Genomic DNA, 72089 nt, shown 5'->3' on the forward strand with positions numbered 1-72089 from the left:
AATCATGCGCATATCTAATTTTGAGCGAGCCAATAGAGCTAGAGGTCTGATTTTTGGTATATAGGGATAACTTAGCAATACAATTTTTTTCAAAATGTCACGTGACCTCGGTGACCTTTGACCTCAAATATACATATTTGTCCATAACTCAGTAACCACAAGTGCTACACCCTTCATGTATGGTATGATGGGACACCTTATGACGCCACATATTGTACCTCATTAATTATGTGCATATCTAATTTTGAGCGAACCAATAGAGCTAGAGGTCTGATTTTTTGTATATAGGGATAACTTAGCAATACAATTTTTTTGACAAAATGTCACATGACCTCGGTGACCTTTGACCTCAAATATACATATTTGTCCATAACTCAGTAACCACAAGTGGTACACCCTTCATATATGAGACCTTATGATGCTTCATACTGTACCTCATTAATTATGCATATATCTAATTCTGAGCAAACCCATAGAGCTGGATGTCTGATTTTTGGCATATAGGGATTAATTAGCAATACAAATTTTTTTCAAAATGTCATGTGACCTTATGACCTTTGACCTTGATTATACATATATATGCATAACTCGGTAACCACAAGTTCTATACCCTCCAATTCTGATAGGATATTAGACCTTTAGATGTCACATCTTGTACCTCATTATTATGCGCATATGTATTTCTTGGCTGGCCAATACAGCTAGAGGTCTGATCTTTTTTCCCGATTTAGAACAATAACTTAGACATGCCTCTTGTGTTTCAAATTGGGAACAATGACATAGACCTATGTGTCCATAGATCTGAACATATACACTCCAGTGATACTTCTTAATGACCACATTTCCCTGCCCCATCAAGACTAATACTCCTATTACAAGTGGGGACTATGTCATTGTAAATGACTTGTTGTGGATGTTACAAGTTATAAAGAAAGCAGTTTGTTCCGTAAAAGTTGTTCTCAACTTGTTTTGCCATTTTGCTACAGTACTGTAGCAGCTGATAGTACCCACCTGAGTATATTATTTGTGAATGTGACTGTCACTAAATATTCAACTGTCATTGTCCAAAATCACAATGCCGAATACATGTAAATTTGGATGGCTAGTTCTGGCTAATCAATTTTGGTCCCAATTAGCCAGAATGGCTAACAGGTAATTTTAGCCAGAGCAAACACTAAGACTCTCAGAAATATGGTCAATATAGTCCGGCTGTAGCACTGCATAGTAACTTGATGCGCATTCACAGTACTAACGCGGCAGTCTCTCTCATCAGTACTGCAGCTGCATTGCAGGTTGTTCTGTTTTCATCTAGCTTGCAGACATTTCAATTGTATGAAGTAGTTCTGGAGCTTTCGATATATGATTTACTTTGAGAATCTGTCACAATTTCAAGGCATGTTAAAGTGATAGTGGCACGTACTAGCTACAGTTTGTGCTATTCAACTTTTTTTCGTGCCCGCACCCCCTGGAAGACCCGGTTCTCGAGGCAGGGCTGTACCCTCCCCCTCTTACAGCCCTGCCTCGCACGACGGATTTCCCTACCTCAATACCACAGAATGTATACATGTAAATCAATGACAATGGAACAGTTGAAATATTTGCCATACCACAGTTTTGGATTACAGTAGATGACCAAATTAGATGTATGATTGGTCTTTCTTTGTGCGCATTCGTTGTTTTGAATCAAGACCTTTTTGACGTAATTACTTTCGATAATGTCATTTTCGATTCTCAGACACTTTTACATAAAATATTACCGATGGTTGTGGATCTACGAATTTTCCTTCGATTACATAATTTATTTTCCATCGTTTATAAATCTCATTCTTGCAACAATTGCGTCATGGTGTTTATCCCTTGCCCAAGTTAATTCTATATTAAAGAAGAAAGTAGCATATGTCGACTTGTCAGACACAAATATTGTCGTTACGATTCTCTTGCCTTACGTGTATTCTTTAATTTTTATGGTCATTTAAAGGCAATTTTTGAAATAAAACAAAATGTCCTGGCAGCATTCACCTTAAAGGGAGATGCATGTGATGTTGTAATTCAGTAATTGCTCAACGGCCTGGATTAACAGTTTCTCCTGAAATCTGTTCACCCTAATTTCCATGTATAAAGGCCTGCAATTAATATTGATAACAATGGGTTTTGGCGCAAAAGATGAAGTTCCTGAGTAATTACTCTGTTCAAACATTTCAAGCTAGTAATCAGGCGTTAGGGCTCAGATAACAGCATGCATATCATGTTTATGACGGTTTGAGAACCGAGTTAACACTCTCAAAGTACTAATCAAAATTAGTTGTTTGGAGTTACCTCTTTACGACGTTCTTGAGTAAAGTACGGGTTTTGAAAACCCAAACTGGTTCATGCTATTGCTGTCCCAGGGGTCCATTATGATGTTCGATTCAGTACATAACTTGAGGACGTGAACATTGCAAAGCAGATTATGTAATTTTTGGAGAAAATTTCATTTTTGTTCTTAGGCGTATTCAATATCTTTGTAGCCATACAAGTAGAATGCAAGGGCGGACTAAGCTGTAAGGGAACGGCTGACTCGAACCTAATCTAAATTTAACACGATTGGAACTAATTTGGGATAATTGAATGGTGAAGTAATGTCGATTTCATCTACAAATATAATCTCATCTACTTTTCTTTTCCCGTTACACACTTGTTTTTATGAGTAATTTGCAATATTGCAACATTCAACTATAGGGCATCTAACATCTTTGAGAAATTTGAAAAATATGAAAATCCAATTATCCCAAATTAGTTCCAATCGTGTTATTTAAAATTTTCGACTGCCTTCTTCACGCTCTCACTTTTAAAAAAATAAAAAATGCGTCGTTTTGCATCAGAATATGGCTTTTTGGAGTCATCATTATCAGCACTATTTTGCCCAGTGCTTTCTCATGGGTTTCCCGTGATGACATCGACGTTTGTGATGTTTTTGACTTGCAAGGGGGCTTCGAGTCCCTACATTTCTTTCAAACAAACATGTTGCCTTCTTCGAAGTCTGGTATTTCTATTAGCTCACTGCTTTCAACCGGCTGTTCTGAATCAAAATTACACACAGATTCAACACACACATGTGGATTATGTAAAACAATTCCGGGATGAAGTCCGAGACTGTGGCAATCTTCATCTTCGCAGACGATATCGACGTGTCTTAATTCCCTCCAAAATGAGGGCATTTGATTTAGCGTGAAGAATGCCGTTGCCAGAAAATCACCGTATTCACAATTTATGAACTTCACTCCTTTCAAAATTTGCAAGTCATATCAGGACATTTGTAACCACTTCTAACCTGGACACGATGCAGCTGTTGACTAATGCACTAAAACTTTAAAAGAGCTAATCACACAGGTTGCAAGGCGCGTTTTATGTGTTTTCACTAGCCATGCGGTAGGTCTTCGAGTGTTATGAAGCATCCTGTGCGGCAAGTACTTGTTGGGTTTTTTTTTTCTCAAGTATTCAAGCATAATGATAAAGGGTGCGCCTTGATCTCATTCTTATAGTGCAATTATTAATTTCTTTAACATAATTCTCACATATTTTCGTTTATCTATTTATTTACAATTATGTCGACAACAGCCTTTCATGTCGACGGGACCCATTAAAAATTAATCCTTTAAATTTTACGTTTCACATTTTGAGCCTTATCTTATTGAGTTGACTTTTGTAAGTGACATGGACACTGGAATAAGGGACTGGTCAGTTTCTTCGGCCTGGTGGGGGGGGGTGGGGGCGGTGGATTATTTCTTGCCGACGTCAAAAAGTGGATGACCCCCCCCATTCCAAATATTGAAAACAGGGTGACCCCCCTATTCCAAATTTTGAAAACAGGGTGCACCCCCCCCCCCCGCGCGACAACGGTAAAAAAGGTGTACATAAATAATATTTTATATATATATATATATATATATATATATATATATATATATATATATATATATAAATTACATATATATATATTAAATTATATATATATATTATATTTTACATATTTTTAAACAGTCATTCTGAGTTTTAATGAAATTGTTGACATGTCAGTTGTAAGATAGGAATTTCAAAGTGTCAATCTTAAAGTTTGAATACAGCATATTTTGAATGAGCTGTGAATGTGTTTCACACTTTCTATGCTTAACCAGATGTCCTGAACTGTTGAACAGAAATGGATGTCAATCATTTATATCAAAGAGGAAAAAGCAGTAAATCAAAATGGTGCAGTGTCTGAGAGGACCTTTTCATGTAACATTGAAACCATAAAAGCACAGCTAATAATGAGAAAACTGCCTTTTTAAACTGTTATTTTAGTCATAAAAAGCATCTTTTTCTACAGGAAACCTGAGACACAAAGGAAAATAGTTGCATCAATGAGAACGAAAGATATCCTGTCATTTTTCTATCTCTAAAATGAGCCACTGTATCAATTGTGAAGTATTTGTGCATGTTGCTTTCTCATACTGAATTCTCACAGAGAAAACAGAAAAGTATCAGGAATTTGTCATGCTTTTCATATGAACTGCAGATTTCATAATGGTACACTTTCACTTAGCAAACATCAAGATATCTCTGACATATATCTCTGATTTATTAAAGTATGGCGCCCAAAGGGCGCGCCGAAAAATATGAAACATCCTGATATCTCTGATATATATGTCTTGTATATTAAAGTCATGCACCGGAAGGACGTGCTGAAAAATGTCTGATATATTAAAGTAATGTGCTCAAAGAGCACGCTGAAAAAATATTAAACATACAGATATCTCTGATATTAAACATACAGATATCTCTGATATATGTATGCCTGATATGTTAAAGTCGGGTGTGCTGAAAAATATGTCTGATTATTAAACTTACGCGCCCGAAGGGCGCGCCGAAAAATGCAACCGAATGATGAAATTTGTGGCCGACACGATGCATTTTACACATGTTTTAGGCAATGATGAGCCTGTGTCAAAATTCAAAAACACACTGACCCCCCCTATTTGGCATTTCAAAAACATGGTGACCCCCCTCTATCACAAAAGTCAAAAACAGGGCGACCCCCCCCCCCATGAATACGCCAGCCCCCCCCCCCCCGGCCGAAGAAACTGACCAGTCCCTAAAAAGTGACTTAGAAGAAGTTCAGACCCCCTCCCTTAGGCCTTGCGCTTTTGTTCAACAACTGCAATATTTTTTTCGACTTCAGTGAGCCATCACTTTCTACGGCCGGGGATCGAAATCTCGCCCAAGAGTCCCTTTGCAGGAACCACATCAGCCTGGTTTACATATTTTGATTAGGAACAGCTGTAATAAAGTCTTATGCTGTTACCAGCTACACCTCCGACGGCCATGCCGTCCGCGCAGAGCTATTCGGTATAATGGCAAACAACCTGATTTCGATCACAAGGGTATATTACGATTCTGCGATGATAATCAGATTGGAATTGTAAGATTCCCAGAAGATTTTATTACCAAATTATCTCTGATATCCTGACACGCTGTTGCTCAATATACTACTTGCTGAGTTACCCGTTGCATGTAAAGTACGAGTGCTCACAAAAACATCTTCACACATGCATACAGATGCAGAGATTCTCGGCTAATTTATTAATCCATTCTTGAAATACTTGCATACTTTGAGTTCGTTTATGAATCTTACTGCATACGGCACACTCACTGCTTGTGGCTTTTACCTTACTTTAGTATTTGCTTTGTAGAAGACCAATGAAATATCCTCTATGATGCTAGCAACGTTCACAATCCGCATTCGATAAAACATGATTTGTCCACAAAGTATGTATTAAAGCTCAGCAATTGTAACTTTTGAAAATTTTGGGTACTTTTCCATGTAATGACTAAAGTCTTTTGTCTTCCCCAAGCAGCATTTGAAATACCCAGTATTTGGTTTGTCATACGCAGGTGTATCACTGTGTGACGTCCATTGCTATGCTTGACAACTGAGTCCAAGTCAAGATCTGAATTAGATGACCAAGCTAACAATACAAGTCACACGTGTGCAGTAAACGTTGAGGAGCTTAGCACATTACACTACAACAAGCAGCTTTAACTAATAAATGCAACAAAAAACTAAAAAAAAACTCCAAAGTTGCACTTACTTTGATTTTAAGAAATTCTAGCCATGATTAAGCAAAAATTATTTCTTGACGTGAGTGTTGCAATCAGAGAGGAGCTAGTACTGATCTAAATGTTGGAAAGTAAGGACGGATTGAATTGATTGTTACTACAGCTGGACAAAATTTTATACAGTTATTCAAAAAGCGTAAATTTCATTTCTTTACTTTTATGCATCGGTAACACAGGAAAAGCATTTACAGTATTTTCATATTGAATTGTATGCAAAATGAGAATCAACATACACAAAAGAGATGAAAATACATGTCAGGTGTGATACAAGTAGTTGAAATATTATGCAAATCACTTATATATTCTTTGCGGCTTTAACATATATAATAGTGGCACTCCCACTTGGTAACATTTTTAAAACACATTTTTTTAATGCCAACGGTCGATATTTGACGTGGCGACTGCGCGCGGATCGCGAGATATCGATAAAAACATGTCTTCAAAAAAGTAAAAGTTTGAATTCCGGTGGCCCACCTAAATTCAGCTTCCGAACATCGAACGTTCGGCACTGGGGCCATTGTCAAATAAGCTATGGAGTACGAGTCTACGCTGACGCTGCTGTACGCCACAGTACCACTTGCGTCGGTGATCGGTCATGCCCCGTGGGAGAAAGCTGAGTCTTACTGACTTGGCGAAAAAACAAAAAACAATTTTTGCTGATTCCACCAGAATTCGCATAGGTGACTAGCACAGTTACGTGCGGTTGATACATAGCAGCCGCCGCGTGGTATGCATAGACGCATACCACGCGCGCGGCGAACCACAGACCACAAAATGTAGTCATCGGAGGCGGCTAATATTGAACACCTAAAAACTGATGGTTATTTGTTATTGGTTAAAATATAATACAACTGATTTAGAATAATGAAAACGACAAAAACTAAGGAGAAGTTTTAAAAAAACTTACCTGAGGTAAAGGCATAATGCTGTATATAAAGTCTTTGCAATGGGAAGTAAATTAATGGCGTTGTTCGAACTTATTATAGACTCCATAGAATATCGTCAATCAGCACAACAACAAACCTTCGGGGGATTTCGGGTCAAAATCAGAAACGATCGTAAAACTTCCGGATGTGAAAAAAACGGTCGGGAAATTACATGTTTTTATCGATATCTCGAGATCCGCGCGCAGTCACTACTTCAAATATCGACCGTTGGCTTCAAACAATGTGTTCTAAAAATGTTACCAAGTGGGAGTGCCTCTTTAACATATATAATAAAGGCCTCTGAATTTCCAGGTATTAAGTTTTACTTTGAATGCAAGACATATACATATGCAATCTGCGGTAACTAGTAATAAGGAAAATGACCCAATAAACGACACCTAAATATAAAATCGAATGTAGATGAATGACTCATGAATTAAAAAATGAGCAAAAAAGCAAATTTTCATGATCGCATCTTCACTTTAAGTAAAGCTTCACAAAACGCTGCAAGAGGTACTTAGACTCTTTCCGCTGGTATTGTATTATTCATTTACCAAAGCAATATGCATCTTTGTAAATTATTGTAAACTACCAACGATAAACGCTAATTGAGAACGGTTAAAAAATCCTGACAAGTACTGTAACCCCCTCTTTCCGGTAACCAATAAACATATTTAAACGCAAACATACGCCCCAAAAAACGCTGAACAGTTATATGGATTTGTTTCATCAAAATCTTCTCAAATTACAATTGCGTTCGATGACTTTAACACACGTTAAATTGGTAAATGTTCAAGATAAAGTGAAGCAACACACTCAATATAGTTATATATTCTGAGTTTCTCATCTTTCTTAAATTCTGATCCTTTGTCTGGTCAATTAGTACCATTGGCCCATTTTGCAAATTACACAGCAAGATACTACGGTCAGTTCCGTTAGCATGACTCTTATTGTGACAACTTCCATGATAGTCTTCCGCAAGTGAATTAATCAATTTATGACAATTTCTGTCACATCTGAACATGACCCTATTTGTACAGATCTCGATTCGCTTAGTGACTGTCCTATTCTGGCCTTTTTGTGCTTACGTAATACCATTAATATAAGCTAAAAACGTCCTGCTTATGAAATATCATGGGATGTGGAATCAATACATAGAAGTACACAGTACAAAAATGTAAATTTTAAAAAATGTTACTTCTGATACTTGATAACTCTTTCGGAGTACATTATGCTCCAAATACTTTGACCATCAATTTTGACACGTTTTATACAGCTGTACAATAATATGAAAACATCCAAATGATTAGAAATAGGAGTTAATTTATCACAGTGTGTTTGTCTTTGTCAATCTCTCACATGCCACATCAAACTTATCGTGACAGCCTGCACTGAATTGTCACACACTATTTCTAAACACATGCTCTGCACACACGAGTTTGTATATATGAGTAGTAATTTAAGTGCTCAATAAAAAACCCGAATAAACACATGATTTATCCCAGAATGTCGGTACTCGATCGGCAACATATATAAAATAATTTAACAAAGTAATGGTCAACTTGAAAACTATCCTATAATATTAAATCTGATAATAATGAACTATGTTCAGTGTCAGTAGAATCAATACTATCAGCTGGTTCTCGAAATAAAGGTTATTATTATTATAATTAATATTAATTATTGATAGATCAATACCGTTAATTACATTGTTGCAATTTAGTGTTAAGCCACTTCTAATTTGCTGGGCAGGTGTCATCTTCAGAGCAACAATCGCTACAATCAAGGATTTCAACTCGACATGTACAGATGTCTTCACTCTAAGACAAAGCAAAGAAGAGAATTAATAAGAAATGGATGTTCGGTTGCCCAACTGAAATTATTGTAGAGTGTCAATGCAAGTGTGGCGATATCAATCAAAAATTGTTCTGATTCAAAACATAGTGACAGTAGCGAATAAATATACATGTTCTATTATGAATATTGTATAATTGTTGCATGCTGTGTTTTCCATCTAATTGAAAATGTGATTATGCTTTTTCAAGATTATTATATATTATTGCCTGAATACATGGGTTTATGTGCCCGAGAGTAGGTGACAATTTGTCCGACGCAATGCGCGCACGGACATGTTACATCTAGCGTTAAGTCTACCTTGAAGTCGAAGGGCTTCACCGGATGGGTAACTATGGAAACGGGTCAGTACATCGTCACACAGCCCGCCAACTCCCCAGATGTTCCTATTCAAATCTGTTTTGCAATTTCATCGATATCGAGACATGTAATAAACGTTCAGAATGCCTTCTCGAGATAGTCTTAACAATTGCAAAAACGTAATATGGCTATTAATTCATTGGTTACCCTAAACTTACTTTGAAACATTTCCTCCATTCACCAAAAAGGTGTATCGACATCTTATTGTCCGTTTTTCCTATTCATAAGATTATCTATCACACGTCATTCGAGCGTTATTTTTTCAATGTCATATATTTGAGCCTGTGATAGTGTCATCGTTTGCAAGTTTTCTAATCTACATAATTTCTCTTATCCCAACTACAATTAAGTTGATAAATATACAAAATTGACTGTGAGAATACAACAGCTTTCGACTTTGATTGTGTGTCAATATTGTTTGGACAGTAACCGTTTTAACATTTTGGCAGGTGAAGAACATCTGTAACAGATGCTGTGTTTGCTGTGCTTACTAATATGTAATATTAATTACTCACCATTGATGAAGCTTGAGTGGCGGGACAAGTCATATGTTGACTGAGGCGGTCATACCTTGCCTCTGCTTCATCATGACGAGTATTTTGACACGCAATTGATGTTTGTGTAACACATTCTATCAACATAAAAGATTATTTACGCTGTAATGAGGATATTCTTGCCGATTCATTGAATGCATACACTTGTACCGAATATGTATGATAGGTGTAGATTCACATAGTCTCTTTCAGTTGGTTCCTTCACCCAAGACTACAAATTTGATGCTATGTACTTTTAATAGGGCTACATTTTTTAATTTTTTTACATGTTTCATTTTTGACGTGTTTTTTGACATGAGCTACCTTTTCCTGTGGCATATGTATCTGACAATCTTCTCAAATATTCTTTGAATACTACGAATTAAACAAATAACTTTTATCACAAAAACGGTTATTGGTACTAGAACTGGCAAATATGACAGCTGTCCTTTCATTTTAAATTTCCCGCCATTCTAAAAACATGCTGTATTACACATGCAACGAAGAATATAAATATCCGCCTAGAGACATTCAGTGTCAGGTGTTTTGACGGTTGGCAATACGTTTGTTTCTATTGGTTTAGCGTTGTAGGTATATGCACTATGCTCATCTTTTTTTCACATGTACTTGTATGCATGAAGATGATTGTATTTGAGTGAGGAAATGCTGTTTTTCAATGTCTCACAGAAAGTCCTGGTTAATAGCTGTATGATATCTCTGTATATGATCAAACAAACTTAAGTAGTTTGGCTCATGCGCCGTCCGGTGATATGTCAGAAATGTGTATATGTGATTGACCTAAAATTGCTGACCCGTTCGGACACAGCAATAACTAGGCGAAGATTTACACGTACCAGTAGTACCTGATGTATCAGCTAGTGCAGTACCAAATGTGAGTATAATTTCTTTATTGCATATGCAGTAAATCAATTATTATCCAATATTAACAATACTTTATGAACCTTTATTTTGACTCATTGAACTACATAAAGCCCTTTTTATATAAAATAAAGAGTGTGATGATTGATTACATTGAAAAAACCTTCCTTCTTCATAAAACTGCCCTCGGCCACCATTAAACACTTTTGCAGTGAACCATTACTTCTAGTCTAACAATTTTCGTAAACCCTAAATTTTCCAACGGATATCAAAAGGATAATACTTACCTTGAAGAGAAATCTCTGCCTCTGCTGTTTTGGTTGTTATTCCATCACTGATCTCACAAGTGTAGATACCAGTTGAGTCTGCACTTACTTCGACTGCAAGCCAGCTGATACCTCTTCGAAAATTTTCACACTCTACAACATTAGCCCACTGCACTCTTGATTCATTTCTTACTACTGAACCATCTGGCTTTTTCCACGTGGTAGTGAAACCAGGTGGTCCATCTGCATTGCAGAAAAGGTTAAGAATTCTTCCTTGACAGGTTGCTTTGCTCTGTTCTTCAAGCTTCGGAGCGAGGAAGTTCAGCTCGCCAAAAGACTCTGTAACCCATAAATCCATGGAACAGGTGACGATAGATGTAGCGCGATGTCTTGCTTTGTAACGACCAGCATCTGCTTCTTGAAAGTCAGTGATCACAAGTCCTATTCCATCCACAGTGATGTACTTCAAACCATCTGTTTGGATGTTGGCAGAATCCACTGTCCATTCAACATTCCTGACTGCACATATCACCATAACTTTTTCGTTTAATGAAACTTTCTTCTTGACAGGCTCAGCTAAAGAAGGTAAACAGATAAAAATTGAGAAAACTCCTTCTTAGTCTAAACATTTAAAGTAGCAGAGTGTAATAAAAACAATTTTTTGAACGAAGCCTATAGATTTAAAGGTAATTCACAGTACTATTTCCACTATTTCTGATCAATCCGTTCAGTTCAGTGACAGAGAAAATACAGATTTAGACATGCGGTGAGACATTAACGTAAAATATATGGCTAGAGGAATTGTAAAGAGGCATCGCTCGTGTTTCTTTAATGCATTTAACTGTGTTTTGTCATTTTGTATGTTTACCTTATTTGTGAAACGTCTCTTGCATGAGTTGCCTGACTTTGTAAATATTCTAATTTGGAAACTATATTTTAAAAGATCGACAACAGGTATTACTGTTAATTTTATGCTAATATCAACGACTCTCGAAAGGCATTTCTTTACTTAAAAGCAGCGCACTAGGTCAAAAAGTTGTCAAGAGTTTGATTTTCCGAAATCCTAATCTCAGTTGGAGGTATAGGGGATGGGGTAAGCTGGTGTTGAACGCTGGTCTTTCATTAAATGAGTAGGTAACGTGGTTTGAGAGTTAAATCCGATCGAAATTTTTTGATTTAGCATGAGTTTGAGACTGATATGCTCAAAAGGAATTAATAGTTCCATCAGAGATGGCTCTCCAATGCATAGAGTACATTATCAGGTAGAGAATTATTCTCCTCGATACACTGTATGGACATAGGAAGGAAACTATAATATAAAACTTTGACCTATGATTTTGACAATCGCTTGAGAATCACAACTCCAGTACTTCTATCATAATTGGACAAAATCTAATTAACATCAACGCTATTGTTCTGTAGACCAAATATCAATATATCCAAGGAGCAGATTGCAGATGATTTCTTTGTCATTTCCTAGAGTTTAAGTCGATTAAGTTTATGTTCATTGACACTGATATAACAAAAAGGCATTAATATAATAACCAAAAGCACATAATCCTTCCGAAAAATGTTAAGATACTTTCCTCCCAAATATGAGTGTAATATATGCATTGATTTCGAAGAACACACACACACACACACATATATATACAAACATACAATAAATACAATTAAACGTGCATAAAATTTACATCATTTTGGGTAATTACAGAGTACACTTAGTGTAAGATCGCTTATACCATGGCCAATTCTATAGTTAAACCTTAGTACACATTTCCTTCGAAATGTCTATTGCTTTTGCAAATGTTTGAAAAAATACACACAAAAGTATTTATACCAAGCAAATGTTAAAATATGTTGTATAAAGGGGGTATATTGTATTTATATCTATCTTATCACACACTAACACAACTCTACCGAAGCAAAGCAAGGCAAGATGAATGGATATAGGCTGTTTCGAAGACAGTGAGCACATGCTGCCAAATATAAATTAACCTAATGCAAACATAAATTAGCAAAAATAGGCGATAGTCTCATTCTGGACACGAGTATGTATGCCAACTGATATCAAAAGCTTGAGAAATGTTCAAAACTCGTCTTCAATATCAAAATATTTGCACTAGTCATATTCAAATTAAGTAAGTGAATGAACGATAAATCACACTGTTCGTGTGCATGTAGCTTACCTGTTGTGCAAGCTGATTTTGGGCTGCAATTTACAAATGTGACAAGAGAAATAAATAATAGTTCAAACAACATGTAATACGCCAAACTGTAAAGTCAACTAACTAGCACAATAGAAAGCACTATAGATAGCATAATTACAAAACATTCATTTTGAAATGATGCAATTGACGCATGAATATGCAACTTCAAATAGTTCTGAATAAAAAACCCACACAATACGACAACAGTTCCCACATGTACACCTGTGTTATTTCAACTTGAAAAGATTTCGCATAATCCTTTCATAAACAATGTTACATCAGCATAGCATACTGTAGAACGGATGATATTTCCAAGAATCTCATTATCTTATTGTAAAAGTGCACTGCAAGTATTTTGGAAAGGTTTGAAATAAAAATTCCATGGAAGCAAAATATGTCTGCTAAATTTTCCTTTTTTATTCTTTCACGGTTGTAATTCACTCATTTTTCCATTGTTTTCACTTCTAAAGAGACAAAACACGTCAGCAATTCCCTTCATTGTATTCTTTTTTGAGATTGGGTTTGGTCGTCATCGTTCCTACCTGGTGTCAAACACACACTGTCCACTGTTAGCATTCCAAGCACAGTGTGGATCTCCAGCACCATTGCACTGACTGCAATCAGTGTATCTATGACACTGATACATGGGTACTTGGACTACTTTGTCATTAAAGCCAATGTATAGGGAGTTGTCAGCGTCTGACTTCGTGATGACCATTGGCACAGCTGTATTCTGAAATATGCAAGAGATAATCTCATTCAATAATAAAACTACATCTCTCATTCCATAATAAAACTACGTGCATATCCATAACAGTACCCCACCGAATTCTTTGATGTTTAACATTTACCCGTACATACATACATAAGTAGTCGGAATAACGATGAAGTTTTATACATCAAGGTTGTTTTACAAAAACAAGAATCTGTGCTTCAGTATAATAAAATGATTAGAAATAGTCACAGACGCGGAATTTAGAGATGGAGTTTTACAAAGAACTTTCCTAGCTTAAAGATTAATGATCTCAGACATATTAAAAACTTAACTCCATGCAGGTGATTTCAAAGTAATCACAGTTGTATCTCTATCGAGCAAAATTATACAACATTCAAAAAGTGTTGCCTTTTCAGTAATTATGAGTTTTAATTAAACAATGACAAAATCAGTTGTCGAAGGCTCTAGCCATGACATCAGCAATAATCACCAGCACATAGAGGTATACATGCGTGAGTAGTGCCACTGGATTTTAGTTTGCATATGATTGTGTAGGACTGAAGAAAACTCGGAGGCAATTACTGAATTGTGGATATACAGGTACTAACCTCCTCTGAGACTCTCACTACATCTAGCACGTATGGGCTACCGTCATTGTACAGTACTTTCATAACAGTTCCCTTATCTTCAGAAACAACAGCAGCAGCAGGAACAACAACAACAACAACAACAACAACAACAACAACAACAACAACAATAATAATAATAATAATAATAATAATAATAATAATAATACATATTCCCCAACAGTAAAGTACACGTAAGCTACACGTGATGTTGAAGGTTCGGAAAATCTGAACGTTGACTCTCTCGGTGCTCATGGGTTAGCAATAAGTTAAATGCATGTTTGTTCTCAGGTAATGTGGGTCAACTATTTGAAAAGTTTAAAGTTTGAGAGGCATGAGAAACGCGAGAAAGAATAGAACCGCAAAAGATAATGGCATCCATTTAAGGTTCATAATTTTCTTCAATTTTGATGAATCTGATCATTCCACATGTAAAAATCCCAGCAATTAACATTCGAGTGATGTGGAATACCCTTAGTCTTACAGCTAGAAAAGCCACAGTTATTAGGGGTCTGTGGGTAAATATAGTACAGCTTTTACTTTGCTGAAGACTTCGAGCGACTCTTGAGATGGCCGTGCATACTCGCATTGGTTATCCTCGCTTAAGACCATGTTCACGTGAGTACACAGAAACACTTTGATCATGGACACACTGTATGTCAGTTACACTAGAAATAGTATAAACACTGACACAACAATACACATCTGAAGGGACTGCATAAGCAGAGATAAAAAGCACAATATATTGGAACAATGACTCAGCACCAAGTGCAAGAGCCTATGAGAAGGACAATATAGTCGATAAAGCGTCATTACAAAATGAATAGTTTACCTTCAAGTGAATATGTGTGGATAGTTTGGCATAATACAAGCTATAACAATTGGGGGCCAAAAGGTCGAAATTTTATGCCTTTATTACAAAATATTGATGATAACAAATATGATCAAAAGTCAACCATCACATTTAACCATTATGCATTTCGTTTTCAAGTCTAGTTATGTAAACAGAAACGCAATATTTGAACTTCACATTCACAGTATTTTAAGATATCAAAAATGATGTACTTTAATGGAAAGCATAAACACCAGTATTGAATTCTCTCTTTAAAACAAATACCAACTCAGTGGTCTGCTGTCCAATGAGATATTTATGCATTAAACAGAAAACAAATTCAGGCAATAAGCTACTGATATAGTACATTTCACATACATACCTGTGCAAATGTACAGTATGAGTTGTGATCCAACCTCTGTGCTGACTACCTGCTTGAATCTGACGCCGATAAAGGACGTGAGCAGAGGAGGCTGCTGAGATGGAATTAATTTTGCCGTCAGAGGATGAGCCTTCAATGCATTTAGAACATCATCAGGTAGACTGGTGCTGTCATCGACACACTGTATGGACATTGGAAGAAACCATTGTATTAGCTTGTTACTTGAAGTAACGGTTGATTGATTTCCCTCCCTCCCTTTCTCCCTCCCTACCTCCCTCCCTTTCTCCCTCCCTACCTCCCTCCCTCCCTAGATTCATCTTGCTTTACTAACTGTATATTGACATGATTAAATCTTTAAATTACAGTGTTTGTCAACATCCAAATACAGGGCACGAAATAAACCTTTTGCTTTTGTAGTCCGATTGGACAACCGTGTCTAGAAACTGGTACCCCGGGAAGCATGTCTCAACACGGTAGTCCACCTATTTCAATGTCAGTCACGGTCCAAAGCATGTCTGAGGCCATCGATTGTGGTTGCATCGCCATCCCAGCAAAATCAGAAGTTCGGTACGACGATGCGGTTGGTCTCACTAGCTTCGCAAAGTGTTTATCGGCGAATTGCAGTAAAATCTGTAAATCTCAATTTCCAATTCTTCGGTTTTAGAACTAAGCGTTTGCTTAAGAGTGGTTTTCAAGCAAAGATCTAATCTATGAGCCATATAGTGATGTACACTGGTAAGATGAGGAACATATTCATATTACAAATACTTGTAATAGCCTCAGTGCTTCTCCCAATCATTTCTACTGTACCAGCATACGCCATTCCCAATAAGTAAATTCTCGACTTTTATCATAGTCAACAAACCATCTCCCTCCGGTGTTGAAGTTAATATATTTGCCTTCAGACCCTTCTATCGGTTCAAACACTGGCCTTTCTTAACTTGACCTGTGACAAGAGTAAAACTACTCCCCTACCTGCTAATAGCAGATAAATTGCCTGTTCACCATTAGGGGCTGCCTACATGTCTGTCCCTAGCGGTGCGTAGGTGTTTTTGCTGTTTCTGTTGTATTGCTAAGGTTTATTCTACCAAACTTTTGGTGCACTGCCCTTGACAATCTTCCGAAACGTTTTATCACTATGCTGCATCTGTTATCTGAAGAGTTTGATTGCCTAATGCGCCAAAGCAAGCAAGGGTATATAAATTACTAATCTGTGGACGCTGTTACCAGATTATCACCGGATTAACCTTGAGAAAGTCAACAACGAACACACCAGCAAGATATAACAGAAGAAAGGGGAGAAACTCTCAAAAGCCGTGTCCACAGAAACCTACTTTATGATAAACACTTCCCAATTTTACGAACGCCAGCAGTTTTGTAACATGTTGAAACGGGGACAGTTCAATTTATGGGTTCGTCGGTTGCTTCTTTATGCTGCAGAATGCTGTTCGAAGCCGTAGGGTCAATGTCCTGATGTGGTCCGTCAGACCGGAAGCCGGAACTAGAAACCTTTGACCTTCAGTATGTTTTTGATGTCAGCTCATATGATCTATACGGGTAAACAAAATAAGCGAGATGATTTGGGATATATGGTTCGAGGGTCAAGCACAGCGCTGTTTATAAACACGGACATGACAACCTGTGCGCTTTCAAGTTGACGACGGCCGGTCAACGTTTGAGGGGAGAAACTCACAGCTTGTTGCATAAAAACTGACAAGTCGACAAAAGTAATTTCATGTTCAATATTCCATCCTAATATGACCAATATAGGCCTAATATCCAAACTTAACGTCATTCGTTTCTGACTAACAATTAACCTGTAAGATGTGGCCCATGCATAATGCAAACAGTTGGCGAGATGATTGGCTCGTAATATCTCACAGCAGGCAGTGGAAGGCGGCCGCAAGCGGCTCTCTGATAGTGATACACATAGGTCAATGCACTGTACGATAAGAATAAAATTCTTGACGGCCTGGTCGTAACCATTGAAATACTATGATTCTCGTGATTGCCTCGTCGTATGTCTCGGCATAGCTTCAATAATTTTAATGTGAGCAAAATTTACAAGCAATAAAATTGTGTTGTATTTAATAGGTCTTTGCAACAAGGTGTTTTTCCAGCTATTTTCAAGCGTGCAAACGTTGTCCCTATTTTTAAAGCTGGGGACCGAACTGAGGTTGGAAATTACAGACCAATCTCACTTTTGCCCTTATTCAGTAAGATTTTTGAGAAAGTAGTGTACAATAATCTTGTTAATCATGTTAAATCTGTCATATGTGAAAGCCAACATGGGTTTGTCAGCGGCCGTTCGACCACGACAAATCTGGTATCTTATATTAATTATATCAGCACAGTGATGGACAAAGGAGGGCAGGTTGACTCTATTTACTTGGATTTTTCAAAAGCTTTTGACTCGGTCGACCACACTTTATTAATTCATAAACTTCAGTCATATGGTATAGGTCGTAATCTGTTAACCTGGCTTTCCACATATCTTCAATGTCGTTTACAAAGGGTAACTTTTGACGGGGAACTGTCATCATGGGGACATGTCACATCAGGTGTACCCCAAGGGTCTATTTTGGGTCCGCTCCCCTTTGTACTTTATATCAATGACATGTCTGAATGCATGAACCATGCAAATTTATCTTTGTATGCTGACGATTCCAAGTTATTTATGGCCATTACTGATATGTCCGATTGCATCAAACTACAACAAGATATCAACCAGGTTGTGAAGTGGACGAGCAAATGGAAGTTGTCATTAAATGTTAAAAAATGTTCATGTATTTCATTCACTTTGAAAAAAAACGTCAAAATATTTCCTTACAGATGTGCTAAGCAAACTATCTTGACTCGCACCAACTTTGTAAAAGACCTTGGTGTATTTTTAACAAGTAAACTTAACTGGAGTATGCACATTAACCATGTTGTTTCAAAGGCTTTTAAAATGCTTGGATTTATCAAGCGTTCTTGTAAATATTTTAATAGCATCAAAGTTTTAAAAACATTGTATGTCTCCTACGTCAGAAGCCACGTTGAATACTGCTCACCCATCTGGTCCCCTCATCAATTATATTTAATAAGGAAATTAGAAAGAGTCCAAATAAAATTTATCAAGTATCTTTGTTTCCGTTCATCGATGGCTTACTCAAGGGCTCTGTATAGTAACCTATGTTATGAATTTCGCCTTCCCACATTGGAGAACAGGCGAAAATTTTTAGACACTCTTTTTCTTTATAAAATCCTTCACTCCGTTTATAGTGTACCAGATGTCCTTGCACAGATTCATTTTAACGTTCCTGCTTTTACATTGCGTCGTGCTGTTCTTTTTAGACCAGTGTCAGCACGTACGAAAATCTTGAAACACTCATTTTTATCACGATCTCAGACATATTTTAATTCTATCTGTAACAAGCAAAATTTACATATTTTTAATAACTTAAGTAATTTTCGTCATGGATTATGTAAGATCCTTTTTTCTGAATGATTACTTTTATCTGGATGTTTTTCTGTGTGTCTTTCGCTGTGTTGCTGTTTTTGGTAATTTCTTATGTGAATTCTCCTGTCTGTTTGTTTACGTTGTAACTGTTATATATTTTTCGTTTTTGTATTATATTTTTATTTTCAAACGAACCTGTTATTGGGGCAACCTGTTGGTTCGAGATTAATAAAAAAAATAAAAATAAAAAATAAAAAAAAATAATAAAATTTTGTTTTGTGTATCCTCTGCAATTTCTTGTTCTATTCCCTGAAGCATCATTAAAAAGTCCAGCACAGCCATATGTATACAGTCGACATTACCATTACTAAAATTGAATTAAAGTCCGGACTAGAATTCATTTAATATCAACAACAATGATCACTTTCTGTACACATGCATATACAGAGTATTTGCCAAATAGAATTTTGTTATCCAAGCATGCTGTGGGCAGTAGAACATGAAAATGCAGTCAACACACAGAACAAACATACATGATTAGCCAAAAGGCACATCTGATGTACCTTCATACAAATGTGTTAATGGTGTCCAGTTTTCCTGACAGATGAGGGAAGTCATCCTGTTTTCAATTTTTTTTATGTGCATGATCGCAAAAGGGACAATAGCTGTAATGAATACCTTCGTTTATAATTTGGCTTGTAATTGTTCAGAGAGCTCTATTATTGTTTCTGTGCTCTGGCCCTGTTTATGTAGCACTTGATTTGCCATCTAGCTGGCCAGTGTAGGCTGTACTGATATCAGAGTGAGCGTGATTGGACAAACACATTACGCTGATAAAACTGCAGTCATTTTCGCATCTAAGTTTCGCAAAGTATGGATACAGGAATATCATTATGGCATGACTAAATATTTCAGTGCCTTTTTCTCTTTCTTGCCCCATGTGGTTCAGAGACGCTGGGAGTGAGGAATGGAGCGGGCAATATCTTTCTGTGTCATTATACAAAATGTGGCAGTAAGCAGATAAAGATTACAACATAATGAGGACATCAGAACAAACAATTATTGTTGAAGGTAGTTGTACTTTGGATTGCACTGATCAAATTTCAGAAAATTGATAATTTTCCTCATTGCTTTGTGTGCAAATCAATTGAATAAATCACGATTATTTTATTTTCATCGCTAATGCATTGATATCGAACAGAGCACAGGCTTACTTTGATAAAGAGATATATCGATAAGACGCACAAGATTTCATGTAGTGGATGCACTTCTAAACAGATTCAACCTGTGATTTAAATATATATGTACACAGTTCTATTATCGGGTCGTAAGTTAGTTTATGATCCTTGCGACGTGGGCCATGTGTGATGTTACACAAGAACGCTTAGGTCACAAGGTCTTTGCAAAAACATTAGTATTTATGAAATGATGATAATACCCTTGAGGATTAAGATTCGATCATCAATCGCATTCACGGATGACACTTTTGATTCCCTGTCAGCGTACTGGTCGAATAAAGTTGTTCAAAAGATGTCGATGTACTTACAAAATTCATCAGTCATTGAATCATTATAGTCATTGCCATTACAAAGGAAACAGTTATTGTAATCAAAAGATTTAAGTTAAAGACAGAATCTTATTTTGATCCAATGTCTTAAGTCAAGTTGGACAAAAGCGAAGACAGAGGCTTCAAAATATCAATGGGGAACTTAAAATCAATCATGTTTAATTCACTTTGATCGTAAACAATTCTCGAACGATTTAAAGATCTACCTCCCCAGGCTTTGGACTCAGTGAGGGCACTACTTCACTCCACACTCTTCCAGCATTTGATTGAGTCCAGTAGGTACCATCGTCAAATATGGATGGCATATTTTTTACATTATAGGTACACAGAGCAGGCATTATTACACCATTTCTGAAAAAAAAGACATTGTTACGTTTCACTAAGTCTCATTTTTTAATATTCTGTAGTCAGACATGAAATAATCTAAAATGTCTGTAATATTCAGTCGGAAAAAGTCAATCATACTGGCTGAAGCATTTATATTTCAAAATAGAGATTTTACACAGATGGTAGAACATGTATTTTGGATGATTGGTTGGCATATCAAGTTATATGGCTACAGTGAAAGTACCCTAAATTGTTACTCCATTCTACGATGGACCGTTATGATGTTGGAGAAAGAATAATTATAACTTTAACAAATACAACCAAATGGTCACACTGATAGATATAACGACCCAAATATTTGAAAATAATGATGGTTTAGATACCATGTACGCATCAAAATTGTAGTTATCAAAGACAGCAATATCTCAAAAAGCATTGACATAACATGATGACTGTAGTATGTGCGTAAGCATTTTGTATAAAATCACTCTTTAAAATATCCGAGGACAAAATGGTCAATCAAATGGCCACACTGCTAGATATAACGACCCAAATATTTGAAAATAATGATGGTTTAGATACCATGTACGCATCAAAATTGTAGTTATCAAAGACAGCAATATCTCAAAAAGCATTGACATAACATGATGACTGTAGTATGTGCGTAAGCATTTTGTATAAAATCACTCTTTAAAATATCCGAAAACAAAATGAGCCACTCTTTTAAAATATGTTAGAAATACCAAGACAGGCTCTTGAAATCCTTCGTTCACCATATGCACTTACAAAATCTAACTCAATTACCATAAATATGACAACTTTACGCAGACTTCTGGGTAGGGATATCACATGAACATAAACTATGGGTCAGGAAGTTCAGAAAGGAAGATTTTGCGTTGGAATGGGAAGAAAAGCGGTCACCACCTATTGAAGAAATGGTCAAATCTCAGCAGTAAAAAATCTTCATATTTTAAGTTTATGCAAGTAGTATTTGAGTTACCTATTAACATGAAAGTTTGCACTTTGAAGACAAACAGCCCAGCCATACGTAGTATCTCTACTATGCAAATATATATATATATATATATATATATATATATATATATATATATATATATATATATATATATATATATATATATATATATATATATATATATATATATATATATAGTAACCAACTTTAGTTGGAAAATCAGATCATGAAAATAATGCAAAAATAAGCAGCTATTGGGGCATCATGCATCTTACAAATCTCAGACACACACACACACACACACACACACACACACACACATATATATATATATATATATATATATATATATATATATATATATATATATATATATATATATATATATATATATATATATATATATATTGTATTGAAAATGACCGGTACAGAGAGGCCTTAGGTCGCTTTCGAGTATCTATGCATTCCTTACGCATTGAGGCAGATAGGAAATTACGTAACGAACGTGCAGAAAGAACCTGTGCTTACTGTATTTTAAAATCAATTGAAGATGAATTCCACTTCTGTATAATTTGTCCTCTTTATCAAGATTTAAGAACAAAATACATTCCAAAATATTTCTACTTAAATCCGTCAAACCAAAATTTAGTTTGCTCATGCAGACTCAGAGTACAACTGTTTTACGCAATCTAGCGAAATTTGTCTTCTTCGGTATGAAGAAGCGTTCTGAGACACCAGCAACGATGTAATAACACCTGCTTTTGTATAGCTATTGTTACTTTCTTTTTTTCTCTCTCGCCAATTCCTGAGAGAGCGTCCTGTACATTTGTTTGATACCTGATATGGAATACTTTGAGGCCGGTGGCCTATAGTATCTGAATAAACTTATTATTATTATTATTAAAGATTATTACAAGAACGAATATTCACTGGAAGCTCGTTCCATAAAAATGGGGCAGCAGAACAGAACGCCCTATCACCATACTTTTTGTCTTGGTCATGAATGTATTGAGTTTAAAATCGTTTACAGTACGAAGTTCGCGCCTAGGTACATAAAACTTATTAAATCTCTCAGATATTGTGGACCATATAAACCACATAAACATTTAAAAGTAATAATTAAAATCTTGTAAATGATACGCTGGTGTACAGGTAGCCAATGTTATTCCTGCAGAAAAGATGTTATATGATCAGAACGCTTTGACCGAGTTATAACCTAAAAGTAGAAAATACTTATATATATATATATATATATATATATATATATATATATATATATATATATATATATATATATATATATATATATATATATATATATATATGGATGCATGAAATATATAATATTTCCAAGTCAACTCGGTATGATCTCATTTGCAACAACCCCAAACCAGGCACATTTTACATGTTGCCAAAATACACAAGGAGGGCATCCCATTTAGACCAATTATTTCCACTATTAACCATCCAACACAAGGTATTTCTGAATACATAGATCATCATTTCAACTCTGATCAGCATGACATCAACGACATAATTTCCGCGATAGTGCAAATATATCAGTCAGATGATAAGCTACGGAAACAAATCTAGTCGCTATGGATCAAGAAACTCAATACTCTTTCACCTGTTGGCTTACACATCAGCCCGATATTCAAATAAGTTCCCACAGCGCCCTCTCAGTCCATTTCCCGGAGGTATAAATAGCCATTCACCTGCATATCCGCACGTCAGATTCCAACCTTTGGCGTCGGACTGCAAGTTGAGTACGTTTATCACAAAATCGCATATCATTTTCCATTGATCAACTTTGTCAAACAATTCAACAGTTTAAAGTTTTGTAAAGCAATGTTTTTTTTTAATGTACAGCTTTTATTTATATATATATATATATATATATATATATATATATATATATATATATATATATATATATATATATATATATATATATATATAACACTCACCTGTTTGCCGAAAACACGGCATACACAATATCACCGACAACCATGGTATCCTCTGTAGAAGTAGAAATTTAAAGACATTGAATGGGCCAGGAGCTCTAGCTTTTGATGATGTTTTCATTGATGCTGTTTTGTATATCCATTTCAGGTTAGTTTTGTAGTCTCTAAAGCTTATTGAAACAAATAGTAGAAGGCAAGACAGGTCAAACAAACGTTAATTATATTGAGTATATCTACTTTTGCAAATGAGTTGAAAATAATGAAATATGCTTTGCCTCATATAGTAGAAACATTGCGACTATTAATAGTGTATTGATAGTGTATTGATAGTGTATTGATAACGTTTTGTGCAATAGAAATCGGCTTGCTTCCTTTTTTAAACCTCTGTAGTAGAAAAATGGCTGATAAAGGCTTGTCAATAGATTGGATTAAGCGTGCTTACCGTCTAGATGTTGGTTTCCCTTAAGGTAGGTCACATGATAAAAATCACAATAGTTATTCATGTTGTCTGTTTTGTTTTTACATTTTAAATAAATTTAGTCAAAGCCTTCTCGTCTTTGAATAGAACAGCAAGCTATGAAATCAGAGTCTTACTTAAACTAGTATACAAAAACACCTGCAAACAAAACAGAGAGACAGCTGGCAAAGAAGCTTTAAATCTTAGTCCTGCTTACCTAACACATCATAGAATTGTTCATAGAAATTAGAGTGTTCGTCAGTACTTGTGAAAGAGCAATCCAGTCGTGCTTTCAGATAGCTGGACCATCTGTCACTCAGTACATTTGTATTTCCACCCTTGTCAACCTTTCATGAACCAAAGAATTGTTAAAGCATTGCAGTGAACTGTTCAAATACTTCATTTGTAATCACAATAACGTTAGTTGTAAAGTATGAATAAATGTACAGTAAAAAGAGTCAAAATCTGTCAGATCATAATGACTCTCTTGTGCATCTTCAGACCAGTTGGCTGGCTCTATATTTATATTTTTATTATCTTTGCTGTTAGAGTTATGATAAAACAACATTCTGATCGACAAAAGCAAAGCTTCTACCATTTTAAGATATAGGTTGTAAACTTATCGAAAACCAGCTTTGTTTCCAAGCTCTTTGAATACATGCCAAATGAAAAGATAAGTGTGCTGCATTATTGCAGTCTCACCTCACAAACTTTCGCAACCCTGGAGTAAGTTAATTCTTGGGGATACTGATTTTCATTCTCATTGGCAGTTTCCCTGAAGAAAAACAGGACCTCGTCTGTTCCATCATCTCTATTTACAGAGTGTGAAGAGATGAATTCAGCTTCTGCATAATTAATTAGCACATTGCATGTCATTATTCCATCGATTTGAGTGAACGAAATTCTTGCCGCATTTACCTCATCACATGTGCACAGATATAACTATATAATTTTAGACCGATTTTACCTATCAGCGTTTGTGTCTGCTGTTATTTTTCCTGAAGCATAAATTATACAATCTACTGAGAGCATTCCTCCATGACCCAGCTCTCCTACTATCTGTGGTCACAATACTTTGCATACGTTTATATCAAATTGTACCATGTTTTTTGCAAATTGTACTATTTTATTAAAGGGACAAAGTCGGCCATTTTTTCATGAATTTTGTTTGATACGAGATACTTATATTGTTTGACATGTTGAAAGATATCGAATGAATGGGTGACCATGCATATATTCGACCCCGGTTTTACACACAATAAATGAAACCATCGCGAAAATGAATTAATGGTCATGACCATTAATTCATTTTCGCGATGGTTTCATTTATCGTGTCTAAAGCCTAGGTCGAGCTTGTCTTGCTGTTCATAGCTGTGCTTATACGTTGTTTATACTGTACGAACGAACACACCGCGCAATGCTGCAGTCGTCATTTTTACTGCTATCTAAATATCGTGTCAAATCCTGACTTCGGTCATAATATACGAATAAAACCACCATTGAAGTATATCACATCGTTCTTGTTGATCACTTATGCAGCCACACTGTAGGGACGAAAATTAATTTGCTCGAAACTGGCGAGGACTGGAGCTGGATTCTATAGAAATAAATTAATATTATTATTATTATTATTATTATTATTATTATTATTATTATTACAAGTTTAGGGGCTATAAGTATTATATAGAAATCTAATAACAGTTCATTGAAGCTGTGTAGGAATTCTGAAAAAGAAGTGTTGTATATTTTAATTTTGTCAATGGGGTGACTTCCAATTGTTTTACGTGCAGCGCAGAATTATGCATTATACTGTACGGAGAGAGGGGGATATCATTAAGCCAAGGGGTAATTAAATGCTTGTCGGAAAAGTGACACTAAGCAGTTTACGCGATACCAGCAGGCCTAGACTTTTAACTTTTGTGCGAACTTTACGGATACACGTTCAATCGGTTCAATTTAATTTTGTTTTTAGTTTTCTTCCATCAAAAGTCACGACTATGAAAAAGATTTCAGATATAAATTAACAATCTCTCTCTCTCTCTCTCTCTCTCTCTCTCTCTCTCCTCTCTCTCTCTCTCTCCTCTCTCTCTCTCTCTCTCTCTCTCTCTCTCTGCAGTGCTATGCTGCGACCACCGAACGAATATTCCCCACCCCCACCCCAACTCTAACATAACGTATTCTGTACTAATTCTTTCATAAACGTATCAATGTACCAATGTACAATGGATTCATTCTGTTGTATAATTTAAAACTTATTCAGACTTACTTCGTAAGCGTCACATTGGCATTGCAGAATAAACATTTTTCTGCATTTCGCATGTTTCGCCCTGGCAGTGTAATCTGGCAGAGACCCTGCGATTCGCGTTCTTTTCTGTCGGAACACGCGCGCGCCCTTCAGAGACGCGACGCGAATCCCAGAGCATGCGCTATTGGGAGTGCGTGGCGTGACATTAGAACGTCTCCGATCTCGCGCTATCGTGTTGTTGGAATGTTGACAGAAACTGGAATTACTGCAGAGAATACTTTTCAGGATATCACATGTGAGTGTCTAAGGTACCAAGAAGGACGTTTAGGAAATCCTTTCAGAAAGTTCACGCCGCCTGTAGCCATTTTGTGGAGTATAAGCTTATAAGCTTACGTAACTCAGCACTGCAGCGTATACAGTATTTCTACTGACGGTACTGTACATATTGCCGGAAGATATGCGATAGAATTTTGCGTTTCACGTCGTTCAATTATTCAGATGGAAATGCCGCCCTTCTCCAAACTTTGAAAAAAACAGGGTGAAAGACTTTGGAATGCTACACTACAGTTTTCGAGAACTCATGGACCGTGGTTTTATTCAACAATCGAGAGGGCTAGGGTGAGTCGAACTTTTTCCTATGTCCATGTAGCACTTGTGCAAAAATATGCGAATCCACAGGCCTTTGGCGAATCAATAAATGCGTTTTTCACCAAGCTGAAAGGTTGAAAGATGCGTCCGTCACTTTGGGACGAGCTAGATAAATGCAGTCAAACCAGGCTGGGCACACAATTTTGCCATAATATGACTTTGTTCTGGAAATTACGAAGACAACCGGCCGTGCAGTGGAACTTTGCAACAAAGTTTCAATATCTGAACTGGCATACTTGAATGACAGACACAGGAAACGATGGCCAATAAAAACGCATTCTCATAGCATTTTGATAATAATGTATCAATCACAATGACACAGAAATTATGCCTCCTCCTGACAGAAGGGCCATGGCCTATTTGTAGCCCTGCTACACTATGTCTTAGTGCTGAAAAGGCCATGTTGTTGTCAGGTTGTCATGGCGACTTTTAAAATTTGCATACAACTCTGAGGGTTGAACGGGTTGTTAATGGGTCACAAAACTTTGGAGTCCCACTGTCGTCCATTATACCTGTTTCCTTGGGTATTAAAGGTGTGCAAGTATACACATCAAAAGACTAGAAAATTCACTTCATAGGCAGAATCTTGAAAAATAGCCTTTTTTTTGTCTGGTTAACGAAAAAAATACCCCTGATCTAAAATATGCATGGGCTACAATCCACTGTCACTGGGCTACCAACTTCAGAAAATGGTAGCCCAAGTGGACTACCAGGGAAAAAAGTTAATTTCGAGCCCTGGGCAGTATTAAACATGAAACATTTAACTTGTAATATTTCCCCCTTGTCTTGGCCTGCTGGGTTTTAAAAAATGTTTAAAGGTATACAGGCACCATGTTCAAATTTAGCCGTTGCTACCATGGAAAGGGAGATCTAGCTAATCATAAAGTTTATGGCCAGGCCAGGTCACACAAAAAATGATGCGCCACTACATGGTCATAATTTTACTTTAGTTAAAAATCAGAAATAATTTGTCTTCATTATTCTTCCTGGAATGAGGCAAAGAAATCAAAATAAATTATTATAACATGAATATTAATACGTTGTTCATTATAATATATAAAATAAATAAGCACCAGTGAATTATGTTTTAAATAAAAAAAACTGTGCGCTACTGTAACTGCCTGTGATAAATAATGGTACACTGGGTGATAAGGGGAATTGGGTTCATAAAATTAATTGAGATACTAGTAGAATTAATTTTAAGCACATAAAATTAATTTGAAGGCATAAACATAATTCGATGCATAATGAGTTAGTACTGTACTATATAACACTTAGCCTATTTGGGATGACTGCATTAAACAAAATAAAAATTACTTCAAAAATTATTACTGGTCTATATAAAATTAATTCTAACACACTAAGATTAATGGAAAATATAATTTTGACCAGAATGGCCCCAATATACATTATGTTTACTATTCATCCTAGAATGAAGGCAAAGAAATTACAATTATTATCATTATAGAACAAATTTCTTAGCTGTTACTTAGAAATCCATTAAATAAATAAAAAACAGTGAATTATGTCTTAGCATAGATCCGCTCGAGGGTCTATGGTTTTAAAAAAAACCTGTGGTTCCAAAATGGTTACCAAGGCAACATAAAACAAAATGAACATGGAGTTCATGCTGTGATAAAATCTAAGGAGAGCATTTGCATAGTAACTGGGATTACTTTTAATGGAATTTGGAAAAAAAAATTGAAATTTTAAAATGCAAATAGGTTACTATGGAAACACAGGGCAGTAAAAATTGATATCATATTTTGTCTTTCTAACCCAAAATAACCCTTTGGTATAATATTTCTGTTGATTACTGAATTTTTACACTGGATATTTGGTCTTTCTAACCCAAAATATCACTTTGATATTACACATTCTGTTGATTACTGGATTTTAGGTGAAATCTTTAAAAACTGGTAATTTTTACTCCTGAATGGTTGCCATGGAAACATCTCACATTAAAATGAGTGTGATTTTTTTTGGTGTGCTAACCAGAAAAACCCTTATGATCAATTTTTACATCAATCAATTGTTCTTTAATAGGAATTATGGAAAAAGTAACATTTTCAATCCCAAAATAGTTACCATGGCAACTCGGAACATTAAAATAGTTCTGGTTTTTGTGTTCGCTGACCCGAACTCCCCCACTAGATAATTTTCATATAAAATCAAAGTAACTTTTCATGGGATATTAGAAAAACTGAAATTTTCAACCCCTAAAATGGTTACCATGGAAACATGGGGCAGTGAAATCGATATCATATTTGGTCTTTTCGACCCAAAATACCCTTATGGTGAAATTTTCACGGAAACTGAACCTATTATTATTCGCGTTATTATTTCTATATAATACTTATATTAATTATTATTATTATTATTATTATTATTATTATTATTATTATTATTATTTTATTATTGTTATTATTATTCACAGCGCCTTGAACGCTGTTTGAACGCTGCGAAATTTAGGGGAAAAGTGTATCACCGTTCGTCGTAATTATGAATGAAACTAAATCATAAACATTAACAGTAAACGAAGCGCTACAAGAAACTTTTAACATTTGGCATGTAACATTCGATCTCGCTTTTACTTGTGTCTTATGAAAACACTTCATTGTGGCCGCGGCTCCAATCGAGCTGTCGACGAAGTAGCGCAAGCTACTGAAGACCGCGTTTGTCGTACGTAGCTACAGTAAACATTCTCGCTTAAGATAGCCAACCGCAGAAGTTCAACAGCGATACAACACTTTGCCGATGCTAAGAATTTAACCCCTCACCCGAGAGGATGATGTGTTGATTTTGATACATTATATTATTTTTTATATATATATATATATATATATATATATATATATATATATATATATATATATATATATATATATATATATATATATATATAATATGTATTGGATTCTTGTTCGGTGATAAATTTGTCGATTTTGAGCGATGACTCAGCGGTTTACGGCTTGTAACGAGCTAGCACAGTGGTGTAGTAGCAAACGTAGGGAGCAGACGACAGTTAACGCTCTCGTTTTCTAAGTTAAAAAAAAAGACAAACTTTCACAATCATCGCTATCAAAAGCTTTGACATTTTCGCTATATATTACCTTAACTGCATTTTTAGTAAATTCCTTTATGCCCACTCAATTTTCATCTGTGCGAGAATACTTAGAAACAGCTTCAGTAGAAAAAAGTGCCGACCGTATACCCTTACTTCTTACGTCATGCAGAAGTAGGGTTATACGGAAATCCTGTAAACCGTATAACTATAGTTTGGCGTCATATTATTAGGATAACCGGGCCTATGTATGCGGTAATATATATATATATATATATATATATATATATATATATATATATATATATATATATATATATATATATATATATATATATCACCGATAGGACAATTCAAATGTTACCACTGTGAAACATTCGACTGAAGGAAACTAAATTCATGTCTAGAAGAGGTAATTTCTCTACCGTTTTAAAACAGATTTGACAATTTGAAGGATTTGTAGTGTCATGTTACCTTAAGAGTGACTGTTATAATACAAAATCAATGTACTTGCAGTCTTACCTTTAAGCCACTTAGGGTCATCCTCTGTCTGCAATTCTGTGCTGCTCAAGGAGTTTTGACTTCTGATAATGGCTGGTTTACTTTGATCCCGTATTAAAGCTGTGTACAGTTTATTGTCTTGTCCAAAACTAGCTGTCACTGTTTCACTTTGTTTATTCGGGCACTTGGAAGAACCTGAAAAATCTGCACCATCTTGAAGAAGCTTCAAGTAACGAAAAGAGGAACAGTTCAAAAGATTAATGTTTATTTTTGCACTTATCAAAGAGGGGATTTGCATGTGGAACTTTCTAATATTGTCAAAATTTTATTTCAATATCACTGCCTTTCAAGCTCTTGGGTCAGACCTTTGACCTGTGCATTATTATATTATATTATATTATATTATATTATATTATATTATATTATATTATATTATATTATATTATATTATATTATATTATATTTTATCATTAGTAGTATATTATATTATATTATATCATTAGTGGTATATTATATTCGATAGAGGTTGCATACCTATACATACATACATACATACATACATACATACATACATACATACATACATACATACATACATACATACATACATACATACATACATACATACATACATACATACATACATACATACACAGCTTTACACATTTTAGGACATTTATATAAAACCATTCAAAAAGAGACATTGTGACTCCAATTTTGAGGAACAAAATCACTTGAACAAAAATCAGTTATTTCTTATAACATCAGCGCATAGACTTCTGCCCATCGAATTCAAAAAACAAGAGAGCACAAAGTGAAATTGTTGCCTGATTTTCTTATTAGACACTGCTTTATCAGACCTGTACAATTCACAAAGAATTATAAACTTTTAAATGCATATTTAGTAATAATCAAATATGATATTTTCTTAAATGCATCGGTTGAAAGTTGAGGTATATTTTCATTCATCTCTTTCCACACAGTTGGATGTTTAGAACATTTGAGATCTCTAGGAAAAAATAAAACGTGGGAGACTTCCTCGTCTGCATAATAACTGTCTATGATGTTTTCCAAATATATGTGTAAGGGTGCCAGAAATCGACAAGTGCGGGGCCAAAGTGAGGGCTAGCACAATCAAAGTGCGAGCGAATGTCAGGGCTTGAAGTGAGGGCTCTCCCCGGGGCTCTCACAATCGAAGTGCGAGCAAATGTGAGGGTTTAAGTGAGGGGCGCCTTAAACCGATCAAATTCGGGCTCAGGCATATGAAAAACGAGAGTCAAAGTCGTTTTCAACGTTGAATGAAAACTTACTATCTCCACACAGTCGCGGCGCGGCATAGCTCTGTGAACAGTTGAACGGCTGTGAGCGCGGAACGAGTACACAATGACCTGCGTACAGATCATGACCCATTACATCACTTCCGTCTTTTTCGTTAACCTTTTCGTGTTTTTTAGTCATTGCATTTCAAATATCACAGATATCCTTTTATTATTAATACATGCAACTCAAGCGAGCGATACTTCTTCTGGTACCATTGTACGACTATAGCGCGACTGATAAATGTGACTTCAGTCAAACCAGTTCACGACCTGGGCACGTGAACTCTGATACTGTTTATCCGACATGGCGTCGTATGCGGAGTTTTTGCCGGAGAATTTTCGAAGAAAGAGGAAACTTTTTGAGAAATTGAAATTTTAGAGTGGCTTGTTCACCAGATAAAGTAAGATCATGGGAAAATGTATTTTTGGAGACTTGTCTGGTTCTCTATGATTGATTTTTTGAGGATAAAAAAGATTCAATAGCTACTAAAACTCTGAGAAATCAGACAACAGCAAATGACAAGTTCTTTTTTACGTTTGTACTTACAGTATGCTTTTATTTTCTCTGTACACAAAGTTTGATAATCATTTCAAAAGATCAATTGCATCAGAATATCAGGGGTCATGAATGCTTGTAACCTTTACATTTTGTTAACAATGATGGATATTCTACCTCAATAAAGTATGCCATTTTGGTCAACGAGCCCTTGAATATTGTTCACTGAATCAATCTCATGGTCAATTATATTGTCACAGAAATCATAGCTATAATCTCTGTGTAGTCAGCGATTGACCAGTCATTAGATAGAAATTTGACTGTCTCCTTTGTTTCATACTATATAATCGGAAAGCTCTGCGACCTTGCATCACATTCATACGTTGTTTGTCTGTAGCGGAAATGATTGTGCCGTCTCTGGCTCTGAAACTTTTAAGCCAACGACTGGATGATTAGAACAAGCAATCTATCGGCGAGCAACACATCGCGACCGAATCACTTGCTGTGAAACGAATATGCATCACCGTCCCTCCCGTGGGTGGAGGGACGGTGTATGCATGCATCGTGTATCAGCCTTGAAATAAACATTAACTCTGTGACAGGCATGTAAGATGCCAAAGAAATTTTGTGCATTTACGTTTATAACAACTTAATGACTTAGTCGATCGTAAGAAAGGTGGTGTTGAAACATATTTCAACTGAACGCAGTGGCTACTATTTCCCAGTAAAATACGTAACTTTCACAATCTCTCTCTCTCTCTCTCTCTCTCTCTCTCTCTCTCTCTCTCTCTCTCTCTCTCTCTCTCTCTCTCTCTCGTCAATATCGGGTGTGGTCTCTCAGCGTACCGTCATTCTAATTTGTGTTAGGTGGAAATGATCATTTCAGTTTAGTCTTGAAATTGGCCAACGTCATAACTAGAGACTTGTCATGGTCTTGAGCAAGTTATCACCTTGTATAAAAGTCGGCAGTTTTTGCTTCCGAAGGGGCGCACGCGTAAAATACTGAACGTGTAACTAAAACTCACCGTTGACAATTTTCTGACTTTCAAAATTAAGCCGGTTGTACTGTCAACAATAAATAAGACAGAGCAATACTGCCGACCTCAAAGACTCCGCGTATTTTTTCAACCTTACCAATGCAGCAATGGCGAGAGTATGAGTCTAAAAATATTACATCACGGTATTTGGCTTGAATATGCCATCGACCCGATGAACACGTTAAATTCGGACACCTGAACCCTGACGCTACTAGCTATGCAGCTAGACAGTATATTATCGGTCTAGACTGGACATTGTACGACAGAACGGTATGGTAACCATGGACACCAGCAACCTTCTTTCCGAGAAGAGCATGCGATGTGCTGCACGCTGCTCATCGTCCCCTTGCACAGGTCGTAACGCTACATTCTCCCATTTCGGGGAGCATCAGGCTGACCGGACAAGAGACATAGGTCAGCGTAAATGTGATTCTTTTAGAAACTATTTACACCCTTCCCTTCCCCTCCGCATTGAGGCAATCAGTATTTTTGCCAAAAACCTACCTACTTCTTAATACACCCTATGTCTACAGGTATCTTGGGTCTTGGGGACTTTAGTCCATAGGTTAGTTATCTGTTAATTAGTTGTAGTTAGGTTTGCAGTGTTTGCCCCCTAAGCCAGCGACTGATGAGAAACCACATCACTCGTGTTTTGAAACGCAAGCGTCAAAGGGCCACTCTATCAACTTTGTAACACCATAGGCCCGGCTGCGTCTCGCCATAAGCTTTCCCCACACAAACAAAACGTTACCGTACACACCAATCTAAACTTCCCTACAAATATCCGAAGCGAAACAAACATTTCAATAACACAAACAATCGGATAAGAATGTAGGAACACATTTTCGAAACGAATCAAACACAAACTCGACACAAAAACATTTTGGATAGTTAGGTGGGGAGCCTCTTTCACATTCTTTACATTCGAGTCAGTCCTTTAAAGTCGGGTTTGACGAGAACTGTAAGGTGGTGAAATCTCCGATATATATCGGATATTTACCCGCGATTTGACAGAATCTAGTATCGTCTAGTATCGAAGCTAGAGTCAGTCCTTGGAAGTCGGGTTTGGCCAGAACTGTAAGGTGGTGAAATCTCCGATATATATCAGATATTTACCCGCGATTTGACTGAATCTAGTATCGTCTAGTATCGAAGCTAGAGTCAGTCCTTGGAAGTCGGGTTTGGCCAGAACTGTAAGGTGGTGAAATCTCCGATATATATCGGATATTTACTTGCAATTTGACAGAATCTAGTATCGTCTAGTATCGAAGCTAGAGTCAGTCCTTGGAAGTCGGGTTTGGCCAGAACTGTAAGGCACAGGGCAAGTCATTCTAGTATCGTTTAGTATCGATATTTGTGGCGAAGGGAAATTCGTCTTGGTGTGACTGATGGACAGACAAGCAGACACGATGTGTTCTGTAATTCTGCTACAACACACATTTTATTCCGTGGTTCTACTTCTATATATACACCAAAGCATAGACCCTCGAGATAAACGGACAGGCAACTGCTGTGTTTTTTTTTTTGTGCGATCTATCTTGGAATATTTTAGGGCCGACTCGCAGCGATTTCGAAGCTGTTATCCAATTGGTTGGCAGAATCGTACCGTTATAATGAAATAATACAAATAAACTCCCTAAGTTGCTGTGAATAGTGACAATCGACCAATCAGATATAACCTTGCAAACACGCTGCGAGTCAGCCGATATTTTAAGTTTATTTGCCAAGCGGTCCCCGACAACAATACTTCGTACTTAACACTGAATCTCATTAACGATCAAACTGACGTTCTGAATATGTACACTTTGCTCTTGCATGGCACGTTCCCAGTAAGTACAGAGAATTTTGAGGGTTTTTTGCAGTCATGGTGAATGTTCTGGTAAGGATGAAGATCACAGTTTTTCTCGAGGGTCTATGACCAAAGTTAAATGTCAAAGTTAACATAAAATAAAAAACAACGGAAAGGTCAGATTTGCATGTTATGGCTTCATTTAACTAACAAATAAACTAACTAATAGATAAACTGACGCTGTGAAATCATCATTAGTATGTGTACAGAACCCTGGATAATAAACAGAAAATATACTATCTGTTTTGCATTATTTCTGTCGGATTTCCATTCCCGACAATATTAGAGTCCCCAAATCGCCGAAAAATATAGGGTAAATATCGGAGATTTCACAGATCCGGCGTGCCGAGGCACAGGGCAAGTCATTCAAGTATCGTCTAATATCGATATTAGAATCGCCGATAAATATCGGGTAAATATCGTCGATTTAACAGACCGGGCGTGCCATGGCACCAAGCAATTTATTCTGGTATCATGTAGTATCGATATTACAGTCCCCCAAAACGCCGGTGAATATCGGCGGTTACACAGACGCGGCTTCCCATGGGACAACCGAAGTTCATTCTAGTATCGCCTAGTATCGATTCTATAGTCCCGAAATCGTCGATATGTCAAACTTCGATACTAGATTGTAAATATCCGTTATTTAAAAATTGTGCAAAGTCGCGCCTTCATGAGTGTCGAGAGACACTTGAGATTTTGAACGACGTGATCAGTCGTGTGTCATTGTCATGGCATTAATTTCAATAACGATAATCGCCCGATGGGCTTGTCTCAAGTTTAAAAGCTTTACAAGAAAGTGTTTTTCAGTCCTGACAGTGTATAACCTAATCATGGCGATGACTGATGTTTTAATATTTCTGCCTGTCGCACATATAGCGTTCGATTTCACTTTGACAAGCACTTTGAATGTGCGATCCCTGCCCGATCAGTCAGTCGCCGATTTTTAAAATCAGCCAGACATTATATTCTTAAAGAAACTCAACGATGTAAAGATTACAAAATGCCTCATTCATATTTTTACGGTGTTTGACAATTTTTTTCCGTCAGGGACGTCATGTACTTTAATAGCCGTTCGCTCATATCGTGAAGCTTCGATCGATGCTGTAGCTCCATGCATGCTCATACACAGGGCTGCGCCGTTTACACTTAAGTGGAGATCGTATCGCGCTTTTAGAAGTGACTTTGATCACAAGTCTTCATTCGATCAAGGTGAATTCAGTACTGATTTTCGCAAGTCTCAACCCTCAAATACGCTCTCACTTCGATTGTGAGAGCCCTCACTTCAAGCCCTCACATTCGCTCGCACTTTGATTGTGCTAGCCCTCACTTTGGCCCCGCACTTGTCGATTTCCGGCACCCTTACATACCTGGTACAATACATAACTGCAAACGTTTGTTAAACTTTATTTTTGTGTGACTTTTTGTGTAATATTGATCCCTTTACCATTAGCATTATTTTTCTAAGGTCTCCAATTTCAGTTTCAAAGTATTTTAAAGTCACCCGAATGTGCTTTATTTTTTAAGTCTCCCTCGATCCTCTACTACCTCAGGAGGTGTTTGTGAACGTAGTCATTGACACTATCTACAAACGAAAAATTTATAATGTAATATATAATTAACAAATGCCCAATGTTTCTTCAGAATAGTACTACTCACCGAAGACTTGTGAACATGGTAACATCTTGACCATTGAGCGTTAGTACCACACACCAGTAATTCTTCGTTTGTGTTTGGGTCATCAATAATAACCTTTATGAAATTCCTGCATTCAATTTCTCTGTTGATCTAAGAAAATGTAAAACTGCATTTGTATTTGAAACATGAAGGACAAATACTAGTATAGTGTGTCAGGGCTTCAAAGTTTATCCCAGCACTTTTGTCCATAAGGAAAGTGATACAGTCGACACAATTGACCTATAGTATCTGACATGCACGGGGCAAAACTGACTAAATTGAGAATAGTGACCACGAAGTTTAAAGCGTATTTCATATTTTAACTACAAAAAAAACAAAATCGTAAAAAGTCTGTAAACGCATATTCTGAATTTCTGTTCTATGACTATCGAGCAATACTTAATTATCTTTCCTCTACTTTATCGTGCTAAAGCTATGGAGGAGATAACTTTTAATTTCATAAATACAAATGCTGATATAAATTCTTAGCAATAACCCCCTTCGCAGGGGGTTATACAATCGATTTGGGAACAATTCGCTCTATATAGCATTCGCTCAACAAAAGGGTTTGAAGGGACTGTGATAAAACGGAAGTTGAAATCAGGAAGCATACTGTCCGTGAAATAAATAGTATTTGGGTAAATTAAATGTAAATATTTATGAATAGATTCGGGACACCCAACAAAGCTGCTAGCATAAAAAGCAAGTCCAAGTGATCTGTTTGGCAACGCGCAAGACCCTTTTTTTTGCATGAGCATGCAGAAAAAGCCCAGTGAGTGTTTCAATAGTTGATGCAATGGTTTGCAGGATTTGCAAAGGGAAGGATGGAAATATTTTAAAAGTAGTTTACGGGGAGAGGAAACGGGGTAGTTCGGATAATTTGTGATATAGGAGGGACTCAGCTGAACGTTTTCCTATAGGGTAGTGGTGAGATTAATTGATAAGAAGCAGTAAAATCATTCAAATCATAGTTGGAGGGCAATTGCAAACAGCTTTCACTCATCTTCCAAATTTACTATAGAAACACTTCTGGTGATAATTTATAAAATTAGCTGGTTGTTGATGGCTGTTTTAGAGCAAGTCAGTGCACATCATGAATTACAATGTAATAGTAATAATAGAAAATGTGAGCAGCAAACTGACAATTTGCCAAAGATTTTTTAGCTCACGTGTCTGCATACGTGAGATAATGTCTTAGCGATGTCTGTCTGTCTGTCTATCTGTCTGTCAGCTGTTTACACGATACATCAAAAACGCCTTAACGGATTCAAGTCAGATTTGGTAGAAGCATTGTGAAGCAGTTAGCAATATGAACTTAACTAAGGGTTCATTTGCATATTTAATGAACTTTGCAATTAGTGATATCACTGTGAAATTATGGAAGCAAATTTGGTGAAACCAGCTACAGATATTGATCTTATAAATGTCTAATTGTCGTATGAAGCACTATTGAGTGTCAAGTTAATTAAGGGCTCATTTGCATATTTAATGAAGTTTTGTAATTGTTGATATAACTCCGTAATTACAGCATTAAATTTGATGAAACGTCTTACTGATGTTGATCTGATAAATATCTAATTGTCCCATGACGCATTGAGCAGTGTCAAGTAAATAAATAGCTCATTTGCATATTAAATGAAGTTTTGTAATTAGTCACTTAATGAACCTGTATATACCACGTGAGCACATTCAGTTCACATCTGGTAGATCTTGCTACTAAAATGTGTAGCGCATTTAGGTGACAGTTGAAATAGATTTGTTTGATCAGAAAATACCAGTGATAACATTTTCAAATGTGTATGAAGGAAGGATAATAATTTGAAGTATTTACCGTGCTTATTTGTCTGCAATGAATGACGCCTGTAGATGTATCATCTTTGACTGCAAATGTTGCTTTTGCAATCTGCAAGAAATAAATCTCAATTAACCCCGTAAACTACAAATGGACAGTGCAGCGTCAGTTCAGCACATTATTACAAGTCTTACATGCAATGAAATAGTTGTGCCGTATTGTTTTCTGGTGACTTTCACAAAAGGCTGAGAAAGAGATACTATAAAATAGAGTTAGGGCCATACTTGATTTCAAGATAATATGGCTGCTGTAGTTCAGTCAAAACCATGGCGAGAAAAAGTTCTGAATCAGCAGGATTTTTAGGAGGCCTAAATTGCGAATTAATTTCTGTGTAATGTAGCTCAAAAATTAGGTAAAAGGGTTTCCATCTCATCATTAAAGTATATCCTTTCTTCCGCCTGTGTCATATTCCATGATAAGAAGCTGATAATTCTTATTTAAATTACGTGTTCCTCCAAATCAGTTATTGGAGAATACCGACATGGGGAAAAGAACAAGAAGATTTCAGTCCACATCAATTTTCATGCTCTTAAATGTTCGGCATGGAAGTTTTAGTCAGGTGTACATTTATTATGGTGTTCTTTGATCGTGACTTATCAGTACAATAATCTGATTATGGTAAAAGTATTTCTTTTCATATGCGACGTTGCTGGATGTAGCGACACTTCATCTAAACCAGACTTCGATTTACGATGGGTCTGAGGCACTCAACAGTAAATAGCGCCCTCTTAAGCCAGATCATGCCAGAATAATAACAACAGTATCTGAAGTAGTAAATTAAAATACAAAGTGAACATTTCTTCAAGAGATTTCTTTACATCGAACTTTCAGCGACGTAATATTTATGCATGAAGCTTAGAATTTGACTGTGAAGGAGCAGTGATTAACACGGGAAGCAGTAGCAACACGTATGGGTCAAAGTCGTCACAAAAACGAGGGCCACGAAAATTTGCCATCTTCACTTGATTTGACGAAAAAGGTAACATTAACGTTTCACCTCTAAATCAATCAGCAACACTTTTTGAAAAGTTATCAGGATTTTTTGAGACGTTTTTCGAAAATTTCCAAATGTTGTGCTGAAACTTTCAAAAAGTTGCATTTGTGATAAAATGATCCATGTAGAGCATTTGCGAGGCGAGCAATCAAGAAAATTACGTTTGCTGTCGTCACATTTCAAAACTAAAATAATTGTACCACAGTCCCTCCACCCACGAGGGACTGTGTTTGTATGTACACAGATTCGTTGATCCAGGACGATTTATAAAGAAAGATTAGTCATTAATTTAAAAAAATTACTAAAAGTTTGAAATCTGCCTGACTTTTTAACTTGCTAACTTAGGATGCATTGTCGGTACGTCTAAGTCAACAAGATCTACATAAACACAATTTGTGATCAACGTCAAAGACTGAGTTTACAATGTCACTTAGAGGTCTGTTCTTATCACTTTAGGGGATACCATACATAAGCTCAAGATTATACAAGAGACCCAGATTTGTTACCAAATCGAGCCAAAAACCAAATGGTATACACTAACAATCAGAGGCGCTTTCCTTGCAAGTCGAAAAGAAATCATTACATATAGCTTTCTGCAAAGTACAGTGTAATTTAACCGGTGAAGTTCAACGAGTCAAAATGTATTCAACAAAACTTCTATTGCTGATACAAATTAAATGCACGAACTTTACCAAAAACTTTTCTTGCTGAACAAAGAAACAAAATTAAACAATTTTTTGTAAAAAGTCTAAACAATATGCTCACTCGACGGACGTGGACTTGACTGTTCAGTGCTGACTGTAACTCTATTCGTTGTTTTCTCATTGGGGTATGTAAGGCTTAGAGCCAGCAAGGTTTTCATTCAAATGTCGAAGAAGTCTAGCAAAGGCCGTAGGCGGTAAGTAGGTTGATTCTATCTTTATTGCTAGTTGTCTGAAGACTGACCCGCAACGTGACCGATAGACAGATAAACATGGCTCATGAATAACAAATAATACCTCATGAGTAATAATAGACCGAAAGATTCAGTCGTGTGCGGGCGCTCCGGAGCACTGCGACCTACGGTCGTAGGCCTGGTCGTAGGTCGCAAAGCGCCGGAGCGCCAGCACACGACTGAATCTTTCAGTCTAGAGTAATAAAGTCATGTCATTAAAAAGGAACCTAAAGGCCAATAAATGAGCATAATAAAGTATGTTTGATAACCTTTATGGCCTTGGAGACAGACAGTTTAGAAAATAAACACGGTAGGAAAAAAACTGAAATATATAGGAAAAGGAACAGCATATTCTTTACGAGGCCCTTTGACGAAGGGAATCTTTATGACTGCTGCACTTTTAAACGACTGATCTTTACTTACACTTTCACTTATGTCACTTGTGCGAACTTTGAACACATATCCAGGTCCATCGACTTGCGGCGTATGTACAGCTCCAATGTAAAGGTATTCATTTTCCACATACAGCACACTGTATGATTCGGCAAGTGGGTCGGAGAATACTTTTATTCCTGAATCTATGGGCAGAAAATTTAAATTCTCAAATTTTTCTTGTTTGCGGCATCTCCAAATAAGTTTAAATGGTTTTTCACATGAGTTGGAGAAGGAGCTATGGCACAATATGTGTTCATTAATCCAAAGAGATTGTCACGGCGTTACTAATGGAATATACCAAGTGTTGCTTTGAAACAGATCCTGGCAAATTCTATGCTTAAATTAAACTTGAAATAATTTCTTGTTAAATACCTTTCCAGTCACGTGCCAGTCACGTGTTATTGGCGCTTCATCCCCCCCTCTCTCTCTCTCTCTCTCTCTCTCTCTCTCTCTCTCTCTCTCTCTCTCTCTCTCTCTCTCTCTCTCTCTCTCTCTCCCTTAGTTGTTGACGCTGAATATTTTGTTTACATTATATGTTTATCGTTTGTTTATTTATTTCCTTATGCAGACGTCTATGTCATAAGCTATTGTCTAGTAGGCTCAACAAAGTGATGTTTGTAAATGTCAGCAGAAGATGAAGTTATCTAAATGATCAAGGTTACAAATTTTGAAATGTTACATCATTTAATCAAGTTTTGGATGTGTACACGGGACAGTAAATGGGGAACTAATGTTAAAAATTCATGTTAAATAAGCATGTATTTGCTTCAAAGCTCTGATGACGAAGCCAGAAGCCAGGAAATCATTGATAGGCATCAATAGGCTAACCCCATTAAACCGTTTTATGCTACTACTGTGAACGCAAGTTTATCTCACTCATGTCCCTCTTTGCAATAAGTATTTGAATCGTGAACAAGCTAAGCCTTCAAGTTGACTGTATAACATAAAAACCTAATAAATTCCTTAACAATTATTATGACCCTTTTTTACGTACTGGATATATTATTCTATGAGTAATGTTGATTTTGGTGTCTAATGTTCATGGTAATTTTTCCTTTGCTTTGCATCAAACTAATCCACTGAGAAGGTGTTTGTAGTAAGGTTGTCGTTACACAGTTGAAGGGTCACTGAGCTGGCATTATGCCAAAATTTTGCACCTTCTATACTCCATTTTTTTATTAGGATTAGTTTATAATCAAAAGCTCATAAAAGACAATGGATTGCGGGTACAACAAGGAACACAACAGTTGATTTTAGTCCAAAACAGAGACCAGAAAGATTGGTTATGTTCGTGCTATCTACTTCTGTGTCTACAAAACGTTTCTGAAAGGATCATTTATCTTCGGTATGCATGCAAAGTCTGTCAAAAACAACATAAAACTTTGTTTACCAAACAATAAAAATATTTTAGCTGACAAGTTATAAAGCTGTACCATGATTGGGACATAATGTTGTAACAAGCTATAATGCTCAGAAAAGCTGATGAAATCAACAGAGTTAACAGTTTCAATTCCCAAGCTTGCGGGTGATGACTGATGCGATTTTGCATTTCTAATTGGCCTGATGAAAAACATGGTCCCGTCCTAGACGACTTTGTTAATTGGTGTGACAATTCATACCTTAATCTGAACGTAGTCAAAACCAAGGAATCGTTTTTGGCTTTAACCTATGGAGAGCATTATGCATGATCAGTAAGTTGGAAATTGTTCATATTTACACATATCTTGGTTCGATTTTTGACGATAAATTGAGGTGGGATAAGAATTCTGAAGCGATTTTAAAGAAGGGGAAACAACGAATGTATTTTTTACGGAAATTGGAATCCTTTTCGGTGATTAAGACAATTTTATCTCTCTTTTATAAGTCTTTTATCGAAAGCATCATAACTACCTCATTTATCTGCTGGTTCCAGAATTTAAGTTTAAAACACAAGAATTCCATAGAAAATATTGTCACTTTAAGTTCAAAGATTATTGGCGCACCAGAAAGGAGCATTTTGTCATTTTACAAGCAACAGTGTCTGAGGAAAGCACTTTCCATTTTAAATTCATCAGAGCATATTTTAAATTTAGAATTCCAACCGCTTCCTTCGGGAAGACGTTTTAAGTTTCCAGTTTGCAAGACAAACCTTCTCAAGAATTCCTTTATTCCTACCGCTGTGCGGTTTTAAATGATGTATCTTAACGGTCGTTACTATTTTTCAGTTTTAGTCTTGTTTTGTTGTTTTATTGTGATCTTTTGTGTGTTGTCCACCAATCTGAATTGCCCTTAAGGATGAATAAAGTTGAATTGATTGATTGATTTCTAATGCTAACAAGGAATTTTGTCTAATTTTGTCTTATGGTATTCCCTTTTCATTTTCATAACATGTTTTTGAAACGTACTGTTTCATACAGATTACAGATAGAATTCTTGCATTTGGGACAATGAGCTTTTCAAAACTAATCTACACAGATAATATGACCTATCGATTCTTGCCAATTAATAGTGATTTCTACCCACAGTTCGACAAACGAGACTTCTAAATCAGAAAACTTGAGGCTGAAAAAAAGAAAGAATACCTACTCTCATAAGGAATATCTGCGTCTCTGCTGTATCCAAAGGTTTGCTGGCACACCATCAGACAGAGGAACCGAAATGTGAAATGCTGGTATTCTGAAGATCTTCTCCTTTCCATGACTATATCAACAACAAAAGTCTCACTTTTTGTCTTGTTCCTGAAAGTCCATGAAATGTAAAAATTCCCCAAACTATTTGGCATGTTTCTTTCACGGTGTTATAATAAATCTGTTTACGACTCTCCTAAGTGTGAAAGCTCATTAAGTATGCAAACTCTAAATTAGCTAATTGAAAAATGCCCAATGTCCTTTACTACTGTTATATAACTGTATAATAAATTTAACAAGTCATCGTTGATGACACAGTCCCCACTTGTTAATGGGTACTTTGATTACATGTCCTCAGAGAGGATAGAGTCCTCTTCATTAATTAGGTTTGTGATAACAATACTTGATAGAGATGGCGCTTAATGGCCAAGAATGAGTTCCATGGTGATGAAACATGAAACCAATGTAGGCAACCATCCTAAATTTCATAAAATGAGTCAACTAGGAATTAATCAACAGGATGTTGTAAAACATTTTTGCATACAATCCTATCACTTAACAGATATCACTGGTACCATATTTCATAAGTTTGATGCAGTATTTACAAAACTATGAGATCAACATCTGTATCAAGTTTTATGGAACGCCGTAGCTGTCATAAATGCATTTTAAGCATATTATCTTTTCCAATTTCAGAACATGATTCGCATTTTCATAATATGCTAGGCATTACTCCCACGTCACTACGCATTGAGATGAACATTTTGACATTTACAATAACGTTATTGGCATTCAATAAATCATGTTAGGCATTTGCAATACATTTGTACGCATCCAGTTAATCATGCTAGGCATTACTCTTACGGCATTAAGCATTGAGATGGTCATGTAAGGCATTTGCAATGGCATTATTCGCATTCAGTTAATCATGTTAAGCATTTGCAAAAACATCATTCGCATTTAGTTGATTATGTTTGGCATTTTAAGCAACATTATTTGCATTTAGTTAATCATGATAGGCGTTCACAATAGCTTTGTAGGCATTCAGTTATTTATATTGGCATTTTCATAAATGTTACAGAAAATTTAGTTTACTGTTAAATGCATTCAGTTTGTTATATTAGGCATTTCAAACACTGATATAACCATTTTTTGGACACCGTGGTGCGAAGCACCAAAGGTGTCCTATGTCGCCACAATGTCTGTGTGTGTGTCCGTCTGTCCGTCCGTCCGTCCGTCCGTCTGTCCGTCCGTCCGTAGACAGATTTTGTTCCACTCATAACTTAAGAACCCTTAGGTCCAATGTCATGCAATTTGGTATTTGGTATTATCATGATGAGACTTAGATCTGATTAGATTTTGGTGGGTGTAGCTTATTAATTAATTGCTCATTTGCATATTTATGACTTTTTTCGTTCACGCAGATATCTCAGAGACGCCTGGAGCGATTTCGTTCAAACTTGGTAAAAGGATAGTACTCTACCTCATACAGATGCACGTTGATTTGTTTCACAATGCGATCAAATTTGGCCGTGTTAGAGGACTTTTTAGTTTCACCTCCATAGACTCCCATGTATAAGGCAGTCCATAGACTCCCATGTTTAAGGCAGTCCATAGACTCCCATGTATAAGGCAGTCCATAGACTCCCATGTACCGGTATAAGGAAGTCCATAGACTCCCATGTATAAGGCAGTCCATAGGCTCCCATGTATAAGGCAGTCCATAGACTCCCATGTATAAGGCAGTCCATAGACTCCCATGTATAAGGCCAAGAAAAATAAAAATTTAGTTTCTCATCGTATTCATATTGCAAAAAGGATGCAGTGACACAGTTTTTAGTCCCCACGGATGAAGTCCAGGGGGCTCATAGATTGGGTCATGTCAGTCCGTTAGTCCATCCATGTGAGTCCATCCGTTCACGCATATCTCAGACGCTTTGACAAAATGTCACGTGACCTTTGACCTCAAATATACATATTTGTCCATAACTCGGTAACCACAAGTGCTAAACCTTTCATATATGGTATGATGGGACACCCTATGATGCCACATATTGTACCTCATTAATTATGTGCATATCTAATTTTGAGCAAGCCAATAGAGCTAGAGGTCTGATTTTTGGTATATATGGATAACTTAGCAATACAATTTTTTTTTACAAAATGTCATGTGACCTTGGTGACCTTTGACCTCAAATATACATATTTGTCCATAACTCAGTAATCACTAATGCTACACCCTTCATATTTGGTATGATCGGACACCTTATGACGCCACATATTGTTCCTCATTAATTATGTGCATATCTAATTTTAAGCGAGCCAATAGAGCCAGAGGTCTGATTTTTGGTATGTACGGATAACTTAGCAATGCTATTTTTTTGACAAAATGTCACGTGACCTCAATGACCTTTGACCTCAAATATACATATTTGTGCATAACTCAGTAACCACAAGTGCTACACCCTTCATATTTGATATGATGGGACACCTTATGACGCCACATATTGTACCTCATTAATTATGCACATATCTAATTTTGAGCGAGCCAATAGAGCTAGAGGTCTGATTTTTGGTATATAGGGATAACTTAGCAATACAATTATTTTGACAAAATGTCACGTGACCTCGGTGACCTTTGACCTCAAATATACATATTTGTCCAAAACTCAGTAACCACAAGTGCTACACCTTCATATTTTGGTATGATGGGACACCTTATGACGCCACATATTGTACCTCATTAATTATGCACATATCTAATTTTGAGCGAGCCAATAGAGCTAGAGGTCTGATTTTTGGTATATAGGGATAACTTAGCAATACAATTATTTTGAAAAAATGTCACGTGACCTCAATGACCTTTGACCTCAAATATACATATTTGTCCATAACTCAGGAACCACAAGTGCTACACCCTTCATATTTGGTATGATGGGACACCTTATGACGCCACATATTGTACCTCATTAATTATGTGCATATCTAATTTTGAGCAAGCCAATAGAGGTAAATGTATGATTTTTAGTATATAGGGACAGACTATAGGATAGAAATTTTTTGACAAAATGTCATGTGACCTCGATAACCTTAAAATACACGATTATGTCAATAATAAGTAACCACAAGTGCTATGTCCTTTATATTTAGTAGGATGGGAGACCTTATGACAACACATGCTTTACGTCGTTAATTATGCCCATATATAATTGTGGGCAAGCCAATAGAGGTAGAGGTCTGAATTTTGGCATATATGGATTAATTAGCAATACAATGGGGTTTTTTTTCAAAATGTCACGTGACCTTGATGACCTTTGACCTTAAATATGCATATATATGCATAACTCAGTAACCACAAGTTCTTTACGCTTCAATTTTGATAGGATAGTAGACCTTAAGATGTCACATCTTGTACCTCATTTATTATGCACATATGTATTTCTTGGGAACAATGACATAGACCTATGTGTCCATAGATCTGAACATATACACTCCAGTGATACTTCTTAATGACCTCATTTCCCTGCCCCATCAAGACTAATACTCCTATTACAAGTGGGGACTATGTCATTGTCAATGACTTGTTACTTCTAGAATATACAGAATATTATCTCACATAGTGAGTGTCTGAATATTATTCTGAATTGTATTCCAAAGCACATTCTGAAAGGACTCTTCTGGAATATACAGAATATTATCTCACATAGTGAATGTCTGAATGTTATTCTGAATTGTATTCCTAACTAAGCACATTCTGAAAGTAACTCTTCTGAAAATTTCACATTCTTTGCCACTGCACCATCTCCCTAATACATACTGATGACCCACGGTGTCCACTCAAGTCTCACTTTGATTTAAAATTGTAAGCATTTTTATCACTGTTATATCCTTGTCACTGATTTTTGAGGCATTTATTTGGTCATTTTACGAACATTTAACAATTTGATAGGCTTTTAATTAATTATTTTACCACTTTACAAACGTTGGAGTCATGTAAGTAATGATTTTAAGAATCAGCGAGAGATTTTTAAGGCGTTTCATGTTATTGCGAATGCCTAAAATGATAATTTCAATGCCTATAACATTGTTTGAAATGCCTTACACAATCAGTTGAATGTCAGTAATGTTATTGCAAATGCCTAAAATGATAATTTCAATGCCTATAACATTGTTTGAAATGCCTTACACGATCAGTTGAATGTCAGTAATGTTATTGCAAATGCCTAAAATGATAATTTCAATGCCTATAACATTGTTTGAAATGCCTTACACGATCAGTTGAATGTCAGTAATGTTATTACAAATGCCTAAAATCATAATTTCAATGCAAAGTGACGTGAGAGTAATGCCTAACATGTTTTAAAAATGCGAAACAAGTTCTGAAAATGGGAAAGAGAATATGTTTAAAATGCATTTATGATAGCTACGGCGTTCCATAAAGTTTTATCAAATTTGACGTTGTATTAATTTGTGGCTATATCACTCTAATTAGGAAAGTTCATTACTTATGCAATTACAAATTAATTAAAATGACACTGATAAATGTCTTTTTCAATGTTAAAGCAATGTGAGCTTAACATCTGTACAAAGTTTCATGAATTTGATGCAGTATTTCTTGACATATTAGCCTACTTACGAAACTTCAATAATTGACATGTTACTGCTACATGACGTGAAACAAATTGACGAGCATATGTATGAAATAGGTCGATGTCCTTGTACCAACTTTGAATGATACTGGTGGAAATATGTCTGAGTTATGGCTCTGTACATTTGAAAATTGTAACAAAATCACCGCCATGCAGCGATATTTGATCTTACTGTTTAAAAATCAACACGTAAATGTATGACATAAGTCAATGTTCATGTACCAACTTTGGATAAGATCAGTTGAGACTTGCCAGAGTTATGGCTCTCGACATGAAACAACCATAACAAAATTGCTACCATGTGGCCATATTGGACCATCTCGTGAAACCAATCCACATACATATGTATAAATAAATCAATGTCCTTGTACCAACTTTGAATAAATTCGCTTGATACATGTCTGAGTTATGGTTCCGGACATGAAAAAATCGGGGGGGGGGGGGGGGGAAATGGCCACAAGGCGGCCATATTGGATTGTATCACAAAACAAATCAATGTGCATATGCATGACATAGGTCAATGTCCTTGTACTAAGTTTGAATAAAATTGGTGAATAAAATCAGTTGAGACGTGCCCCAGTTTTGGCTCAGAACATGAAAATATTGTAATAAATGGCCGCGCATGGCAGCCATATTGGATTGTTTCACAAAACAAAATGACGTGCATATCTATGACATTGGTCAATGTCCTTGTACCAACTTTGAATAAAATCGGTTGAAACATGTCTGAGTTATGGCTTTGTACATGAAAAAATCGTAGCAAAATGGCCGCATGGCAGCCATATTGGATCGTTTCACAAAACAAATTGATGTGCATATCTACCGGTATGACATTGGTCAATGTCCTTGTACCAACTTTGAATAAAATCGGTTGAGATATGCTTGAGTTATGGCTCTGTACATGAAAAAATTGTAATAAAATGGCCGCCAGGCGGCCATATTGGATCGTATCACAAAACAAATCGATGTGCATATCTATGACATTGGTCAATGTCCTTTTACCAACTTTGAATAAAATCGATTGAAACATGTCTGAGTTATGGCTCTGTACATGAAAAAATTGTAATACCAGATATGAACTGAATATGCTCACGTATTTACAACAACGTTTTACAACAGGTTCATCAATAGTAGTACGCTTCACAGAACAATGAGATATATGTTATCACTATATGTAGCAGGTTTTTTCAACTTCGCACAGTACTCTCAGAGTTTAATCACTAATTACAAAACTTGATTTAAAATGCAAATGAGCTTTTAATTAACTTGACACTGCTCAATGCTTTATGGGACTATTAGATATCCATCAGATCAACATTTCTAACACGTTTTATTTAATTTAATGCTGTAATTTTAGAGTAATGTCACTAGTTACAAAGTTCATAAAATATGAAAATCAACCCTAAATTAACTTGACAGTATTCAATGATTCATAGCACAATTAGATATTTATCAAATCAATATCTGTAGCACGTTTCACAAAATTTTGGTGCCGAAATTTCAGAGTTATATACCTAATTACAAAGATTATTAAATATGCAAATGAACCCTTAATTAACTTTATACTATTAAATGCTTTACACTACAGTTAGATATCTGTCGTATCAGTATGTGCAGCAGTTTTCATCACATTTGATGCAGTTATTTCGGAGTTATATGACTAATTATAAGACTTCATGAAATATGCAAATGAGCTAATTATTAACTTGACACTGCTCAATGCTTCTCAGTACAATTGGATATTTATCAGATCAACATCTGTAGCAAGTTTCATCAAATTTAAAGCTGTAATTTTGGAGTAATATCACTAATTACAAAGTTCATTAAATATGCAAATGAACCCTTAATTAACTTCACAGAACTAAATGCTCTACACCACAATTAGATATCTGTCGGATCAGTATCTGCAGCAGATTTCATCACATTTGTTGCAGTTATTTTGGAGTTATATCACTAATTACAAAACTTCGTAAAATATGCAAATGACCTATTTGTTAACTTGACACTGCCAAATGCTTCTCAGTACAATGAGATATTTATCTAAACAATATCTGTATCCAATTTCACTAACTTGGGTTCCGTAAATTCAGAGTTATATACCTAATTACAAAGTTCATAAAATATGCAAATGAACCCTTAATTAATTTCACACTACTAAATGCTTTACACTACAGTTAGATATCAGTCGGATCAGTATCTGCAGCATATTTCATCACATTTGGTGAAGTTATATCGGAGTTATATGACTAATTACAAACCTTCATAAATATGCAAATGAGCTATTTATTAACTTGACACTGCCTAATGCTTCTAAGTATAATTAGATATATATCAGAATAATATTTGTTGCAAGTATTATCAAGTTTGGTGCAGGAATTTCAGAGTAATCTCTAATAAAACGAAAGTTCATTAAATATGCAAATGAGAATATAATGGACATGACACTCACAGTATCATCATAATGTTCTTAGATTGTCATCTGTTAAAAGTTTCATGAAATTTTGTGCAGTATTTCTTGATATATGTCTTCACTGTCATTACCGTCTCCATAAGGAAACCATTGTACGGAAAAAACGATATTGCACAACTTCATTAATAGCAAGCCACACTAACCAAAATCTAATCAGTCCTTGCAAGTAGCATATGGTACCTGTGTACTAAATCTGACTTGAATCCGTTCAGACGTTTTTGAGTTATCGTTGTAAACAGACAGACAGACACACACACACACACTCACACACACACAAACACACACACACACACACTAAAACACACACACACACACGGACAGACAGACATACATCGCTATGACATTAGCCCACGTGTTTACACACGTGAGCTAAAAATGGTTGACTGGCGGCCATATTGGATCGTATCACAAAACAAATTGACATGCATATCTATGACATTGATCAATGTCCTTTTACCAACTTTGAATAAAATCGGTTGAAACATGTCTGAGTTATGGCTTTGTACATGAAAACTCGTAGCAAAATGGCCGCATGGCAGCCATATTGGATCGTTTCACAAAACAAATTGACGTGCATATCTACAGGTATGACATTGTCAATGTCCTTGTACCAAATTGAATAAAAATCGGTTGAGTTATGCTTGAGTTATGGCTCGGTACATGAAAAAATTGTAATAAAATGGCCGCCGGGCGGCTATATTGGATCGTGTCACAAACAAATCGATGTGCATATCTATGACATTGGTCAATGTCCTTTTACCAGCTTTGAATAAAATCGATTGAAACATGTCTGAGTTATGGCTCTGTACATGAAAAAATTGTAATAAAATGGCCGACTTGCGGCCATATAGGATCGTATCACAAAACAAATTGACATGCATATCTATGACATTAGTCAATGTCCTTGTTCCAACTTGAATAAATCGGTTGAAACATGTCTGAGTTATGGCTCTGTACATGAAAAATTCGTAATATAATGGCCGCCGGGTGGCCATATTGGATCGTATCACAAAACAAATCGACGTCTATATCTATGAAATTGGTCAATGTCCTTGTACCAACTTTGAATAAAATCGGTCGCAACATGTCTGAGTTATGGCTCTGTACATGAAAAAATCGTAATAAAATGGCCGCCTGGCGGCCATATTTGATCGTATCACAAAACATTTCGACGTGCATCTGTATGACTTATTAAGTAATCCTTGTACCGAGTTTGAATGAAATCGCTCCCTGCATCTCTGAGATATCTGCGTGAACGGAACGGACGGACGCACGCACGCACGCACGCACGCACGCACGGACATGACCAAACCTATAAGTCCCCCAGGACGGTGTCCGTGGGACTAAAAAGCACTTTTGTCAGTTTTTGCTCACTTTCCTTGAGTTACCAAATATTTTAAAATACAAATTGGGTCAAGTCCTTCAAGTTTTAAATTGCCTGAAAGTTACATAAAAGCGCAAATTATTACCTGACATGAAACTGCCCGGTAAAGTCCTTCAAGTCTTCTGTCCCTTATCGGGAAAAGTCGTTATATATGCAAATTGGTAACTTACTGAGTGAAAATGCTGAACGGCTTTCATGAATATTTTATCATTGCATCTTCAATGTACATTGCTAATTTTACGCAATTAAGATCAAGTCTGTTCAATTATAAGTTTCTAATAAGAAAAGTATTAAATATGAACATTAGTAATTAATTAATCTGAAAATGCTAAAACGACTATCACAGTATCTCCAGTAAACGTAGAAAAGTTTCTTCGACTGTGATCAAGTCAATTCAGATATATAACTCTAATTGGGAAAGTTTGCTAGACATGAAAATAAGTAATTAGCTGGTTGAATATGCTACTGTTATATCGTAGTGTTTTCAGGGTACATTAAGGTATTGGAATTTAGATGATCTATACATTCTAAGACGACTCTCGATTACAATCTATCACAGTATCTTCAATGTGAATGGAAAGCTTCATCAGCTTCGATAACGTCGATTCAGATAACCATAATTAAAAAGGTTCAAGCCTTGTTTAAAATAAATCCAATTTTTCAATTTGACGCATTAAGTATAAACTATGCTTCTGCTACAATTTCTCATTCTTACTCTTGAAGATACCTGGAGTATTCATTTCAGCCGGACCGTATTGCCTGCACCTATGACCTGATATCTGATCTTCATTTTTGTTCTTAACATTTTGTGCGGGGCTTATCATGATTTGTCAACAAACGTTTTGTGTTGTGTGCAAAGGGTTTCGTAAATCGATACTATTATTGATGTTGTAAGAATCTTTTTAAAATTTCTCACAGTACTGTGCAGCATTTTCTCCCTTAATAAGCAAAGCAAAAATGAAACATGCCGTGTGTCTTTGGATAACTGTTGTATGCATTTCGGTCGGGTATTTCTTCGAGCTGAAAGCTTAGCTATTTGAAGTAGATATTACAATCTGCATAGCGAAGCTCAAATCTGAGGAAGCACATGTACCCAGACTACTGGCCACAACACTGCTGTAACCGGTCTCCGCCGGTATCAACTCGTCAATCCCGATCTCGATATATGATAAAGGAAATTTGTTGTTCGTCTTCGAATAACTTTATGTTTTGTTCCTTACTTGTCGCTTTCTAGAAGACCATACGGCACTTATTTATATAGTTGAGCTTACACTTGTATGCAATCACCTTTTAAGGGAGCATTGTTTTTTTACGGGGAAGGTGGTCGGTGGAAATCGGGGGGAGGGGTTAAATTTTACGAAACCTTTTTAGGGGGTCATATTTTACAATAAATGATGGGATCAAATTTTAAGAAGGTTTGTATGGGGTTATGGCAAAAGAGCCCAACGGAATTGACCAAAAAATATGTAAAAACTGAATACTAACATGGTTTTATTCTTTCGAATCTGTGATTTTCTAAATGTTTATCAATTGATATAAATGTACGTGATAAGAATAGGGTGTTAGAAAGAACAGATGGGAACAACAAATATGATATTCGAATTTCATCCAAGTGCCGATTTGTAAAGTTCCAAAAGGAATCTTTGAAAGTTCAAAGGTCAAATGAGCAATTGATATGGACTGTGACATCCAGGGAAGGGTCACTGTTTTTTGTGTATGAAAATTCGGGAGGGTCACTCTTTTTCTCGCAAATCTTTTGAGGGCTACTATTTTTACTCCAGGGCCTTAGGGTGCACAGGGTTAATGAATCAAATCACCTAAGTTTTTGGTTGGGTCACGTATTACCATTGATAAATTGGGAGGTCAAATTTTAGAAATTTACTTTGTAGGGGTACCTTTTTGCATTTCATATGCAGCTTATGATCAGCAGGACACCAACCTAAAAAACCGAATGCTTCCCTAGTGCAGTGTTTTAAAATATCAGTTCAGCTTAAAATGTTACATGAAAATGGTGACCCTCCCGCAAATTGCACCTCCCCAGCTCAATTCTCTCTCGGTCCCTAAAAGGTAAGATCACCTTCACCTACCATAACAGACGTAAATTGGCAACAATTAAATTGGTTGGCGTCCATTTCCGGATGTGTAAAATCGAGAACATGTAAAACACAGACAAATAGAGGACTGTCTCTCTATTTGTCTGTTATGTAAACAAGAAAATTCAGACATTCAAAAATTACATCGGAAAAACAATCACTGTAATCACGGTGTTGATTTATCGTACAGTAATGCCTAACGAAGAATTACATATAACATATCTGTCCTTAGACTGGCCCCCAGTCGCTTGGCTTTTCTGTGCAGCAGTTACTGGCATAGCTGGCCAAGCTACTCATGTACCTTGCTATATGGTTGCGTTCAGTTATTATGGCCGGGGGTGGGCGGCAAATTCTTCTTGGGCATCAGTTAAAATAAATGAACCCCCTATACCCGTTGCACCAAAAATTCATGACCCCCTCAAAATAACAAAAATTTCATGACCCCCCCCCCCACATTGTGAGTAAAGTAGCACACTCAAACATCTTGGGGTGGGGATAGAATCAAAAAGATATTGTCAGATACAAATTCAAAAGGTGTTAATGTTCAAATTTCCCTATTTTGCTATAATTTTAAATTACCCCTCAAAGGGATTGGACAGGCATAAAAGGTGGATTGTAATATTTTTGCACAAGCGTGTGTGTACAAAATTTGATATTTGGATTTAATTGATAATCAGATGTTGATAATGTTGATTCACTCTACATGGAAACTATGTAATACTTTTTCAATACAAAACTAGCAGTACCTATGCATTTATAGACATTTAATTATAGAGATAAATGCACTTAATTTGAATAGGGTTGTTACGACTAGTATGTGTACAGAAATTTTATTTTAGAATTCACCAAAATGTTCATCCACTATACCCGTGTCTATGATTAAATTGTGAATAATTTGTTTCCCATGAAAACCTTGCTATACTTGTTCATATACAGACGTTGGATAATTAACATAATTGTACTTGATTAGAATATGACGGTTAAAGGTAAATATTATGTGTACAAGAAATATGATTTTGGATTTTCATTGAAAATGTTCATCCACTATACATGTAAGTCTACGAGGAAGCTAATTTTTCCCTATACAGAACAAGCTAAATCAATATTATTATTATTAATCGTTATTTAAATTCGATAACTCAATAGGTGGAACACCTCTTTTCATGGAATCGAATAGACGAAAGAAAATCACATTACAGCGCCAACTTGAAAACACGAGAAAAACAAAGTACAAACATAAAAAACTACGAAGAGGCATCAGACAAGTAAATAGAATACAGAAAGTTGTTACAAGATTTCTTAAAACTAGTCAGTGAATAAGAGGCCTGATTGATTTGGGGAGATTGTTATATTCATCCACACCCACAACAGACAATGTGTTTTGATAAAGAAGTGTACGTGCTTTGGGAACTTTAAGGAGGTTCTGATTGGAAGAACGAAGTGATCTGGAAGGGATATAATTATTGAACATACTGGTTATGTAGTCAGGGTTAGATTGTGAGTTGCTCTGTAAATTTGGGTCATACGGTTAAAACGGAGTTTCAAGTTAATTGGCAGTCAATGAAGCTGAGTATACATTTGATAAGTGGAAAGAGGGAACAGTGTCAAGAATAAGGTCTCATTGCACGTCTTTGTAGATGCTCCAATACATAGATATTGCTATATTGGAAGTAAAGCTCCAAAGATTAGAACGGAGTTTAAAACGGTTAAAACGGAGTTTCAAGTTAATGGGCAGTCAATGAAGCTGAGTATACATTTGATAAGTGGAAAGAGGGAACAGTGTCAAGAATAAGGTCTCATTGCACGTCTTTGTAGATGCTCCAATACATAGATATTGCTATATGGAAGTAAAGCTCCAAAGATTAGAACCGTAATTGATGTGTGGTGAGATGAAACAGTAATAAAATAGCTTGCGTGAGTTGAGGGGAAGAAATTTTTTGATGCGTGCCGAAAGAAACAATTTGGAATTGATTTTGCTTTCAATGGTTGAAATGTGTCACACCAGTCTAGATTATTAGAAATAGTGACCCCTATAGTTAATCCGTGGCACATTTCGGCCATCCAATAAACCAATTTGCACCTTCAAAAAGAAAATCGAAATGGAGCTAATTTTCAATTTCAAATGGTTTCACCATCTTGATTATTAACTTTTAGGCCTATTTTTAAATTTAAAATCTTTTGGTCTGAGATTGATAATAGGAAACAGGTGTATACTGCCGCGAGGATGGCACTTTGCGGCCATTTAAATTTTCCTGTAACAAACGCTATTTCCCACAATACGTATTTCCGTTTTTTCCAATTTTCAATTCACCAAATATCTTATTCTTCTATATCATTTTGGGCGTGGCAGCTGGTAGTATCTATCTTTGGCCTAGGAATGCATCAAATTTTGACAATTATTTGCGCGGGTAACTCGTTCAATGGATCAAGTAACGAACATACAAAGAACAATCGTGTGCGGCCGCCGGAAAGGAAAGTCCGATAATCAGTTTGTTCTGACCTGCTTAAGTTTTGCGCGCTTCCCGTCAATGTCGCAAACTGGAACGTTGTGTAAAATTGTGACAGCCATCAGCCCAATCAGAGTGCGGCATCCACATTTAATTTTATCTGATCAATTTATTCAGCTTTCAATCTTTGTACGCAATGACGTTCTCCTCATAATGATCTAAAGTACCCCATCATAGTTTTAATCCGTACGACGGCTCACTTTATAAATTGCCCCCCTTACAACCGATTCAAATCTTGACCTTGAAGGCGTTTGATATCATGTTTGAGACATCATCGTCGTTCAGAGATACCACTTGCCCTGGGCAAAACATTTTGAAGATGAGCACCTATTTCGCGGTGACTTCTGCCTTTATCACCCATTTCTTGAATTTCTTGCGCTGAACGCACCAAATTAGATTCATTGCATGAAGTACACGCGCACTCTACCAACCAAAGAACAGTTTTTCATCTTGACTTCCAGTTTGTGAGACGATGTTATGGACTGGCCAGTTTGTTCAGCCTCGCGCGCTCTGTACGTACGTGTGCAGTAAACACACTCCAGAGTTTGCAGAAGCCGTCTGAGATAGCGTTCTACATTTGCACTATAAATCGGAAGAAAAAATGTTGACATTGCACTAAAACGGTCACTACTCTGACAATTTGTAGCTGTGGAAACGCAGCTATTGTTGGCGGGGTAGCGTGGCCCGCTATGCGGTCATCAAAAGGCGGGGTTGACCTTTTGATGACCTGCATAGCCACGCACCCTACCCCGCCAACAGATAGCTGCGTTTCCACAGCTAGACAATTTGATGTCCCGGTGAAGAATGTAAGATGTATAATAATAAAGTTATCACGAAAATACCGCAAACGATGCACTAGGACATTGGCGCCGTGCATCACCCTCAGCTTCGCACCGAGCGATACGCTGCGCCAATGTCCTTGTGCATCCTTTGCGGTATTTTCGTAATAATCTCATATTAGTAAAGTTACGCGCCCGAAGGGCGCGCCAAAAAATGAAAGTGAATGATGAAATTCATGGCAAGCACGATGCATTTGATGCATTTTAGGCAAGTATGAGCCCGTGTCGAAACTTAACAACACACTGACCCCCCCTAATTGGGCATTTCAAAATAGGTGACACCATCACCAAAGTGAAAAACAGGTAACCCCCATGAATCCACCGGCCTCCAAGGCCGAAGAAACTGACCAGTCCCTCATTCCCGCTAATTTTTAAAAGTATCTTATGCCAATTATCGTAACCAAGCCCCGCCCCAGTACATTTGGTCACACTGAGATAGATGTTGCACTTTAATTCCAATTCGATACAGTTATTTCCGCCATTGTATGAAAAGATACTGGGCCACGCCCCAAATGAAATGGGAAAATCGGACATTTGGTATATTGGAAATTGAAAAAACGGAAATACGTATTGTGGGAAATAGAGTTTGTCAGAGTGAAATTTGAATGGCCGTAAAGTGCCATCCTCACAGCAGTTATACACTTGTTTCCTATTTTTCAATCTCAGCCCAAAGGTTTTAAATTTAGAAACAGGCCTAAAAGTTAATAATCAAGATGGTAAAACCATTTGAAAATTGCAAATTAGCTCCATTTCGATTTTCTTTTTGAAAATGCAAATTGGTTTATTGGTTGGCCGAATTGTGTTCCACGGATTCTAGTAACCTCTCTGATGAGATGAAATCTGTGTATTTATAGACGTTTGATAATTCATTTTAATGTACTTGATTAGACTAGGGTGGTTGCAAGTGGATATGTGCGCCAGAAATTGGATATTGGAATTCAACTGAAATGTAGATTCATTGTACATGGGAGTGTACGAGGAAACTATGATTATTTTTTCTAATACAAAATAAGCTAAATCTTTGTATTTATAGACATTTGACAATTTATCTTAATGTACTTGATTAGACTAGGGTTGTAACAAATGGATTTGTGCGCCAGAAATTGGATTTTTGAATTTCACCGAAATGTAGATTCACTTTACATGGGAGTCTATGAGGAAACTATGAATAATTTTTTCCAATACAAAAATAGGTAAATCTGTGTATTTATGTACTCTCGATTATTCATATCAATGTACTTGATTAGGCTAGGGTGTTTATAAATAGATATGTGCTCAAGAAATTTGATTTTGGAATTTTCACCCCAATGTAGATTCACTATACATGGTAGTCTTTGAGGAAACTGTGAATAATGCTTTTCCAATACAAAAATAGATAAATCTTTGTATGTGGACAACAATTATGATATTGGAATTTTACCTAACAGTATAATTTCATTTTAGTGGTACTAGTAGTCAGCAGGAGAGGTAGCTGTAAAATATTTTCCCTGCTATATCTCTAATATTTAAGTAATAGGAATTGTTCATTGCGCTCAGTGAGCTCGTTTTACAACAACACAAGCCTCAGGGCTGCCAAGGCAAGATGTTCATATGAAAGATACTTTTGTTCAGATGTACAGTTAAATGACTTCAGAGGATGAAATCATGCAGCGAATCATTTTTATCTCCCAAAATATTTCTGAAGACTTAAACTGCTTTTTGACGGGACGGATACTTATGAAAATTAAGTGACCCCCCACCCTCTGAGCTGTTTGAAAAATACTTGAAATCCCCCCCCCCCCCCTGCAGTTTTCAAATTTAAGGTTACCCCCTGCTGGATTTTGCCGGCCAACCCCCGCGGTAATAACTGAATGCTCGCTAACGCCTGCCCGTTTGTTGACATAAGTACGTTTACTTTATATGCCCCCGGACTTTGAGCAAATCTAATTTGTCATATGCCGAAACACATAAAATAAATTAATATATAGCTCAACTGACAGCTCTGCAAGTGTAAAGTGTTGCTGCGCAACAGGGAATCGCACACAGTGATATTGTGACTGCATGCATGTTCAAATCTTCAGGTGCCGCCAAGTGGTAAATTTCGTCAAATTTTAAAAAATCACCACGAAACATGTTTCGAAGGGCGATATACTTATTTTACATATTCTTGACCTTGGCCTAAAATCTGAGAGGGAAAGTAGATCGGAGCTGTTCGTAACTGGCCTCCCACCGGCATATGCGGAAAATATGCCCTCCCACTGAATTATGGTGCCCACTGCCCTCGAGTATCTATGGTCTACCCGCTCCGCACTCCCAACAAGAGTTCAAGCTCCCTACTGCCCTCTTCCCATCACTAAAATTCCCCATTGCCCACATATGTACATATTCTCAATTGTGCTTTTCCTTTACGCACTATTTATCCATTACCAAGTGTGTTGGTCCAGTGCATCATACACCCGAGTTCACAGCCACTGGACTGTTAGACGACTGCCCCTTAAGGTAGAATAGCACCTCGAAAGAGAAAGACTTAAACTTTTGCTCTAACTTTCCTCAAGGAATCTTTCAATCATTCTCTTTCAAAATCAAGAATAAAAATAGGGGGTCACCGTGCAAATTTTGGTACTAGAGAAACAAATTACCCAAGATTTACTGATATTAAACATTCAAAATGGCCGCCATCCCTGTGTTAACTCTATGGAGAAAAATAGACATTTTCGAATTTTGAAAAACTAAGTCAATGAAAAATTTTCTTTCACCAAGAGCTTTAAAATGAACCCCCACGTGTAGTATATCAGAAGAGAATTGTAAAAGTTTGAAAGTCCGAATGTCTGTCCCCGAGATGCGTTCTACCTTAGCACATGAATCTTACAACATTAGACGAGATATTAGGCAACTAATGGTAGAAGGACTGTTATTTTAACAACTTACCGAAGAAAATAGTCGCCAACAATCTTTTTACGATAAAATCAAAAAGGTGTTTTGCTTCAACAGTCCTGCATTTCCTACCGGAAACAAGATTCTTAACTGCGATCTTCACTTGTAATGAGTCATAATTCGAATGTAGTTTACTGTTCTACTTCCGTGTACCTCCTTGTTGCTAGGCATCGGGTTCAAAAGCCACGAAAACAAAATATGTGTCTTTTTAGTGCCCATAGGGCTTAGGTCCCTATTGTTTTAGAATGAATTCAACCTTCTTCATCATCTTCTTCTGTCGTAACTTTTATGCCGGGCTAGAACTCCGAAACCGCTGCACACAGTTTTTTCAAACTCGCAGGGCTTATTGGGTCTATAATGAATTCTAGTACACATGACCCTATTATGTATAGAGGACAGAACGCTGCTTTGAGCTCGTGGCTTGTTCACGTCACCGCCATTATTAGCCAAGCAGTCTGCCAGGCTTCGTCTCTTTTGGCCTGAAAGTGTTCGACTGTGGTCGTTACGATCGCGGAATGGACATGGGCGTAGGGCACGGATTTCTGTGAAGTGGATTCAGCGTATCAAACTGCTGTGTTCTAAATATTTTCTTGTATTTGAAGGTAATAAATAAACGTCTGAAAGGTACTTTTTTGAGTTGATAGCTATTATTGCCATTAATTGTAGAGTGTGTGAGACGCTAACCTCACAGCGGTCACTCGACCGCTTTGTAAGTGCTGTAGTGTATATGGAGGCAGGGAGTCGGGACGCACTGACCAGGATTGCACGAATTGTGTGTTCTACGTTCTCTCCTTTCCTCCGTTTCACCGGTGGCATCGCCAGCGGTGACACGGCAACGTCCACCCCAACCAGTTCCGTTAGAACATGTATAAAATAGACATCAAATAATCAGTATCGTTCAAGGTAAATTGCCAATACTTTAATTTAATTTAACTTAGGTCTTAACTGAAAAGTCCTCTTTTGCCTATACATAAGCAGGCTGTGTCAACAAGCTCGACAGAGGGCACTGCGATGTGCCTCTAGCTCTACGGAGGAAAATGGTAGTGAAAAGGTTCAGAAAGTACATGACACTGCGGTTCACATTGCAGAACAAATATAACCAAGAAGTTTTGTCATCAATAACAGCTACTTCCCTTTAAAGGAGAACTACGACAAGACCAGTTTAATTCTGTGTTTTCGTGATAATTTAGGTATAAAAGTTTATTTTCAGTGACAAAGCTTTTTACCCTGAACCTGTACTTTAATAATTGTCTTCATACTAGCTTCCAAGGTATTAAATATGCATTTTTTCATCTTGATTTTCCATTTTACCTTTTTATGACAGGTTAAGAAACTTTAAAAAGGAAACAAAGAAAAAGGAGCAAAATAATGGCTGTTTGCTTGCTTCCAGTGACATCATGTAACAAGCCCTGGAGAGCTAGGTTTATTAGTAAAGCCAAATCGAATGTTCACAGTGTCTGGGAGACCTTTTTTATCGTTTAAACCATCAAACAGAATACTGATATAAACTGCCTTTTGTTAACTGTAATTTTACCAATGGAAAAAAAATAATCGAAAACCTGTCACAGGAAGGAAAATAGTTGCATTAATGAGAACGAATAATATCTTGTCATTTTCTCTTTGTAAAATATGTCACTGTATCAATGTATTATGAAATATTAGTGCATGTTGCTTTCTCATACTGAATTCTCAGGGTCCAGAGGGTCTCATTTTGTCGTGCCTTGTCGTGCTTTGATATACACTACAGATTTCAAAATACTATAGGTACACTTTGCAAAACAGATTTCTCAATTTGCAAACATCCGAATATCTCTAATATATTAATATCATGCGCCCCGAATGGGCGCCAAAAACTTCAACTGAATAACGCAATTCGTAGAAGGTATGATGCATTTTATGCAATTATAATCCCCTGTCTGGATCCAAAAATATACCAACACGGCTTCTATTGAACATTTCAAAAGCAGGGTGACCCTAAGTCTGCCACTAAGGCTGAAGAAACTGACCAGATCCAAAAGTTTTAACACAATTTGATTCTGTTTCCATCACATTATATATTCAGTCAATAAGGTATATCATCGAATCTCTGACAATCATGATAACCAAATTATACAGGTGTTGTGCTATTAACTTGAACTTTCTGTTACATGTTTTGGATGACCAATTGCAGTTTCAATTTCGTAATTTAAAATTAATTTACACACACAAAGCATAGTCATGAGTATTAAAGCCCATAGGAGACGTACTCGTAGAACAAAAATAAACAAATTATTGAAACCTCAAGATATCAAGTTCGTTTTCTGTAATCTAATTGTTTTATCTCGGATCTCGAGATAATGTTTATTTTTGTGCTACAAGTATGTCCCTCATGGGAAACCTACAACTTAGTTTTCTGCAAAAATAAATTTTTGGCTGTCAGTGTGTAGAGAGCAGGATCCGGATGCGATTTTAAAAATTCCACAGAGCAGATTATAATACAAAATGCCCTCTTTTTTGTGAGCTATCTAGATTACGATCAAATCATACGATTCTCAATGACAAGAATAAGGTAAACAAATAGAGAGATCATATATTAATATATATTTAAAACTGTGATTTAACCCGAGGATCGTGCAGATTATGTTATTGAAATCTGTAGTCGAAAATCTTTGAAACTATTTCTTCAATTCGCTGTGTTTGGAAACATGGAAGAAAAATCCAAACTACAGGTATGTGCATTTTATTGGGTTGGGGCGGAGGGGGCCGGTGAAATTTGTCTGCTTTTACAACATTGTCATCGGCAGTTCATTTGGGAAAATACGATACTTCGAAGAGCAGGGAAATTGACAATGACTTCATGAGGTAGCACACAGATTACCTCTATGATAAAATTATCGCTAGATCTCATGTGTTTGGGTTAGAAAAAAGGCAGTCTTTGATTAACTTGCTGACAATAACACTCTGCGTGAATTCAGTCAAGTGCTCTGGCCATAACACATTATATGATTGAAAGTATCATAAGGCACGATATTTTGCCGTCAATACTTTATTAGTACAAGTATGTCACCATAGATACAGACCATAAAGACGGCGAGTGGTCAGCAATATCACGCGGGATGCTTCGAGAACAGTCGTTCTATGAATTACATTAAAATGGAATCTCAAAGGAAAATGCGCACAGTGACACAAAGTTTTGTATGAACAACACCGTTGCTCCAGATCCATAGTGCTTGCCAATGGCGCTCTGAACACAGCATAAGACCCATTGAGGGCGCTCTGTGCACCCATATACACCAAACGGAGGTTTTTCTGTATATTTACGTTCTCGACCACTATGATTTTTACTGTCACCTTGAGTGATAAACTGGCAAAACTCTAACCAGGCGGTGTTTGCCACCTGTTCGCGAAAATGATTACGCTGCTTTAATTAAACAAAAAAAGTTAAAGGGAAAGGCCGTATTTCAGTCAAACTGTCCAACCTTCATAGAGAGATAACAATTATATTGACTCAAAATAGTGTCAGGGTTTATCATTGCTCATTCCTAAGAGCAGGCGTAAATTAGCATAGAATGCTGTACTTACAGAAGCAGAGTATCTCTATCAGAGCACAGTCCCTCCACCCTCAGTCCCTACACCCAGAGGGACTGTGATCAGAGTAAACAACAAGTTCGCATCAGTCAATCGCGAGAAATCAGCTGTAACGTACTCTGATGTTCTCATTTGATCAACCGATTCAAACCAATATATAGAAATTCCAAACTTTTTATAAGCTAAGTCTTCCTAATTCACTCACTTCTTGCAGGGCGGGAAATAGGCCATTCATTGAATACAATTAATTATCCTTTGAAAGTAAAATAGCGCGTAATTGGTGAAGTATAGATGAGTACCTGCGCATTCAGAACATTAGACAACTGACTTAGTGGTTCAAAATAGTACGCAATTGTGTTGATAGCAGCCCGCGGTTACAACGTATTTTCAATTTTTTCACATTTTTTCGGGCTACCATAGGATCTTGAAATCAGTTATTTGTTTAAGAAAATTCGCAGGACCATTTCCATGAGACAAACGTCATTGGTAACAACTCGAATCCCCACCTTTCTTTCAAAGAATGAACCGTTGAGGGCGCCACTATAGTTCACAAAAGGTCAAGCAAGTCTTCAATGCGTCTTGTACTTTCTGTACGACTGACTCCTAACGTGTGCAAACGGATCCATAAGACGTCATCGTTCAAAGCAAGAGAGTAATAATTTAATACATTGAATGTTGTTGATAAAATTAATATTTCTGTCATAATATTATTGTATACTTACAAAGTACCCTTCTACGCTCGAATCCTGAATGATGCCAAATTTACGCAGTTGTACTACAGACCCTGTTATTAATCAATTTATGACTATGAATACTGTTGATATAATTTAATATCACTGTCATTATTGTACACTCGCAAAAGTACTCACCTGCACTAGAATCCTAGATGATGATCGGTATTTATGCCGAATTCACGCAGTTGTAGTACAGACTCTCAGAAATATGGTCAATATAGTAACAGCTGTAGCATTGCACAATAACTTGATGCGCAGTCACAGTACTGCCGCGGCAGTCTCTCTCATCAGTACTGCAGCTGCATTACAGGTTGCTCTGCTTTCATCTAACTTTGTAGACATTTCAATGATATAAGGTAATTCTGAAGCTTGCGAATCACACAATGATTTCCTTTAAGAATCTGTCACAACTTCAAGGCATAGCATGATAGTGGCACGTACTACAGCTACAGTTTGTGCTGTTCAACTTTTTTTTCCCGCCTGCACCCCTTAGCACACTTGACGGGAGTAGCCGAGACTAACTAACATTATATCTTCTGAAACGGTGTAGTTGAATTTTTGGTCGATTTGTCGGAGATTGATAAGATCAAACATTGGCCAGTTGCATTTCAATAGTATCTTTTAAAGTCTCAAAAAGGGAAATGCCACATTAAAGGCATTTACTTGATATAAAAGAGAGAATTGCGGCCGTCGATAGTCTGCTATAGATGTAACCACACTAACACGACTCCAACCAAAAAAAAACACATAGATTTCCTGTTGCGTGATAGTACAAACACCATTTATCATGCGATTATATTACCGTGCCCTGTCCGTCGCATTTTAATTGGTCGAGCTGAACCACGTGACTGACCACAAATACACAGTCATGGTTTGCTTACATACCCGTGGATATTAATGATAATGGTAACATCGTAACTTTACATTAAAATATAAATAGTGATTCGTACAAAGATCATTATTAATCACAAAACAATATGAAGCACTTGTGGGCCAAGTTTGGACACTTAAAAAAAAAAATTCCGATTTGCAGTATTTTTACAGAGTGCGTGACAGTGTGTCGCATATTGCACAAGTTCTAGCACCCCGTTGTCTTTCGCGTGGGAAATTATCGTAAATTTTGACGGTTATCTTGGGTTCTTGATAATATAATATGAATAAAGGACTCCGCCCTGACCGTTAACGTTGTTTTATGGACGCAGGCCAGAGGAAAGCCAAAATTAACGGGCGAGGCTTTAATATTTGGCTTTCCTCTCGTCCTTGCCCATAAAGTTAATGGTCAGTGCGTCGCACATTATTTCTATAATAACCCTTTGGAGATTACGTTATTTGTAGACCTAGTCAATTATAACAGGTTAATTGACCGTAACTTTTGATACATTTTCCAGTAGTTTTGTTCTGTCAGTCAAATACAATTACGCCTCAACCGAAAATTATGTCGAAATGCTTGGCGTTCATAGTCAAGACAGTTGAACATTTATATGTGTTACGTCAAATGTTACTGGTAACAGTTAAGTTTTACTACTCGGATCTCACATGTTAACGTTGCCATCGCTTACAGAACGCAAAAGAAGAATGGGGAAGAAATTTCTTCTGTAGAACAAATGTTGACGCATATAATTGTAATATTCTCATTTTGCGGATCGTTTTTTAACACAGTGACGTTTTAGAGAAATTAGCAAATTTTGTCTCTTCACACTTTTAAGATTGTTTTCATTAATTTTACAGAACACACGATAGCACTGGTACTGTTACCCTCCTCCGCAATCAAACGTACGGGGGCGCTGTAACAACTTCCCAGTCCGTCCAGTTCACGAAGGTAGGCCTGTATCGAGGGTACAGAAGAAATAAAGGACGAAAATGTTAACTTTCTCTGAAAACAAACTCCACGTAGGATTACTCACATCGTGTCCTGGTTGAACCGCTCCGAAACTCATAAAATTTACGAACCAAAGCAGGGACAAGACATCAGCCGCTTGAGGCGCCATACTAAGGGACGGACCATTAAATCTTGGGAGGTAGGGTGGTATCATATAGAATGTCGACATGCGGAATATTCTTGTCGCGTCCCAAAACTTGACTGTATTATTCTAACCGTTGCATGGCATGCACACTTTTTCTCAAGAATTACACGACAATAACTTTTCAGGACATGGCCGTAATTTTTCTCGACATTTTTGCTCTGAAAGATTTGCTACGAATTTGACCACTTCCTCGTATACATTCTATGGTCGAACCGTAATGACAGAGTCACGGTACATACATATATGAGGAAAGTCACAAGTAAATTTTAAGAAGAGAGGTCCTGGAGGATATTTATTCAAAGACGATATTTAATTGCAGATGTCTTGTACGCCCCAGTTCTTGTCTTATGAAAAAGCTCAATATCCTTGAAGATCTATCACCCGAGGCAGGGCTGTACCCTCCTCCGAGGAGGGCACAGCCCTGCCTCGGGCGACGGGGTTTCCCTATCTCAATACCACAGTACGTACATGTAAATCCATGAGAATGGAACAGTTCAAGTATTTGCCATAAAGTTTGGGATTACAGTAGATGACCAACTTAGATTTATGATTGGTTTTTTTTCTTTGTGCGAATTCGTTGTTTTGACTCAAGACCTTTTGACGTAATTACGTTTTATTTCGATAATTTCATTTTCGATTCTCAGACACTTTTACATAAAATATTACCGATGTCTGTGGATCTACGAATTTTTCTTCGATTTCAGAAATTTCCCATCGTTTCAGTGTAGATCTCATTCTTGCAACAGTTGCGTGTTTGTCCCTTGCTCATGTTATTTTTACATGAAGAAAGTTGCATGATTATGTCGACCTGTCAGACAAAATTATCATCCGTACGACGTTTATTCCTTAGGTATATTTTTCATTCTTAAGGTATTTAAAAGCCATTTTTGACAAAACAAAATGTTCATCTTGCACCTTTAAGGTAGAGCGCGCCTCGGGGACAGATATTCGGACTCTCAAACTTTTACAATTCTTTTCTGATATGTCACTTGTGGGGATTCATTTTAAAGCTCTCGGTGTAGGAAAAATTTTCACCGGCTTAGTTTTTAGAAATTCGAATTTTTTTTTCCCATAGAGTTTACACTTGAATGGCAGCCATTTTGAATTTTAAATATCCGTAAATCTTGGGTTATTTGTTTCTCTAGTACCAAAATTTGCACGGTGACCCCCGATTTTTATTCTTGATTTTGAAAAAGAATGGTTGAAAGATTCCTTAAAGAAAAATTGCGAAAAAGTTTGTCTGTCATTTTCGAGGCGCATACTACCTTAAAAGGCTTAAGGGAGATGCATGCGATTTGTCATTCAGAATTGCACATATAGTCAACAGTTTTAGATTACATATGAAAGACAGTCTGGATTAAGTGTCCTCTGAAACCTGTTCACCCTCTCTTCCATATATAACGGCCTGCAATCGCCATTGATAACAATCGGTTTGGGTCAAAAGGTTGACGCTTTGCGAAAGATGAAGTTCCTGTTCAAACATTTAAAGATAGTAATCAGACGCTGTGACACAGATAACAACCTGTATATCATGTTTATGATGGTTTGAGAACCGAGTTGGCACTAACAAACTACTAATTTAAAATTAGTTGTTTGGAGTGACCTCTTTACAACGTTCTTGGGTTAAGTACGGGTTTTGAAAACCCAAATAGCCTTCAAGTACCAATGTAATGCAATTCCATGCCATCACGGTCGTAAGGGTCTATGATCGATTCAGTACATGACTTGAGGACCTGAAAATTATGAAACAGATTATGGGATGTTTGGAGAAAACTTCTTCCTTGTTTCTAGACATAGTCAATGTCTTTGTCGCCATATACATGTAATTGGGATGCAAACGCAGACTAAGCTGTAAGGAACGGCTCACCCGAACTTAACCATAGTTTGAGATTTTTGATTTGTGACGCTCTTACTTTTAACAAATGCGTCGTTTTTCATCAAAATATGTTTTTTTAGTCAGCATAGTCAGCACTGTATTGCCAAATGGAAGTGCTATATCACGGGATTCCAGTGTTCATTATGACATCAACTTTTTAGATGTTTTGACTTAGTAGGGACATCCCCACTTTTTCTTTCACATGTTGCCTATGATTTATATACGCACACTGCCTTCAACTTGGCTATTCACAATTACACGTAGATTCAACATATGCCTTTTGATAATGTAAAACAGTTCCCGGATGAAGTCTGGGACGGTGGCAATCTTAATCTTCGCAGACGACATCAACGTGTCTTAATTCCCTCCAAAATGAGCGCATTTGATTTGGTGTGAAGAATGCCGTTGCAAGGGAATCACCGTATTTACAGTTGACGCGCTTCACTCCTTTAAAGTCAAAGCCACTCAGCTCACTTGGCTTTATGCCGAGTTTTTGAAGCAAAACACCAACGAAGACGTCTTCCCAGAAAACCGGCTGTGTCGTTCTTGCAACGGTGTCCAATCTCTTCGCTACATCCATGGATAGAAGATACGTCGGCGTTTCCACATAGACGGGGAATTTTTCATTGGGCCAGACTTCCTCTGGTGTGTAATATTGGCTTTGGATATCGCGCACCGGTCTCGAACCGGGAATAACGCTTCCCGCTATAAAGTTGACTGTTTGTGGTTTTGATGTTTTGAAATAGTCCAGAATCATCGGTGAATTTAGAAATGTACCATCATCAGTCTTGATGACGTAATTCACATCGCCACAGAATTTAGCCAACCACGTGAACACGGCTATTGTTTTAAAAGTGGCTTTGTACAGGAAATCGGACACATTTGCTTGAACTATATCGCCATGGAATTTGGATTCCTTCTCGAGGAGAGCTTGTTCTGTGTGATTTGAGGTCGTTCCGACAAAGAAGAGCGTCGTCATCACAGCGTGGTTATTTTCATGTAAACGCCCCCACGTGTCCCTGATCGCGTTTCGTGCTTCAACGTTTCCTGGCAGGCTACCTACAGCGATTAAAACCGACTTCTTTGCGTTGTCGACGAGTGATGTAAGCGATTTATGACAGAATTCTTGATTGGCTATCGGGAATGTGTACTTTTGATGTTGCCAACTGGTCTGATTTCGGTAATAAAGGTGGAAGTGCCTATCCGGTAAGTTAGCATCATTGCAACCAATGCCTTTCTGTGAGTTTAACCAATACCAGAACTTGTACATGTCACGTGCCATAACTTTATGAGTTGCTAGGACACGCCGTAGCTGACAGATATCACGAGCGTTACCGCCAATATCAAAGCGGACATCCCTCTGTGGGGACACTCCGACGTTTTGAAGGAGGATACCCATGAACACGTCCTCATTCAAGAATCGTTTCGCGCCAAATGAAGCTTTATAGGTGTCTTTTACAACGTCTGTGGACATTACATAGCACGGCCCAGAATTATACGGCGGAAAGTTTCTATCAGGCCACAGATCACGCGGTGTGTAGTTTTTGTGTTTCGGGTCACGAACTGGCCATTGGTAATAAAAAGTGAGACCCCACGAATAGCGCGTTGCGGGCGCGTCATAGAGCGAAGACATAACGTTTTCCATGTTCACAAACACGTCATCGTCGACTTTCATGACAAACTTTGTGTTTGGACAATAAGTTGTAACCCATTTCAGCGTCATTACAGTTTTCAAGGTCAAGTTTCGGTAGCTGTCAATAAAGGTCGATTGGACGATGTCGTGGTAGTAGTTGTTCTCTTCCTGAAGCATATACTGTGTTTCTTCGTCATGTGGGATTCCTACCATGAACACAGTTTTGACGTCGAAATCTGTGAAGTTTTCATAATGCATGCCCCATGTCTCTCGGATTGCTCGCCGACGACCGATGTTGAACGGTGATGTCACTACAGCTAACAGTAAATGGACGTTCCCTGATGACGTTTTGCATACGTGGTCACTCGTTAATTTGAAATCATAGAGGTCCGGTTTGATACGATCTTCTTCAAAACACGATACATTTTGACTGTTTTGAAGTTTATGATATGACGCACCCATTGCACCAGGGCTAAGAACATTCCAGGTGAAGGCATTTCTCATGTAGCATACATCGGGAACCTCTTTCAGTGAACCACTGATGAAGTCGGAGTGGGGACGTGGGTTGATCAACAGTTTCTGCAGCATCATACCAACGTAAACGTCCTCCCATGGGAACGAGGGTGTGTACTGTGACATCATATAGGCCTTGTGCATAACATCCCCGGACATCAGGTAACCCCTTCCTTCGGGGTAAGGTGGATACCTCTCTTCTGGGTACACTTCAACTGGAACGTAATATGAACTGTCTGGATTTCTCACTGGTCTTGTATTCTTCAAGATATGTCCTACAACGAGATCATTTTCCTGAGTGAACGAGGTTTTCAGGTAGAGTATCAGATTTGAAACATGAATGAAAGTGTTGGACTGGGTCATAATAATATATTTCACATCCGGGCAATTCTGTGATGTCCATTTGAGCGCCATCACAGTTTTTGATGTCTGGTTCCGAAAGACGTCGAGAAAATCCTCTTGCACAATATCTTCGTTTTCTTCATCTTCCAACCAGATTTGTTCCTGGAGTTTAGCATCCTCAGGTCTTCCCAGGAAAAATATGTAATCAACGCGGACTCCTTCAACAGTAGTTTCTTTTGACCAGGTCGACCTGATAGCACTTCTGTACGCTTTCTCCTTAGGGTTAGACCTCACCATTATGAATAAGAACACGTCATTTCGATGACGTCGACATCTTTCGGGGTGATCGATAACAAGAGGTATGTCGTGTATATTGATTACAGTGTCCCTGGCCAACTTGGCATGCAGTTCGTACATGATGTTTTTCAGATTTTCTT

General features: G+C 36.9%; 2 protein-coding genes across 4 annotated transcripts in view; both read right to left on the reverse strand.

Moving 5' to 3' along the window:
- Positions 1–5575: 5575 nt before the first annotated feature.
- On the reverse strand, positions 5576–44223 carry LOC139121390 (semaphorin-1A-like). The gene is made up of 17 exons (XM_070686220.1): positions 44068–44223; positions 41491–41645; positions 39119–39190; positions 37270–37398; positions 30931–31132; positions 25154–25296; positions 24669–24798; positions 23998–24049; positions 20934–21078; positions 15719–15899; positions 14487–14563; positions 13706–13896; positions 13143–13165; positions 10975–11529; positions 9791–9906; positions 8770–8881; positions 5576–8337 (listed from the first exon to the last, which is right to left on the reverse strand). The coding sequence occupies exons 1-16, from the start codon at positions 44177–44179 to the stop codon at positions 8798–8800; spliced, it is 2367 nt and encodes a 788-aa protein (XP_070542321.1). The 5' UTR covers positions 44180–44223; the 3' UTR covers positions 5576–8337; positions 8770–8797.
- Positions 44224–66915: 22692 nt separating this feature from the next.
- LOC139121393 (uncharacterized) overlaps positions 66916–72089 on the reverse strand; it is a 50347-nt gene continuing 45173 nt past the window's right edge. For all 3 annotated transcript variants that reach the window (XM_070686226.1, XM_070686225.1, XM_070686227.1), the window contains exon 2: positions 66916–72089. This exon is cut by the window's right edge and continues 3873 nt beyond it. In XM_070686226.1, the coding sequence (XP_070542327.1) occupies positions 69493–72089 (2597 nt within the window). In that variant the 3' untranslated portion in view covers positions 66916–69492.

Source organism: Ptychodera flava, chromosome 21 (assembly GCF_041260155.1).
Source record: "Ptychodera flava strain L36383 chromosome 21, AS_Pfla_20210202, whole genome shotgun sequence".
In the NCBI taxonomy this organism is placed as follows: Eukaryota; Metazoa; Hemichordata; class Enteropneusta; family Ptychoderidae; genus Ptychodera; species Ptychodera flava.

Coding starts and splice junctions, on each gene's coding strand:
- LOC139121390 (XM_070686220.1), bottom strand. CDS start 44,179: ATGGAAAGGAGAAGATCTTCAGAATACCAGCATTTCACATTTCGGTTC. Junction 41,646..44,067: donor CGCAGATATTCCTTATGAGA/GTAGGTATTCTT, acceptor TTCTGCCCATAG/ATTCAGGAATAAAAGTATTC. Junction 24,799..25,153: donor GGGTTGCGAAAGTTTGTGAG/GTGAGACTGCAA, acceptor GGTTCATGAAAG/GTTGACAAGGGTGGAAATAC.